Source organism: Trichosurus vulpecula, chromosome 4, assembly GCF_011100635.1.
Source record: "Trichosurus vulpecula isolate mTriVul1 chromosome 4, mTriVul1.pri, whole genome shotgun sequence".
Lineage (NCBI taxonomy): Eukaryota > Metazoa > Chordata > Mammalia > Diprotodontia > Phalangeridae > Trichosurus > Trichosurus vulpecula.
The window spans coordinates 183,973,465-184,045,553 of NC_050576.1; the positions used below are offsets into that span (position 1 = coordinate 183,973,465).

Sequence of the window (72,089 nt, forward strand, 5' to 3'; positions counted from 1 at the left end):
GTCCTAAAGATGAGACGGGAGAAGGTACTTCTCCCGCCTTCCCTTCTTTGCAGAGGCAATCAGTCAACTGGCATTTGTTCAACACCTGTCCTGTGCTAGGTTCTCTGCTAAACTCTTTAAGATTTGGGGTATAGAATCATGCTTATAATGTCAGAATTTCTTCTATACTATTGCTAAACTACTTTTCAAATTTTTCCTACTTTTTATTAGAAGGCATGGCTCTCTAAGAAAAGGAAGAAGTAAGAAATACATTAGGTGATATAAGATATCCATATAAATATATGAAATACTATATCTGTAATTTGATACATGAAATATTTGCTACACATAATTATGATAGAAAATATCAATTTGTTTCTGTATAAAATATATAATATATTCTAAAAATAGATGATATAACAAATATAATACGGTAATGATATATGACATATTAAAAACAGAATAATAACTAATATAGCTATTATAAAAACAAAAGACATTAATAAAATTTTTTTTTCAAGGAAAATGCTGCAGAGCATTCCCCAAGCATTTCCTCAAATTCTCCAAATTGTCTGTTGGCTTCAAACAACGCAGCATCTTTCCCACTTTCTGAACTCAACTGCTTTGCCAGGTTGTCAGGAGATTGTTAAGCAACTGCTTCATTCCTCCCAGAGGCTATATATGGCACTCAGCTAGGAGTTTGTTTAGTTTTGAGGTATGCTGGGATGAAAGGCACCCTGAAAATGAGGGATACAATTATTAATTAATTAATTCTAATTTAGGGTTTGCACGTTAAAAGCTATCCCTTTGAAATTACTTTCCATTAATGCTCTTTACTTCATGCTGCCAGAGTTCAGGACTGTGAATGGTTGACCAGTGTTAGCATTTCCTTGACATGAAAGGATATCCTTAAAAGTCTCACAGCCAGTTCTGAACAGGATGAGTGTAATTGTTTAGAAATGTGTTGTTCCCTTTTTAAAAATGGAGGTGACTTGTTTGTGTTTTCGTTTTAATTCTTTAACTTTTACAAGGAAACTCCCACCACCACACCCTGTCAACTTTTCTGGATTTTAATCTGTTCCTTTGTCAGATTCTTTTAATCTCAAAGGGAAAGATATAAAGCTTCTACTCCAAAATTAATGACTTACTTGAATCTAATACACACCTAGGGCCCTGGGACACACCTCATGGTCAAGAAAGGAGGGCAGGGAAAAAAAAAACTTGTATGTTGTTGTTTCAAATGACAACGACAACAACCAGTAAAGGCTCCAGAATTGACCAAGAGGAAACACAGATTGCACAAGACAAGATCTTATTGCTCCCATGGCCCGGGGAGGGAAGGGAACTCCCACAGAGAAGGAAGGGCATAAAAGAACGAGGGCCCAGGCAGCTGGAGGCAGTTCAGTTAAGCAGGTGCCAGTGGGAAGGAAGAGCCCAGTGCTGCATTCCTGACCGATGGCAGCATGAACTCCAGCCATAGTCCCTTCCAGTCCCCTTCAGGTGCCTTCAAGGGCTCAGGCTATGGCTGGGCCAGGCCTGGGATCTTCCCTAGGGCACCCAGTGTCCATGGAGGTGCAGGAGGTGTGCGAGTCTCTTTTTCGTCCACTACATCATTCTGCTCACCCCCCAGAGCTGGGGGCTATGGAGCCAGCTTTGGTGGAAACCAAGGAGGCAGCATCCTCACTGGTGGGAATGGGAAGCAGATGATGCAGAATCTGAATGACCGCCTGGCCTCTTACCTGGAGAAGGTACGCTCCCTGGAGGCAGCCAATATCAAACTTGAAAGTTGCATTCTGGAGTGGCATAAGAAGAGGGACCTGGACAAGAAACAGGATTATTCTCAATATGAGGAAAATATCAGCCACCTGCAACAACAGGTAAGTGTTAACTGCACTAAGGTGACTGCACTGTTTCCTCTTTTCTGGGGGACAGTTATCCTAGATAATTATCAGAATGTTAAACCAATACAAATCAGGAAACAGAGAACAAGGGTTTAAGCTTCAGCTCTGCTACCATTTGTGTGTCCTTGGACAAGTCATTCAACTTCCCTGAGTGTGTCTTTTTCCTCCTATGTAAACTCAAGGGGTTGTATTAGATGGCCCTTTGAGCTTTATATCTATGATCCTAGGAAAATGAGATCCCTATTTGAGTCCATTGTAAATGTTTCCAAGTATTTCCTCCCTCCCTCCCTTCCTCCCTTCCAAAAGCAATTGGGGTTAAGTGACTTGCCCAGGGTCACACAGCTAGCAAGTGTCTGAGGCCACATTTGAACTCAGATCCTCCTGACTCCAGGGCTGGTGCTCCATCCACTGCACCACCTAGCTGCCCCCAAGTATTTTCTTAAGATCATAGATCTGGAATTAGAAGGGACCTTAGTGATCATTTACCCCCAACTTCTGTCATGGTATAAATGAGAGGATTGAGATCGGGTGAAGTTAAATGACCTGCCCCAAGATATACAGGTGCTAAGAATCTAATTGAACATAAGTTTTTGTGTTGACCCATCACTTTTCGTGTAAACTAATCTTTTTAAATAACTTCTCTGACAAATAAGGGAGGCTCAATCTATAAAAATCATACCTAATAAGCAAGCCATTCCTAGCTCTAGGCAAGGGTACCATAACATAATGAACTCAGACTTTGAACAGCATTCAGTGAAACCCTCTCAACTTACAAAGAAGGTACCAAGGACCAGAGAGGCTGAGTCGGTCAACTAGCATTTATTAAGCACCTAGTGTGAGCCAGGCACTGTGCTAAGCACTGGAGATACTAAAAAAGGCAAAAAACATGACCTCAAGAGACTCTCAAGGACACATAGGTAATAAACAGTAGAGCCAAGATTTAAACCCAGGTCTTCTGATGTGAGATCCAGCTGTACCACATTGCCTCTCCCGGGACCAGGAGGATACCTCCAATCCCTTTCTCAAAATGTTACTGCAAAACAAGAAGAGAAACTGCTCCCCCTCAAGACCACTTTCCCTAATATGGCTCCACCTTCTCTCCAAGTCAGGCTGGGCTATGTCATCTTTGGGACTGTATACAAAAACTGTCACTCCTTTGAAGAATGTCACCAGGGACATCCCTTGATATCCCGTTTTGGAGAATTGTGGTTTGGCCCCAGAACAGTTGTTAGGTTGCCAGACTTGGAATCAGGAAGACATGGGTTCAGATTCCACCACAGGGAATTAAAAGCCATGCAACCTTGGGTAAGACATTTAATTCTTATGTGCCTCAGTTTCCTCATCTGCAAAACGAGAATAATGAGACTTCCCAATGCCCTTGGGAGGCTCAAATAAGATGACACAGGGTGTCCCAGAAATCACAGTACAGTTTTAAGCTTTATTAATTTAAAACCACTCTAAGACTTTTTCATAGAATACAATAGACATATTATCATTGTTATTTTCCTGAGAACAAGATCGTTCCAGGGTATATCACAAAGCGAACTGTGGACGAATTCCTATCCCAGCACTGAAAAGTTCAATTGTGTACTTTCCTGAGTTTTTTTCTGATTGATTGTAACTTAAAGGCAAGCACAGTATTGGGAAAAGAGGAGAAATATTTAATAAGTTGTTAGGTATTTGGTTTTTTACTTTGTAATTTTAAAAAACATAAAGTATTCTCAGCCAATGTTTTGAGAGATCATAGGCTCAGAGACACAAAAGGACCTTAGTTTTCATCTGATCTGGTCTCCACATTTTTGCAGATGAGTTCACTGATAGTTTAAATGAGACCTGCCCAAGGTCACACAAGGTAGAAAGTAGCAAAGCTGGATTTGAACCCAGACCCTATGGCTCTGAATTGGGCACTCTCATCACTGTATCCACCATGGTTTAACCAAACTAGAAAGAGGATCACAAGCTTTAGAGAGTCTATTTTGTATTGCTATTATAATACCCTATACTCCCAAGTTGCATATTATGATAATATAAATCTGTCCTCATAATGAACCCTAATTACTGAATAATCCACCTAATAACTGACTATGTAATTATCTTAACTATAGAGTGCCTGGTTGGTGTTAGGAAGAAAACAAGGTGACTCAACAGTCCTTCACTATGTTTATGGTTAATGATGGTGTTTTGGTTTAAGAACAGGGAAACTTGGAGAGAGTCGGAAATTGGCAATTCCAAGCTCCAATCTACTGCTTGCAACCTGCTTGACCTTGGGCAACTCACTTCACCTCCCTTGACTTCAGTTTCCTAATCTGTAAATTGGGGAGGTTTAATGGAGGATCTCTAAGGTCCCTTCAAGAGCTATAACTATGATTCTATGCATTAAGGACATATGGCTTTCGGAGAAAGAAATTGGACATTGATACTAATAGGATCATTATCAAATCAATACAGTTGGGAGATCTCAATTGCAACTGGTAGAAGAAAAGCATTGCAATAGATGAGCTAAAGCTCTCGGGGAGCCAGATTCCAGTGCTGCCTTCTCTCACTTACTATGCCTGTGATCATGAGCCAGTCACTTCCTCTGCCTGAGCTGTCCTCTGTAACAAATGAGTATCACCATCATGCCCTGCCAGTCTCACAGAGACATGAGAAGCCTGTGAGACTCAAGGAGTGAAAGTACTTTAATATACGGTACTGTCATAGTTATCTATGACTGGCAGAGGTAGCAAGAAAGCAGAAAAACAAATGAGACTGAGCAAGCTCATTGAAAATGTAATAAGGCCAATAGAACAATGAGGAAAATGGACAGTGGCTTGCAAAAATCCAAAACAGACTTTAAATTTTCAAGGATGTCCGAGTCTAGGGAGCTAGATGGGACAGTGGATAGAGAACGGACCCTGTAGTCAGGAAGACCTGAATTCAAATCCTACCAATTTATTTGCTGTATGACCCTGGACAAATCATTTAGCCTATCTCAGCCTCAGTTTCCTCATCTGTAAAATGGACGTTATTATAGCACCTACTACCCAGCATTGTTATGTGGATTAAATAAGATTATATATGGAAAGTACCTAGTGCAGCACCTGGCATATAATAAGTGCTTAATAGATATGTTTTCTTTCATTATATGGTTAGAAAGTTCTGTCAGGACCACAGTGATTTCATTCTCAGTCAATCAATCAGCAAGTATTTATAAGGACATACAGTATGTATGTAGGGGCAGCTAGGTGGCACAGTGGATAGAGTGCTAGGCCTGGAGTCAGGAAGACCTGAGTTCAAATCCAGCCTTACACACTTACTAGCTATGTGACCCAGGGTAAGTTCCTTAACTTCTGTCTGCCTCCGTTTCTTCACCTCTAAAAATGGAGATAAATAGGGCACTTACCTACCAGAGCTGCTGTTAGGATCAAATAAGATGATATTTGTAATGCATGTAGCACAATATTGTACATAATAGGTGTTTAATAAATGTTTGTTTCCTCCCTACCTTTATAAGAGGAAGTTAAAAATATCTACAAGTTAAATCCTAAAAATTGTCTCAGATAAATAATAAGACATAATTGTACAAGATGAAATGCAGCGTGGTTCAGCACAGGGGGAAAGAGACATTAGCTAGAGATGTTGGGTTGTAATGTAAAATGCTAGATATCTAATCAAAGTTTTGCCAAAAAAAGTCACTTCAACTTCTCTGTGCCTCAGTTTCTTTGTCTGTCAAATGGAGGGATTATACTAAATTACTTCTGCCTGTGATAAATCTTCCTTCCGACATTTACCATTGCATAACCTTGGGCAGCTAAGTGGCTCAGTGGATAGAGCTCTGAGCCTGGAGTCAGGAAGACCTGATTTCAAATCCAGCCTCAGACTCTCACTAGCTGTGTGATTCTGGGCAAACCACCCTGTTTCCCTCAGTTTCCTTATCTGTAAAATGAGCTAGGAAAGGAAATGGCAAACCACTGCAGCATCTTTGCCAAGGAAAACCCCAAAATAGGGTCACCGAGGACTGGACACAACTGAAATGATTCAACAGCAAAGGTTTGCAAAGCACTTTGCAAATAGTGGCTCAGTTTTTACTCACAACCACCCTGAGAGGTAGGTGCTATTATTATCCCCATTTCACAGAAGAAGAAACTGAGTCTCAGAGAGAGTGACTTGCCCCTGGCCACCCAGCTAGTAAATGTCTAAGGCTGGATTTGAACTCTGGTGCTCCTGACTCCAGCCCTAGAGCTCTATCTACTGTGCCACCTAGCTGCCTCATGGTCAGACCCAGTTTGGCCGCTGTGCGGAAAATGGATCAAAGAGAGGAGAAATAAGAGACAGGCAAATAAATTAATGTGCAGTGTGAACCTATAGTTCAGGTGTCTTAGGCAAGATGTATACTGACCCCAAAAGTAATTTTACCATCTGGCATGATTGAATCAGTGAGAGATCATTCTAAAGAACCCTTTTGCTAAATACTTTCAGGAAGGAGATGTAAAGAAACAATAAAGTGTGTAGCCCTCCAGGGTCCAGTCTTCAAGGAATGAACCCTGGTCAACAGCCACAATGGCATGCAGGGAATTGCTGTTCTTTGATCATTTTCCATCGTTTTTGACTCTTCATGATCCCATTTGGGGTTTTCTTGGCGAAGATACTAGAGTGGTTTGCCATTTCTTCCTCCAGCTCATTTTACAGATAAGGAAACTGAGGCAAACAGGGTTAAGTGACTTGCCCAGGGTCACATAGCTGGTAAGTGTTTGGTGCCAGATTTGAACTCGGGAAGATGAGTCTTCCTGACTCCAGGCCTGGTGTTCTATCTACTTCACTACCTAGCTGCCCCCATGCAGGGAATAAAGTTATTTATATCAGAAGTACCACCCTCCCTTCTTAATATGGTTTATGTAATATTCCCCAAAAAAGACATTTAGCCTATTCTCAATCTGGGTCTCCATGACTAAGGTCTAGAGGCATGGTTTTTTTTTTTGTCATTAAGGTTATTAAATATTCAACAATCAGCCCTTAAGGCACAGGCCTGAGCAAAACAAAGAACATGGAAGGCACCAGGTGAGACTTGATGAAGGACTAAAGTAGGATGATGATTGTGCCAGTGGACAATGCTATAGATGTGAGAGATTTCACAAGTACAGTTGACAAGACTTGGTAAATGATTGGATGGAGGAATGGGTGAGAGAGAGTGGGAAAAATTAGGGATGACTGAGGTAGAAAGCCTGGGTGAAAGGATACATGGCCTTCAATAGAACTAGGGAAGGTAAGAAGAAGGGAAGGCTAGGAAGAAGAGAAAGTTCTGGGGAAAAAGATAATGAGGGTTGTTTGGGACTATTGAGTGTGAGAGGCTTAGGGGACATCTAATTAGATATGTCCAAGAGGCAGTTATGTGGAACTGGAGCTCAGGAGAGAGACTAGGTTTGGATTTATAAATCTAGAAGTCAGTTCCTTAGCTGATAAGTCACCGTACTTAAGTTGATGAGATTGCCAAGAGAGGGTATAGAGAGAAAAGTAGAGGATCTAAGATGTAGACTTGAGGCAACACCCATGTGAAGATGTTTTCTACTAAAGATACAAAGAGAAGGGGGATAGAGAGAGGAAAGAAGAGGAGAGGGAGTGAAGAAAAGAGATAGAAAAAGAGAGGAGGAAAAGGAGGAGGAGGGGGAGGAGGAGAAGGAGAAGAAGAAGGAGAAGAAGAAGAAGAAGAAGAAGAAGAAGAAGAAGAAGAAGAAGAAGAAGAAGAAGAAGAAGAAGAAGAAGAAGAAGAAGAAGAAGAAGAAGAAGAAGAAGAAGAAGAAGAAGAAGAAGAGGAAGAGGAGGAGGAGGAGGAGGAGGAGGAGGAGGAGGAGGAAGAAGAAGTGGTTGTTGTTAGTGGTGCTGAGCTGAATCAAGAAAGAAGCCAGGAATGCTAAGTAGCAGAGGTGAAGGAGAGCATTCCTGACCCTTTCAAGCCCCTAGGGCTCCCTTTAGGGCAATGGGACATTGTCTCATTTTTATTAAGCCTTAGTCACTGAATGGACACTACCTCAGTCAAACTGAGACCTGTTAAAGACCTTAGCTTGAAAAAGTCAAAGTCCCCCACTGCATCCTGGGCCATCTCCAGTTCTCCTGATCCCTATCTGGGTGCTGAACCCAGATGACTCTGGAGAAGAAAGTGGGACTGGTGACTTTGCACAGCCCTCCCTCACTTAAACCCGATTCACTTGCATGGCATGGCATCACCTCCCTAATGTCATCATCCTCTTCAAGAAGAAAGAACAAACGGCAACCTGAGCAAGGTATTCTGGATGAAATTGAAAAATCATGAAAGATTTGTCATTAGGAAGGATATTACCAAATATTACCAAAATAATTATCTATTCATTATACTAAATGCCACACATGGTCCATTAATCACGTCATTCTTTAATGACTCATTGTGAAAGGCAAATCAAGGATGTGCCCATGGAACCCAAGCTGGAAGAGGTAGAACCAAGTAAGATGGCCCAGGACACAAGCAGTGGGAACCTGAGCAAATCATTTAACCTTGCTATCATCCAGGCAACTCTCTAGGACCGCAACTCTAGATGCAGAGAGATGCTGACTTACGTCATAGCAGGCCTTTCTTCTCCTCTCATTTGAGAGTTCCTTATGCCGCTGAAAATCACAGGAAGGAAACAAACATTTATTAAATGCCTACTAATTGCCAGGTACTGCACTAAGCATCTCACAAATATTATATCATTTGATCATTACAACAACCCTGGGATGTAGTACTATCATTATCCCCATTATGGTTGAGGAAACTGAGAGAGAGGTTAAGCGACTTGTCCAGCCAGGAAGCATCTGAGGCTGGATTTGAATCTAGGTGTTTCTAAATCTAGTACCCTATTCAAGTAAGGTTCTATCTTCCATACCACCATGCCTTACGCATACAGGTACACACACACACACACACACACACACACACACATACACACATCCACTGTGTTAGGTATTTTTCTTCAGCCGTTTCAGTATTGTCCAGCTCTTCACGACCTCATTTAAGGTTTTCTTGGGAAAGTACTGGAGTGGTTTGCCATTTCCTTCTTGAGCTCTTTTTAGAGATAAGAAAACTGAGGCAAACAGGGTTAAGTGACTTGCCCAAGGTCACACAGCTAATAAGTATCTGAGGCCAGATTTGAATTCAGGAAGATGAGTCTTCCTGACTCAAGGAGCCAACACTCTATTCACTGTACTACCTAGCTGTTATAAACTATTTACAAATCTAAGCTTCTTTAAAATGCGATAAAAGTAAATATCCTAAGCTGTTATCACAGATCATCTTACCTGTATCTCCAGGACCTGGCATGTGCTAGACATTTAATAAATACTTGATTGAAAGATTGATTAGTTGAGAGGAAAAGATTTGCATTGATATTAGGTGGCATATATGGATATGGAAAATTACACTTGGCTCGGTAAATAAAGCATTGTATTTCAATCAACCAATCAATAAACATTTTGTTTATTTATTTAGGCAATGGTGTTAAGTGACTTGCCCAGGGTCACACAGTTAGTAAATGTTTGAAACCTGATGTGAACTCAGGTCCTCTGATCTATCCACTGTACCACCTAGCTGCCACAATCAGCATCTTTAAAAAATCATTATTCATTTATTTAATATTTTTAGTTTTCAGTATTAATTTTCACAAGAGTTTGAATTACAAATTTTCTCCCCATTTCTGCCCTCCCCCCACTCCAAGATGGCATATATTCTGATTGCCTCATTCCCCAGTCAAACCTCCCTTCTGTCACCCCACTACCCCCCATCCCCTTTTCCCTTACTTTCTTGTAGGGCAAGATAGATTTTTATGCCCCATTGCCTGTATATCTTATTTCCTAGTTGCATGCTAAAACTTTTTTTTTTAACATCTGCTTTTAAAACGTTGAGTTCCAAAATCTCTTCCCTCTCCCCTCTTCCCTCCCCACCTTAAGAAGGCAAGCAATTCAACATAGGCTGCATGTGTATCATTATGCAAAACCCTTCCACAATACTCATGTTGTGAAAGACTAACTATCCTATCCCCCTTTATTCAATTTTCTCCCTTGACCCTGTCCCTTTTCAAAAGTGTTTGCTTTTGATTACCTCCTCCCCCTATCTGCCCTCCCTTCTATTGTCCCCCCTTTTTTATCTCCTTACCCCTTCTTTCCTGTGGGGTAAGATACCCAATTGAGTGTGTATGTTATTCCCTCCTCAGGTCAAATCCAATGAGAGCAAGATTCCCTCATTCCCCCTCACCTGCCCCTTCTTCCCTCCCAACAGAACTGATTTTTCTTGCCACTTTTATGTGAGATAATTTGCCCCATTCTGTCTCTCCCTTTCTCCCTCTCTCAATATGTTCCTCTCTCATCCCTTAATTTGATTTTATTTTTTTTAGATATCATCTCTTCATATTCAACTCACTCTGTGCCCTCTGTCTATATATATATATACACACATATATTCCCTTCAGCTGCCCTAATACTGAGGTCTCCTGAATTATACACATCCTCTTTCCATGTAGGAATGTAAACAAAACAGTTCAGCTTTAGTAAGTCCCTTATGATTTCTCTTTCTTGATTACCTTTTTATGCTTCTTCTGTTTAGAAGTCAAATTTTCTATTCAGCTCTGGTCTTTTCACTGAGAAAGCTTGAAAGTCCTCTATTTTATTGAAAATTCATATTTTGCCTTGGAGCATGATACTCACTTTTGCTGGGTAGGTGATTCTTGGTTTTAATCCTAGCTCTGTTGACCTCTGGAATATCATATTCCAAGTCCTCTGATCCCTTAATGTAGAAGCTGCTAGATATTGTGTTATCCTGATTGTGTTTCCACAATACTCAAATCATTTCTTTCTGGCTACTTGCAGTATTTTCTCCTTGATCTAGGAGCTCTGGAATTTGGCGACAATATTCCTAGGAGTATTCTTTTTGGGATCTTTTTCAAGAGGCAATGAGTGGATTCTTTCAATTTCTATTTTACCCTCTGGCTCTAGAATATCAGGGCAGTTCTCCTTGATAATTTCTTGAAAGATGATATCTAGGCTCTTTTTTTGATCATGGCTTTCAAGTAGTCCAAAAATTTTTAAATTATCTCTCCTGGATCTATTTTCTAGGTCAGTGGTTTTTCCAATGAGATATTTCACAATGTCTTCCAGTTTTTTCATTCCTTTGGTTCTGTTTTATAATATCTTGATTTCTCATAAAGTCACTAACTTCCACTCGCTCCAGTCTAATTTTTAAGGTAGCATTTTCTTCAGTGGTCTTTTGGACCTCCTTTTCCTTTTGGCTAATTCTGCCTTTCAAGGCATTCTTCTCCTCATTGGCTTTTTGGAGCTCTTTTGCCATTTGAGTTAGTCTATTTTTAAGGTGTTATTTTCTTCAGCATTTTTTGGGCCTCCTTTAGCAAGTCATTGACTTGTTTTTCATGGTTTTCTCGCATTCTTCTCATTTCTCTTCCCAATTTTTCCTCTACTTCTCTTACTTGCTTTTCCAAATCCTTTTTGAGCTCTTCTATGGCCTGAGACCAGTTCATGCTTTTCTTGGAGGCATTTGATGTGGGCTCTTTGACTTTGTTGACTTCTTCTGGCTGTATGTTTTGGTCTTCTTTGTCACCAAAGAAAGATTCCATAGTCCGAGTCTGAATCTGAGTCCATTTTTGCTGCCTGTTCACATTCCCAGCCAAATACTTGACCCTTGAGCTTTTCGTCAGGGTATGACTGCTTGTAGAGAGTACTTTGTCCCAAGCTTGAGGGGTTGTGCTGTTGTTTTCAGAGCTATTTCTACACAGCAAGCTCTGACACACCAGCCATCCTCCTCCCCCAAGAACCACCAACCTGGACCCGCAACTCAGATCTTAAGCAGGCTCTGCTCCCCCACTCTGATCTGCCACTTAATTCCTCCCACCAGGTGGGCCTGGGGCTGGAAGCAACTGCAGCTGTAGTTCTGTCCTCAGAGCTGCACCACCTCTGCTGCCCCTGGGGCGGTGGCCAAACCTCAAACTCCTTTCACTCTGTCCCCTGCAGTTTTTCCCACTAACCTTCTCTGTTGTCTTTGGTGTTTGTGGGTTGAGAAGTCTGGTAACTGCCACAGCTCACTGATTCAGGGCACTTGGGCCTGTTCCACCTGGCTCCCAGTCTAGTTCGTCCGGGTGCAGCCCACGCTGGGCTCTGCTCCGCTCCACTCGCAGCTCCATGCGATAGACCTTACCCAGCGACCATCCAGGCTGTCCTGGGCTGGAGCCCTGCTTCTCTTCGCTATTTTGTGGCTTCTGCCATTCTAGAATTTGTTCAGAGCCATTTTTTATAGGTTTTTGGAGAGACCTAAGGGGGAGCTCATGCAAGTCCCTACTTTTCAGCCACCATCCCACAATCAACATTCTTAATTGTGTACCATGTGCCAGGCATTGGGCTATCTGGGGATACAAAAAGAGACAAAAGACAGTCTCTTCCCTAAAGGAGCTCACAATCTAATGGGAGAGACAACATACAAGCAAATATATACAAAGCAAACTATATACAGGATAAATAGGATATAATTAACAGAGAGGCAGCACTGGAATTAAGAAGGGAGGGAGAAGGCTTTCCTTAGATAGTAGGATTTTAGCTGGTACTTAAAAGAAGCCAGAGAGGTCAGTATATGGAGTGAAGGAGGGTGAGTGTTCCAGGCATGGGAGACATCCAGAGAAAATGCCCAAGAGATGGAGTGTCTAGTTCCTGGAGCAGCCAGGAGGCCAGTGTCAGTGGCTCAAAGAATGTGTCAGGGAGTAAGTTGTGGGAGGACTGGAAAGGTAGGAAAGGGCTAGGTTATGATGGACTTTGCATGGCAGAGTATTTTGTATTTGATCCTTGATGTCAAACCCTTCTTGTGACATGTACTAGTTGTGAGACCAACAACAGGAGATAGAATCATCAATTTCAGGTTGAAAGGGACCTTAGGGTTCATAGGTCCAGGGGTGGGGGGAACCCGTACCCTCGAGGCCACATGTGACCCTCTAGATCCTCAAGTGCAGTCCTTTGATTGAATTCAAGCTTCACAGAACAAATCCCCTTAATAGAAGGATTTGTTTTGTAAAACTTGGACTCAGTTAAAGGACTGTACTTGAGGATCTAGAGGGCCACATGTGGCCTCAAGGCCGAAGATTCCTCACCCTGGATCTAGTCCCTGATTTTACAGATAAAAGAAACCTAGGCTCATGGAGATTCAGTAACTTGATCTAGGTCACATAGGTAGTACTCCCAGAGCCAGGATTCAAATCCGGTTCCACAGACTCCAAGGTGATTTTCTTTTCACTGTTTTGGGCTATCTTACACTTCCCCCTCAAAGCTTCAGTTTCCTCCTCTCTAAAATAAGGATACCTGGAATTACCTGCCTCTGGAATCATAACTAGATCTTCAGGGTTTTGCCCTAGGAAACTGAAATTTGAAGGGTGCAGAGAATATTTTTGCTCCCTCAGAAGGTGGAAACAAGAACTATTTGAAAAAGAAAGCCTGTTTCCCACTATCTCCCCAAATACTTCAGGGGAGCAGCCTCACAGTATCCCTCCCATACAGCGTCTTCTCCTGCCAGGGGGAAGTTCCCTTTGGTCTCTCCCGAGAGGCAACACATGGGATTTTGTTTCTGACTTTCCAGGCCTTACCCTGAGGTCTATCCTCATATATCCCCATGTGCTTGCGCTGGGTATGCTGCTTGATTCAGGGTCGACAATGACTTGTTAAGGCACTGCCCACTTTAGTGTGACTGTGAGACTAGATTGAGCTATTGGCTTTACAAGTCTTTGCAAACTTTAAAGGGTATGGAAATTAACTCATTATACAAGGAAACTGAGACCCAGAGAACTAAAGTGACTGGTCTAAGGTCATACAGGAAGTAAAACGGTTGTTACTGTTCAGTCATTTCAGACTCTCCATGACCCCATTTGGGGTTTTCTTAGCAGAAATACTGGATATTTCTCCAGATTATTTTATAAATGAGGAAACTGAGGCAAAGAGGGTTCATTGACTTGCCCAGGGTCACACAGCTAGCAAGTGTCTGAGGTCAAATTTGAACTCAGGAAGAGGAGTCTTCCTGACTCCAGGTCTGGTGCTCTATCCACTGCACCTCCTAGCTGTCCTTGGTAAAGCATTAGCAGTGGGTTATCATTCTCATCACCACTGATTACTCCTATAGATTCAGAAAGGAGCATTCTAACTGTAAAGTGAATGCCCAAGCAATGCTATTGAGTATGTGTGTGTGTGTGTGTGTGTGTGTGTGTGTGTGTGTGCTTATATGTAAGTAACTACAACCACCAGAGAATGAAAAAATATTATTATGTGTTGGCCACATATTATATATATGTACTTATATATGTCTGTACATAGGTATATATGTGTATATATATATACATGTATGTGTATATGTATGTATATACACATACACACATATATACATACATGTGTATGTGTGTATATACATATATACTAATATGCATACATATATACATACATATATATTATATGTGTGTGTGTATATGATTAATCAGAGCCAGCAAGGTGGTGCAGGGAATAATGAGCTCAGCCTGGAACCAGAAAGACCTGAGTTCCAATCTGACCTTAGACACTCAATAGCTGTGTAACCCGGGGCAAGTCACTTAACCCTGTTTGCCTCAGTTTCCTCAGCTATAAAATAGGGATAATGATAGCACCCACCTTGCAGGATTGTTGTGAGAATCAAATAAGATAATATTTGTAAAGTGCTTAGCATAGTGCCTGGCACATAGTAGGGACTATATAAATGCTAGATATTATTATTTATTATTATTTGGTTGCCTTTGCTTAGGTGGATACAGTAAAAATTACCTAATGTCCTAAGAAAATGCAATAACCACCAGATTTAATAACTTTCCCACAGTAGGATTTATTAATAGAATAGATAGAGTAATAGATTAATTAATAGATAGTCTAGCAATTAATTAATTAATAATAATTAATAGATAGAAATTACAAAGACCCCATAAGGACCAGACCTTAGAGCCTGAGCTCCCCTTTATTGTTTTAGAGGCTACAGATAACCTCAGAGGCCATCTAATTCAACCTCCTTATTTTAGAGATACAGAAACTGAGGCCCAGGGATCTTCAGTGACTGATCTAAGGTCACAAAGGTGACCTTATAAGCATTAGCGGTGTGTTTTGAACCCAGGCCCTATAACTCCAAAGCCTATACTCATTTGACTATCATGATTCAATAAATTGAAATAAATGCAATGCCAACATGGAGTGGGAGGCAGTAGTAAACTGGTGAATGTTTAAAAATCATCTCTCTTGGGAAAAAATTATACCCACAACATAGTTTTAAATTTAATCTGACTTAATAATATTGTTTCTATCACTTTTTTAAGTCCTTTGTAGCCTTAGCCAATTTCTGTGGTGTAAAGGCTCACACTGAAAATTTAACCATCAATTTTCATGGGCTGGTAGGAGCTGGCTCTAGCACAGCCCAGATGGAAGGAAAGTTATCCTGTTCTATTGTTATCTATGATTTCTGTTTTGGTTTGTGGGGAGGAGTGCAGAGAGGGAAGAGAAAGGAAGGGCATAACCATTTTTTAAACACCTACTATGTGCCAGGCACTGTGTTAAATGCTTTCTAATTACCTCATTCAATTCTTACAGCAGCCCTGGGAGGTAGGAGCTATTATCTTCCCCATTTTACTGTTGAGACAACTGAGGCAGAAATTAAGCAACCTGCCCAGTGTCACACAGCTAGCAAGTGTCTAAAGGTGAATTTGAACTCAACTCTTCCTGTCTCGAGGCCCAGCACTCTACCTACTGCATCATCAGCTGCCTCATAGACCTGTAATTGCATTCATATGGGGCATTTCTAGTGTGAAAACTCCTTCTATCAATTCGGACTTGCAATTGCTCTGGAATCTATAGTCTCCCCAGGCACTAAAAGGTTGGGGTCACATGAGCTAATATGTATCAGAGGCAGGATCTAAATTCATATCTTTTTGACTGTAAGACCAATTCTCTGTCTAGTACATCCTGGTGCCATGTCATTTGATAAGAGATAAAACAAAGCTTTCTTGCTGTATCCCTATTGATCTTGCCTGCTGAACACACTCACGTACACACACACACACACACACACACACACACACACACTCACAGATTCAGGAATTGACTAAACTTCATGTCCCTAAACTTCATGTTACTATCAAGTCATTCTGGTGCCTTGCACATAGTGGGCCTTCAATTTATTGATTAGCATAATATAATAGAATGAGTATAGGCTCTGGAGTTAGAATGCCTGGGTTCAAAGCCCACCAATAATGCTTGTAAGGTCACCTGTACGACCTTAGACCAGTCACTTAAGATGCCTGGGATTCAGTTTCCGTATGCCTAAAATAAGGAGGTTAGATTAGATGGCCTCTGAGATCTTTTCCAAATCTATATTGATGATCCTATGACCTGAACTCGAATTCCAGCTATGATAATATATTGGATAATTCTCTTTATGTCCCTTAGTACAACATGAGGTGGGTGCAATAGTTGGTCTCTGAGGTCTCTTTCAGCTTTAAGTTTATGCTCCATGATTTCTTATTCAATTTCCCCAAAAGAAAGATCCACCCAGAGAGAAAACAAGTCACCTTCAGCTGGGGAAGTTCCTCTCCCTACTGACAGGGCCTTTGGAAAATTGACAATCAATTTGACTGACGCTTGTGTGTTTTACAGATTATGGACGGAAAACTGGAAAATGCCAAGATTCTCCTCCATATTGACAATGCCAGGATGGCAATGGATGACTTCAGCCTCAAGTGAGTTCCTTCTTGTCACCATTTTTTCAAAGGGTAATTCTAGGAAAATATCATCTAGTCAACGTCAGCCTAAGGGGACAGCATGGGGTTGTGGAAATAATGCTGGAATTTGGGTTTGAGTCTTGGGAGTCAGAGACCCCAGCTCTGCTCAGTACTGCCTATATTACTTCAATAGCTTTATGTATAAATAATAATAATAAATAAAATTTACCTCTGTGCCAAGCAATTTATATTTATTATCTTACTTGATCCTTACAACAACTCTAGGAGGCAGATATTATTATCTTCATTTTACAGATGAGAAAACTGAGGCAAACAGTCAAGTAACTTGCCCAGAGTCACAGAGCAAGTAAGCATCTGAGGCCAGATTAGAACTGAGATCTTGCTGACTCCAGGCCTGGCGCTCTACCCACTGCACCACCAAGCTGCCCTTGAAATGAGGGCAGTTGGACTAAATGATCTCTAGGATCCCTTCCAGGTTTAAATCTATGATCGTATGCTCTCTCTGGCCATAAAGAAATTAGGCTGATGGCCTCTGAGATTGGTTCCTACCAGCTGTGATTCTAGTCCATGGCAAATCTACTGAAATGGTTTCTTTGGTCAGATCTTCAATGAGTTAATCAATGAATCTTATCCTCTGTTTGCCTCAGTTTCTTCAACTATAAAATGGGGAAAATAGTAGTACCTACCATGCAGGGTTTTTGTAAGGATCAAATGAGATAATATTTGTAAAAAATACTTAGTATGGTGCTTGGCACATTGTAAGCACTATATAAATGCTTATATATTATATAATGCTTATATAAATGCTCATCATTATCTCTTTGCCTTTCCCTTGTTTATATATCGCCCTCATTTCTGCATTCATCTCTTTCCTTCCTTACTCAATTAACCATCCCTTATAACAAAGATTAAAAAGGAAAGAGACAAATAGTTCAACAAAACCAAACCACCATGTCTGCCAATACAGACACAATATATTTTCTAAATCTTTCTCTGAGGCCACACTCATTCTTTTTACTTTCAGAGTCCAATCTTGTTTTATTATACTTCTTCCCATTTATATCACTATAGTCACTGTGTATGTTGTTTTCCTGGTTCTACTGCAGGCCTGCACAGCATATGACCTGTAAGCCACTTGCAGCCCACCAAAGCAGCCCATTGGCCAGATGTTGTGCAGGCCTGTCTCACATTCTCCCTATTTTTGAAAGCCTTTGGCAGGCATAAATGGCCCTGTGTTGTGCAGGCCGACCCTGAGGGAACTTTACATAGTTGGTTTTGCAGAGGGATTTGCATTTTTGTTGGCCTCCCAAAATCCTTTGCTGGGCCACAAGCAGGGCACTGGCGGTAAGCAGCCCATGATGCTGTACAGGCCTGATCTACTGACTTCCCTATTCAAAAATGATTCATTTAAAAGAAAAAAATTAAATCTGGTACAGGATGAGTTCTTACAGATTCCCTAGCCTTGAATCGATAAAGGTTTATTTTGCTTTATTTTAACCCAAAGGTATGAAAATGAACTGTCCTTCAAGAAAGACCTGGAAACAGAAGTGGAGGCACTTCGAAAGATCCTGGACAACATGACAATTATCACAACAGACCTGGAAATGGAGGTGGAGGGCATGAGGAAGGAGCTGATTATCATGAAGAAACACCATGAGGAGGTGGGGGAAAGCAGTGGTCTTCATCCAGAAACTCTTTAAAAACCCTCCAGTCTTGGGTCAAATCAGTGGCTAAGAAGAAGGAAGTACCAATAGCAGAATGCCAGTCAAGTCTCTTAATAATCCATTAAACTATAGAATGTGAAAAAATCTTTCCTGGATTGTAGAAGGAAATATGTTTGCCCAAAACTCTTCACTTTAAGAACTCCATAATGCATCTTTATCATAGGTAATGTAGCCTAGTGGAAGGAAAGCTGGCCTCAGAGCCAGGAAGACTTGGGTGCTCTATAAGAGGTATAACTGGTGTCTCTATAAGATGTAAAAATGAACCTCAATTTTTCTCAACTGTAAAATGGGACTGATAATAGCACCTGCCTCATAGGATAATGGTTTGGATCAAATGAGACAATATAAGAAAAGTGCTTTGCAAACATTATATCAATGTTGGCTGCTGATTTTTTGATTTCCTGGAAAGGAAATTACTACTGATCCAGATGGGCACCTGCTCTGCTATTTACAATCTCATAGAGTTGCCTCCTATAAAAGTGACTAACCCAGGGTCATGTACTAGAAGCAGGACCTGAACCCAGGTTTCCCTGAGTCAAAGACTGGCTCTCTCTCTCTACCAATAGCCGCTACTGATTATGACCATTATTATGTAAGTTATGGGTGGGTTATGAGCTATGTTGATGGAGTGAATTCCCATACTTACAAGTTTCCAGATCATTGATGAAAATATAGCATTAGCGCACAATAGGAATTACTGATTGGTGAAGATTAGGAGACAATTTGGCTTGGAAATGTATTATTGTGAGAACAATCATCTAATGAATGCTGAACTTCCTTAACTAAACCAATATGGAAATGTGCTAGTGGACAATATTTTTAAATTAATCCACCACTGCTCATATTCTATTAAGTTATTGGACAGGCCAGGACTTAAGGGGGAAAAATTATCCAATGAAAAATGAAAAAAAATACCATCAATCTGATTTAATTCATTGTGCCCAATGACACATTGAGAGAAGTTTTCTCTCAATGGAATGCAACAAAGCTTACTTACTTTGACAAATCTGTTCAGAAACAATGGTTGTTAAATAAACCCTTCCTTTGGCTACTTGATGAGCTAGTGGGTGTTGGTTACCTTCAATCAACAGGCATTTACAATGAGAGGATTTTAAAAGCTATTACACCTCTCTGCTCTAGGTTATTGAACTGATTGCCAAATCCTTTAGCTTGTGACCTAAAAATGCTCAATTTGTCAGTTTCATAATCACTGCACAAGTAAATGCTATTTGTTAGGTATAAATGAGACTCCTGGTTATGAAGAAAAACTTGGGGAATAGAATTCTTCCTGGAGCACTTTGCAATTAGAATTAGAACAGTTGCCACACAGGTCTTTTTATTGATAGCCTAATGTTATTTGTTTTATAAAATAATAAGGAAGAAGGCATGAAGAGTTTAATTATTTGGGGTTTTTTGCTTGTTTGTTTTTCCAAATAATAGGCAAGTATGCTCTGAGGGTCTAATCCTAGTCAGGCTGAGAACAGCCCCTGAAGACCACCATGGCTTCTTTCACCTTAAAGCAAAGTATTTAAAGACAGCACTAACTCACAATTTTGGCACCTGGGGCAAGCAGCACAAATGCTTAACCTCTTTGGGCCATGGTTTCCTTATTTATAAAATACTTGAGTTGGGCTAGATGACCTGGGAGGGTCTGCGGTGGGTAAGCATTACAAAACCTGCCCTTCAAGTAACTTTTTAATTCCTGGTAAAAAATTAATACAGGAAGTCATTAAGAATTAGTTAAATTAATTAAATTGGAAGAGGTATTAGTATTATTACCTAATCTTTATATAGACTTTAAAGTTTGCAAACTACTTTATGTGCTTTATCTCATTTGATTACTTACTATCTTGGCTTCTAAGTTGCTGAAAGAATATCCTGTTAAATTTTTCTACTTTCTAAATGTCACACCCTGCACAAAGCCCCAGCCACTCCACCCTAGTTACGGTTCTGCTACAAAAGATAAGTGAAGAGGCCTGGAACCTTATTGCAATTACTCTTTCTTTTCTTCACTCCCAAAATAAACAGGAAATAAGCAAACAGCACGTGACAGATGATGTCAAGGTTAACGTGAGGGTGACCTCAACCCCAAGAGAAGATCTGATTAAGATCCTAGAGGACATTAGGCGAGAATATGAGGAGATAATTAAGAAGAAACATCAAGACTTGGACACATGGTACAAAGAACAGGTAAAAGAAAGCCCAAGATGCTGGGGGAAGCTATTTCCCTGGGTCATTTGCTGATGCTAATGTGTTCTGTCCTTTTCTTCTGCCCCTACAGTCAGAAATGGTGTCTCAGGAGTTGGAAAAAAGAACAGCCTCTGTGCAGAGCAGCAAGGACAATATCCATGAACTGAGACGTACCTTTCAGGCCCTAGAAATTGATCTTCAAACCCAAAAGAACAAAGTGAGTCTCAATGACACACTTTAGACTACAATGGAAAACAATGGCTATTTCATATGTGAAGCTCTCTCTCTCAGCTGTCCCCTATAGTTTCTGATTATCCTCCAGCATAACTGAGTACCAACTTCTCCTTGTTAACAATATGGAAGACACGGGTGTATTGTGAGCTGGAAACACCAATTCAATTCAGTTTTATTCAACTAAACATTTAGTAAATTCCTACCTCCTGCAGGGCAAAATGTCAGGCTCTGGGGATAAAGAGGCAAACACAAAACAGTCCTTGCTCTCAAAGGGCTTTTATTCTTCTAGAATAGTCCTGATGTCAGGGATGAACAGCTATCTAGCCCACAGGGATTTTCATCACCTAAGCTATATGCTGGGGCAGCTAGGGTGCACAGTGGATAGAACACTGGGCCTAGACATCTTCCTGAGTTCAAATAAGGCCTCAGATACTTACGGGCAAGTCACTTAACCCTGTTTGCCTCAGTTTCCTCATCTGTTAAATGAGCCAGAGAAGGAAATGGCAAACCACTCCAGTATTTTTGCCAAGAAAACCTCATATAGGGTCACAAAGAGTCCAACACAACTGAACAATGACAAAAGCTGGATACTACACTTCAGGACTGAACTAGCCTTGGGGCTGTTCTAAGGAGTGATAATTAATGTTTATGAAGTATACTTCAGCTAAAATTAAGTAATTGTTGTTGCACTGTACTAGTAACCTAGTAGGGATATATATGTGCTCATACAAACACATACACACAAAAATAATGGGAATTGCTAATGATATTTCAGCACAAGGATGTGTTTGGCCATTAAGTGTTTCCAAGTTACTCTACTCCTTTACAGTATTGAATATGGAGCTGATCCATGTCCAGTGCTGACAACAACAACAACAAACATTTATTAAATTCCTTCTATTCAAAGAGCACTATGCTAGGCAGGTGGTGGGATGGGGCAGAGGGTGCAAAGGAACATAATTCAACCATTATTTATTAAACACCTACTGTATGCAAGGTCTTATTATGAATGATGGGAACTTAAAGTGTCTTACTCTCAAGGAGCTTACAATATATCAAGCAGTTACTAAGTGTTTATTAAGCAACTAAAATGCACCACTTTTTTTTTTTGAGGAGAGAAGGCAGGGCAACTGAGGTTAAGTGACTTGCCCAAGGTCACACAGCTACTAAGTGTGTCAAGTGTCTGAGGCCGGATTTGAACTCAGGTCCTCCTGACTCCAGGGCCAGTGCTCTACTCACTGCACTGCCTAGCTGCCCCAATGAACCAGTCTTATAAGAGAAATCAGGAAAGGTTATGTGAGATGAGGAGGTGAGAGGAGGGAATTGGAGGTGAATGAGGCAAAACATGGGGCAAAGTCTTTCGACAGAGAGACTGGGTTTGGGAGAGAAAGGGAAAGGGTTGCCATGGGAGGGTTGAGTAGAGAAGAGAAAGATTGCAAAAAACCATTGTACTAAGTAGGACAGAGAATCAATTAGAGTGGAGCTAAAGAATTGCCTTGCCTATTGAGGGCCTTGTTGAGATTGTATCTTTCCCCCAAGGGGGAAAAGATGGGAAAAATTTTTGATGCGAGGAAGAATGAGATAAGGAGAGGTACCAGCAGAGTGCCATGAGAAATTTGAGAAGGACCATTAGGAAGAAGGTTCAACTGAAAGGGGAGAGGAGCATATCAGGAAACGACTTTGAAAGAAGAATATAACAAATGACGTCAATATTTAAATGAGTGAAAAATAAATAAATTTGAGGAGGGAGATTTTATCCAGAGAGGTGATCCGGGAAGACTTCCTGGAAGAGATGACATTTAAGTTGGAGGATGAAGAAAAGGAAGAACTTTGAGAGACACAAAGGCATAAAGTAATGATCCTTGCTCTCAAGTTTACTGTCCTGCTGGAGATCCCAGATCTGAGAGACCAGGGGTAGGCAAGGTAGAGAGCCAACCTCGTTACAGAAAACATGAAAGAGAATGCAACAGGGGATGTTCTTTTTTATAAAGACCCAGAATGTTAATCCCACGATATTCTCTTTGTTGTGTCACCGAGGAAGTTAGTGATACCCAGTCTGCATAAGTAACAGTGAGGAATGTTGCCTCCCAGCATCATACAGGCAGGAGCCTGCGGGTAAATGTTTAATGATTGGCTCCAAAAGATACACTTTTAAGTTTAATCTGCATTAACACTTTCTCCATCACTTTCTAAAGTCTAGATAATCAATGAAACAGTAAACAAAGCCTTACTCTATAGAATTAGCCATTGAAGTCACTGAAAATTGAACGATTGTCATTTGCTAGCCAGGGTGAGCTAGCTCCAGCATGCCTGTATTTTCCGACTTATTCTAGGGCACACAGATACTTTGATGTGGCCCTGAACAAAGTATATATACACATATACACATGAACAGATGACCAACCAACCCAGTGGGCAGATGGTACATGGCCACTGGCCAATGTGTGCCATACACAGCAAGCACTGAATGCCAGGGACAAAGGTTCTGTGTAATGCAAGTACAACTGTGACCACTCGGTACATTTGTTTCCATTTCAGAAATGTGCCCTGGAGGGCATGTTGGTAGACACACGGTCCCGCTATTCCTGCCAGCTCCAGGACATGCAGCAGGTCATCTCCCACTATGAGGAGGAGCTGATGCAACTGCGCCATGACCTGGAGCGCCAGAACAGTGAATACAAGATCCTGCTGGGCATCAAGAACCACCTGGAGAATGAGATTGCCACCTATCGCCACCTCATGGAGGGCGAGGACAAAGGGTATGTCAGAAACAGCATTGACAAAGGACCCACATGGTGCAATGGAGAGAACACTGACTCTGCAGTCAGAAGAGCTGGGTTCAAATCCTGCCTTTGCTGTTTTCTACCTGATACCTTGGGCAAGTTACTGAAATTCCCTGGGATTCGGTTTCTTCTCTTGTAAAATGAACTAAATGGCCTATGAGATCCCTTTCACCTCTAAAACTATGGTCCTAAATCATGTGAAAACAGTATCTGGCTAAGTGTTCCATTCAGGTCTTTGTCTGTGGAGGCTTAATTAGGGAACTAGGGTTAGCATCATAGCTCTAGAGTTGGAAAGGATCTCAGAGGCAAATATTTTACCTGTGTAGGAGCATGGAGGGGCAGTGGCTGGGAGGATGGAGTAGCACTGGTGGCACAGGGAACTGTCTAACCATGGCTGTAGTTGCACCCAGAAAGCAATGGCCCATTCCTTAAGGAGTCTCCCCTGAAACTCCACAGTGGTAGGATCTCAGGAATTGTGATTATTAACAATAATAGTATTAATTCACATTTAGATAGCACTTGAAAATTTTGCAAAATGTATTCCTAGCAGCTTCCATGTAAAGCAGGTAGTAAAAGAATTATCTCCACTTTACAGATGAGTAAACTGAGACTTGATGAGGTAAAGTTGCTTGCTCAAGACCATACAACTAGTAAATGTCACAGTAAGATTTAGAACCTAGCTCCCTGATAACGCCATGTTTTTTTTTTTCATTTCAGATTCAGACTTTGATTACTTTTAATGTTTTCTCTTTTCAAAACTGTATTTCTGACCTCAGCAGCCCCTGACCAGAAATGTCCACAGTGAACATTCCATGAGCTTCTCAGTCTAGTTTCAGGATAAAGAAAAAGGTTAGAGAAAAGTTCACTGAACTAAACCTTTGCACCTTCTGAGAGCTGTGATTTGAACACGCAAAATATAGAGCACCTATATCCTAGGTGTCATGCTGGCTTTCCAAGGTTGGGAGCTCATGAGAGGTAGCATCACTTAGTGGTGAAGGCGCTGACTCCGGAGTCAGAGAGACCAGCATGCTCTGATGCTTTCTAACTGTTGACCTTTGGCAAGTCTCTTGAATTTTTGGAGTCTCAGTTTCTCCACCTATTAAATAGTACTAGCTTCCCAATACAATTTAAATGATATCAATTTTTATTATTCGTGATGGGGTGGTTTTTTTTCCTCTAAGCTCTTTTATCTTTTACAGAAAAACAGAAGCTTACAAATCAGAGTGGAAAGGTAAAGAATTTATTGTTTCAAACTATTTTTCTAATTAACTGCCCTATTGTGCACATGTCAAAAGTTCACATCCTTTGGATGTGTTCCTAGGCCTGATAAAGAATGATCAGAAATCTGCTCTAAATTTACTGACTAACAGCAAGGTGTGAAGGAACCTATGAGAAGGAACAGGGCTGAGTTAGGATCCTTTTGCTTATATACTTGTTACAGACTGGGACTCTGCTTTTCAGAGTCCTAAGAAATGAAAGGAAAATTACTCTAATCATCTGCTGATATTAATTCTATTCCTAGAGATCACAGAAGCGTGGACTCAAAGTTAGAAGGGATCTTTGAGATCATATAGCCTGACTTCCCACCCAATGAACCAATCTTCTCTCCTTTCTATGACATTCCTTCATGAATAGTCATTCAATCTCTGTTGAACACTTTCAGTGTATCTCAATCTTTTGAAAAGCAACCCATTCCATCCTACATCAGCTCTACTGCGCAATCCTTCTGCCTATGGAGTCTATATCCTAAGCAACAAAGAAAAATTTTAGCTTGTCCAGACTTCCTTCCTTCCTTCCTTCCTTCCTTCCTTCCTTCCTTCCTCCCTTCCTTCATTCATCCATTTATTGAACATCCACCAATACTTTGCCAAGACCCCTCTTACTGACATTTACTATATTCTCCTCTGTATCACAGTTATTTGTTTTCTGTGTGTTTTGCCCTAAAAGAAAGGTATACATCATCTTTATCTGTGCATCCCCCAACATCTAAGACAGTATCTTCCACATAGTATATACATTGAATAAATGCTTTTGAAAAGAATTGTAAAACACTTACACTTCCTTCAATATTTCAAAATTGAGGAACAGCTTTCATGTTCTCTCTCACCATACTTAAATCTTCTCTTCTAAGACTATGTGAAGTTCCTAAAATGACATTGTTTCCAGATCCCTCCCCATCTTGGTCATCCTAGGAACACATTCCAGAGTGTCAGTTTCCCCTTAAAATATGGTACCCAAAACTAAACATACTACTCTATAAGCACAGACAACATATGGTATAAAAAAAACCTCCCCATTCCTTCCCAAACACATCCACACAAAGATCTTTGGATGTTTGCTCATAGCCAATGACCAGGGTTTGGTGCCAATCCAAAAGCTAACCCGAAATAATCTTACAAATTGAAATTCAAAGATGCTCTGGCAAAATTTTTTAAAATCTAAGTTTGCATCTCCATTTGACTGCGTCCAGTTAATTGTAGCTGTTCCCCATCCCCATTAGAATCAAATGTGAGTGAGCTAATAACACAATAGCCAAGGTATCATGCATGGAGTGCATCTCTCTCTTAAAATACACTTGCACAAGATTTAAGACAACTCCAAAAGACTCATGATGGAAAATGCTATCCACATCCAGGAAAAGAACTATGGCATCCGAATGCAAATCAAAGCATATTATTGGTTTGTTTGTTTGTTTGTTTCTTCTTTCTCGTGATTTCTCCCATTGGTTCTACTTCTTCTTTACAACATATCTAATATGAACATATGTTTAATATGAATGTAATATGGCCTATATCAGATTGAACATGGTCTTGGGGAGGGGGAGAAAATTTAGAACTCAAAATCTTATAGAAGTGAGTGTTGAAAACTAAGAATAAATAAATACAAAAAATAAAATTAAATTGTGGTAATGATAAAAATACCAATAAAATATACTTGCACCCTAGAAACTAGGGAAGAGAAGAAAAGCTTTGGTTGGGGGTTTTCTCTGCCACCAAGCTTACATGGGCCTATGTTTGCTAAGTATTTTTGCTCCTTGTTATCTCAGAAAGCACAGAGTGTGCAAGCTTCAGAGAAAGTCATTTTTGGTGGGGAACCACTGAGGAAGGAATGTGCTCATACTGTGTTTTTTGATTATTTATCTTTCCGTCTCTGCAGCTCCAAAGATCCAGGCCATAATGCGGGAGACTGTGAATGGAAGAGTCATCCTTTCAAAAGTCAATGAGATTCAGAAGCCTGAATGAAGCATAGAAAAATTCTTGCCACTTGTAAATACTTTTCTCATGAAAATGCTAACAGACCTAAACCACTTATGAAAGTGTTGTACATGTCACATTCAGAGTTATTAGAGAATAAACATTTCAGAACTCACCTTTTTTCTCCATAACATGACTACTTTCTCACTGTACTTGCCAAATTAATTAAAGTTTAAATAGCTCCCCTCTTATTATCAGCTCCAGATTCTTTTCATTTTGGATCTGTTTCCAATAAAGCTCTGTGTCAATTGTGATGTATATATATTTTTATTAATTAAATTTAATGATTTGTGATTTTTTTTAAATGATAAAGAAAGAACCTTAAGAGATCATCTAGTTCATAGGTTTTCAGAATGTACTTCATGAACTGGTAGTTGAAAAAAAGAGCTCCTCCTCCCTTCTTGGCTCTTTTCCCAGCACTGCATGCTCGGTGCTTTCTGTCATAGATCTCTGTTGCACACCATTTTAGAAAAGTTAGTGGTGGTGTTATTTTTTCTTTCTCTGCTTGGTAGTTTTCTACCTTTGCCTTTGCTTTCTACCTTTGCCTTTCTACCCTTCTGCCTTTGGCCCACACCATTCCAGGAAATGGCATCTTTTCATCCCAGTACCATGCCTGCATGAGCCCTTCTGCATCTCTCCCCTCCCCGTTGTAAAGGGAGTTAGGGAAAGGCTTTGTTGTCAACTCCCATGCATGTTCTCCTACACAGTTATTTCTATGTGCATTCTAACTGCCTCCTCTCTCCACTGAGGTTTTCCTTCAATACTTCATCTGGGTGTCAAGGTAACCTTGGGTTCTGAAAGACTGGACAGAATGTGCACTCTATGAAATGCTGCCAAGCTTGGGGTATGTGGACCAGTGAAGTCCTCTTGAAATCAAAAGGGTTTGATTCATCTTCTGACCCCTTGATATGGTGATAGCCAACCCAACATATACCCAACACATCCTGGCCACTGTCCTATTTTTAAAACTCTTCAGAAGTGATGTCACAGTTTCACTCTGGCTCATCCTACACTCTCACATTCCTTATAATGAGGAAGTTTATCTAACCTAAATCCTCCTTGTAATCTGAGCCCTTAAGAATGAAGAAGGAATGGGACCATAGGATTTCAAACCCTAAGGAGCCTCTCATTATATAGATGCAGAAGTTAAAACTCAGAGGTGTTAAATGTTTGACTTTGGATAGGTATCACTGAAATCTCAGTATAGTGCAACACTATATGTCATTGTGAAGTGTTTTCAGGTTGAGCCAAGTACTTCCACCAGTAAAGCCACTCAACAGCAAGATCTAAATCCAATCTCAAATCCCATTAAATGCCCTCATGCAGCAAGGAACCATATTTCCCAGGTGGCCATGAGATTACTCTCTGGAAGCTTGACTCACAGGTGGAGGACTAAAATCATTTATTGGTTGTTTTTTTTAAATTTTGCTAATGTCTGTACTAATAAAGAATTATTTAATAGAAATAATAATAATAGCTAATACTCACATGGTGGTATATATGTATATACATATATATCTGTGTATATATATACATATATATATATATATGTATATGTATGTATATATGAGGCACTTTGTAAAAGCTGAGCACTTTTACAATTATCATTTCATTTGAGCCTCACAAAAACACTAACAGGTAAGTCCTCCTATCCTCATTTTACAGATGAGGAACCTGAGGGAGATAGAGGTTAATACTTTGCCAGAGGTCACACAGCTCCTAATTATTTACAGATCATTACTAGTTATTTACAGATCATTTCCCCCTGTGAATTCCTTAAGAGGAGGGATTTTTCGTTTGTTTGTTTTGCAGTGTTTAGCACATAGTAGGAACTTTTAAAAAAAACCCACTAGTTGACCACCTGATTTCATCCCCAGCAGATGCTTCCTCTGTTTGAGGCTTGATTTGAACTCAGATCTTCCTGACTCCAGTCTCAGCACTCTATCTATTGTGCCACCTAGCTTCCTGAGCTAATTAAGATGACCAGGCACTCTACCCACTGCACCACAATTGAAGGAGAAATGGGGAGTGGTAGAGCAAAGATTTTAGAGACAAGACATTGGAGCCTTGGTACTTCATCATAAAATGGTATCAGATATTATACTTGCATGCTCCAGTTTAGCATTTCTCTTGCAAGTAAAGTCTTTTGAACAATCTGGGTCAATGTTAGGAGACTTAAAACAGTAATAGGAAACAGAGTGGTACAGTCAAAATGGGCCTTGGTTCTAGAGTCAGAGAAATTGAGTTTGACTCTCCCCTCTGATGTGTATGTACTGTGTATGTATATGCCATTGGTCAAGTCCTTCAACTATCCTAGGTCTCAGCTTCCTCATCTGCAAAATGACAGGGGTTGGATTAGAATGCCCCAGGGTGGCTTCTCAGATCTATGATCCTGTATGGGTCACAAGAGGGTCACTCATGTTCCACTCTACCACAATAGAAAGAAGCTGTCTGATTTTTATAGTAGGGAATCAATCAGTCAACAGCCATTTATTAAGTACCTACTCTATGCTTGACATCATGTTAAGTGCAGTCCCTGCCCTCAAGAAGCTTATATTCTATTTGGTGGGGGAGGCACTAGCAGTTGGGTAGAAGGAGGAGTCTCAGGAAAGGCCTGTAAGAGGCCATGTTTGAGATGAGCTGTGGAACAACATATACAATTTTCCACCCAAGAGTCTAAAAGACATTCATTATTTCTATAAACAATTACCCACCTTTGTTAGCCACCTCTGATACTCTTCTGGCTCCAATCATCTCTGGCTTCCTTCAAGCTCCTTCTGGAGACCTTTCGCACCCCCATCTCCCTTCCCTTTGTTGACTATCTCTGGTTTATACTGTATATTTCTTCTATGTTCCTAGTTGTTTACAGATCATTTCCCCCCATGAATTCCTTAAGAGTAGGGACTTTTTAGTTTGTTTGTTTTGCACAGTGCCTAACACATAGTAGGTGCTTTAAAAAACACCGTTAGTTGACCACCTGATTTCATCCCCAGTAGACACTTTCTCTGCCTATGTACATTTTCATCTCTTCTTTATAAGAAAGTTCTCCAGGACTTCCAGGGGCAGAGCCAAGATAACGGCTGAAAAGCAGGGACTTGTGTGAGCTCCCCACCAGGTCCCTCCAAAAAACTATAAAAAATGGCTCTGAAAAAAATTCTAGAACTGTAGAACCCGCAAAATAGCAGAGGGAAGCAGAGATCTAGCCCAGGACAGCCTGGATGGTTGCTGGATGAGGTCTATCATGCACAGAGCAGAGGGAAGTGGAGCTCAGCGTGGGCAGCAGCAGGACCAACCGGACCAGCAGCAGGCTGGAACAGGCCCTAGCGCCCTGAATCAGTGAGCTGTGGCAGTTACCAGACTTCTTAACCCACAAACACCAAAGACAACAGAGAAGGTTAGTGGGAAAAGCTGCGGGGGGACAGAGTTCATGGTTCTGCCACTGCCCCAGGGGCAACAGGGGAGGTGCAGCTACAGAACTACAGCTGTAGTTACTTCTGGCCCCAGGCCCACATGGTAGGAGGAATTAAGTGGTGGATCAGAGCAGGAGTGAAGAGCCTGCTTAAGATTTGCATCAGGTCCAGGTTGGTGGTTCTTGAGGAAGGAGGCGTGCTGGTGTGGCAGAGCTGGCTGTATAGAAATAGCTCTGAATTCAACAGCACATCCCCTCAGGCTTGGAACAAAGTACTCTTTGCTCTACAAGCAGTCATACCCCAACGAAAAACTCAAGGGTCAAGTAAGTTGGCTGGGAAAAACGCACTCAGATTCAGTCTCAGACTTTGGAATCTTTCTTTGGTGACAAAGAAGACCAAAACATACAGCCTAAAGAAGTCAACAAAGTCAAAGAGCCTACACCAAAAGCCTCCAAGAAAAACATGAACTGGTCTCAGGCCATGGTAGAGCTCAAAAAGGATTTGGAAAAGCAAGTTAGAGAAGTAGAGGAAAAATTGGGAAGAGAAATGAGAAGGATGAGAGAAAAACATGAAAAACAAGTCAATGACTTGCTAAAGGAGACCCAAAAAAATACTGAAAAAAATATTGAAGAAAACAACACTTTAAAAAATAGACTAACTCAAATGGCAAAAGAGCTCCAAAAAGCCAATGAGGAGAAGAATGCCTTGAAAGGCAGAATTAGCCAAATGGAAAAGGAGGTCCAAAAGACCACTGAAGAAAATACTACCTTAAAAATGAGATTGGAGCAAGTGGAAGCTAGTGACTTTATGAGAACTCAAGATATTACAAAACAGAACTAAAGGAATGAAAAAGTGGAAGACAATGTGAAATATCTCATTGGAAAAACCACTGACCTAGAAAATAGATCCAGGAGATATAATTTTAAAATGATTGGACGACCTGAAAGCCATGATCAAAAAAAGAGCCTAGATATCATCTTTCAAGAAATTATCAAGGAGAACTTCCCTGATATTCTAGAGCCAGAGGGTAAAATAGAAATTGAAAAACTCCACCAGTTGCCTCCTCAAATAGATCCCAAAAAGAAAACTCCTAGGAACATTGTCACCAAATTCCAGAGCTCCCAGGTCAAGGAGAAAATACTGCAAGCAGCCAGAAAGAAACAATTTGAGTATTGTGGAAAAATAATCAGGATAACACAGGATCTGGCAGCTTCCACATTAAGGGACTGAAGGACTTGGAATACAATATTCCGGAGGTCAATGGAGCTAGGATTAAAACCAAGAATCACCTACCCAGCAAAACTGAGTATCATGCTCCAAGGCAAAATATGGATTTTCAATAAAATAGAGGACTTTCAAGCCTTCTCAGTGAAAAGACCAGAGCTGAATAGAAAATTTGACTTTCAAACACAAGAATCAAGAGAAGCACGAAAAGGTAAACAAGAAAAAGAAATCATAAGGGACTTACTAAAGTCAAACTGTTTTGTTTACATTCCTACATGGAAAGATGATCTGTATGATTCATGAGACCTCAATATCATAGTAGCTGAAAGGAATATGCATATATATATATATATATATATGTGTGTGTGTGTGTGTGTGTGTATACATATATATACATATGTGTGTGTCTATGTATGTATATATGTAGGTGTATGTATACACATATATGTGTGTGTGTGTATATATGTGTATATATATATACACATACACAAACACACACAGATGGCACAGGATGAGTTGAATATGAAGGGATGATATCTAAAAATATAAAATCAAAGTAAGGGCTAAGAGAGGAATATATTGAGAGAGGGAGAAAGGGAGAGATAGAATGGGGTAAATTATCTCTCATAAAAGTGGCAAGAAAAAGCAGTTCTCTAGGAAGGGAAGAGGGGGCAGGTGAGGAGGAATGAGTAAATCTTGCTCTCATCAAATCCGAGGGGGGAATACCATACACACTCAATTGGGTATCTTACCCCACAGGAAAGAAGGAGGAAGAAGATAAAAAAAGGGGGGATGATAGAAGGGAGGGCAGATGGGGGGAGGAGGTAATCAAAAACAAACACTTTCTAAAAGGGACAGGGTCAAGGGAGAAAATTCAATAAAGGGGGATAGGTTAGGAAGGAGCAAAACATAGTTAATCTTTCACAACGTGAGTATAGTGGAAGGGTTTTACATAATGATACGCATGTGACCTATGTTGAATTGCTTGCCTTCTTAAGCAGGGTGGGTGGGGAGGGAAGAGGGGAGAGAATTTGGAACTCAAAGTTTTACAAACAGAAGTTCAAAAACAACAACAAAGAAAAAAGTTTTTGCATGCAACTAGGAAATAAGATACACAGGAAATGGGGCATAGAAATTTATCTTTCCCTACAAGAGAAGAAGGGAAAGGGGGATGGGAGGGGAGTGGGGTGACAGATGGGAGGGCTGACTGGGGAATGGCCCAACCAGAATATACACCATCTTGGAGTGCGCGGGAGGGTACAAATGGGGAGAAAATTTGTAATTCAAACTCTTGTAAAAATCAATGCTGAAAACTAAATATATTAAATAAATTAAATTTTAAAAAAATAAAACAAAACAAAAAAGAAAGTTCTCCTGAGTTGCTACATCAAAAAAAAAAATCCACTTGATGGCTCATCTTTCAGGAAGCTTTCCAGTATTGGATCTCTATGCCCATACTTCTCTTTGGAGATCATGGAGTCCTGAGCCTAAACAGAAATTTTTCCATCTTGGTGAAAACTTAATAAGGGTAAACTTTAGGTTTCAAGAGTGGAGCCAAGGACCAGGGAACTCTCTCTTTTGTGAAAACTTCACCTAAACATTAATTGATTTTCAATGGATTAGATTTAAATTTGGAAAGGAGATTAGGAGAGGAGGAGAAGGTAAGGCAAGGTCACTCCTAGAGCAAGGGACTTGACTGGAGGAAACAGAAGCCTCTAAAGAGAAATTAATCAATTTGCCAGAGGTGGGAAGTCAGTGAAAGTCCTTGGGTATATTTCACCTCCTAATCCAAAACATCTTAAAAGTCCCATAGAAAGTCAGTTAGTGTATATTTAGGTGTGGTTCCTACTTTGAGTGTTTACTACATGCACTGGGCTCTGAAGGTTGGCACCCACCTCCTAAGAAAAAATCTGGGAACTTCTGATAAATCTTATTGTTTCTACTACAGAAAGCCATTGGCTAAAGTGATGAAATACACAGAACGCCCATTTAGATAGATTATTGGCTAATCTACAGGTTTACACAGCATTGGTTGTAAGTAAATATTTGTTTGGGATGTATTTAAAATGCTGGGTGGATGATTCCTTACCTAATTGTAAACCCATAGGGGTGGACTTCAGTGTTATTACAGTCAGATTGTTTGTCTCCCTACCTTGTTAATGAGGGGGTCAATGGGAACTTTCCTTTTAAAGAATCTCCATAGGTTTAAGTAGCTAAGGTTAATCAGTCAATCATTAAGCATTTATGTTTTTTCATTCATGATTTTTTTACTTTTAACATTATTTTTTTAATTTTGACTTCCAAATCCTCTCCTTCTCACTCCTCCCCCACCCATTGAGAAGGCAAAAATGTGATATCAATCATACATTTGAAATCATGCAAAACATATTTTCATATTAGCCATGTTTTTAAAAAAAGAAGAAAAATAAAGTAAAAAAAAATCATTCAATCTTCACTTAGAGTTCCTTAGTTCTCTCTGTTGGATAACATTATAAATTCTTCAGAATTGTCTTGGATCATTGTACTCAATAAGCATTTATTAAGAACAGACTATGTCCCAGGCACTGCGCTAAGTGCCAGGGATACAAAGAAAGGCAAAAGACAGTCCTTGCTCTTGAGGAGCTTACCATCTAATGGGAAAGACAACTCAAAAATAATTATAAACAAGTTACAGGATTGTCTGGAAATATAGAAGATATATTGGAAATTTATATAGAATAAATTTTGAAATAATCATGGAGGTCCTGTAAAAGGTGGGATTTTAACTGGAACTTGAAGTAAGCCAGGCAAGACAGGAGGTAGAGATGAGGAGAAAGAGCATTTTCCACCCTTGTGTATGGGAAACAGTCCATAAAAATGCTAGCATAGGGAGATGAAGTATATTGACCGAGGAACAAAGCAAAGAGCCCAGTGTCATGATCACAGAATATGTGGAGAATGGAGAAAACATGGCAGGGGGTAGGAGGAAGGGAGGGGGTGAAAGGGGAGAGGATAGAAGAGCAGAAAAAGGAGGGATAGTGTGAGCTAAAAAAAAAAGGTATTTAAAGAGCAAGTGGAGGAAAGGTTGTTTTCTTTCTACATGTTTCCCGTGACTATAATGATTCTTCTTCCTTAGTGCTATGGCATTCAACAAAATTTAATTCAATGCTTATTAAGGATCTTCTGTATGTATAGATGCATGAGAATGGATAGAGTACTAGATCTGGAGTCCAGAAGATCTGGGTTCAAATCCCACCTCTGATATGTAATCATGTGACCATGGGTAAGTTCCATGAGCATTAAGCAGGACATGGTCCTCTAAGCTCAAAAGGTGCATTTGCAATAGCACAAGGAGTCACCACACTGAGGAATGTACAAGGTACTTGTCCTGAGAGTACAAAGATGGAAAGCACCAGAATTACCTCCTTCAGGGAGTTCACAATCTACTGGGAAGATATACTTAGACACTAAGTCTACAAGCTAGACATCCTAAGGACAACAGAGAGATGTTAACAAAACAAAAATTCTCAACAAAAATATAAGAAGGAAGAGAGGAAGAAGTGCTGGATTTGGAGAGAGGAATTGAATTTGAAACTCTGCTATTGACCTGTGTGAAATGGCCAAGTCACAAGAGAGATCAATCTTTATACCTCAGTTTCTTTATCTATAAAATGACGAGTCACCTAGATGACCAGTGTTGTTTGGAAGACTGAATGAATGGATTATATGCTAGGTATAGGGTCCTTCACCTATAAAGGGTTCTAGTTGATGACCAAAGCTAGAGAGGTCAAGTTGAGGCCAAGTTATTCAAGTTTACACCTAGACTCTCTCCCTTTTTGCTAGTTGATGAATGGTTATCAACATTTTAATGGTCTAATTAAAACAAAGTAATGGTGTATGGATTATACACCTGACTGGACAGATTATATTGATATACTCATATGCAGTATAGGGATATGAATCATAGAACACTGCAGTCTGGAAAGCTTTGAAATGGGTATATCCTAAAAGGCAATGGAGACTCATGCATGAGCAGGTTGCAGCACATGGCAAATAAAGGATTGTAAAGTGGTGTGAAGAATGGCATCAAAGAACTATATGTGTGAAAAAAGAAGATGGACTGTTCATGTTGTGAGAGTAAGCTATAACTGATGGGATAGACCAACTCTTTGTGATATAAAGAGAATAGGAGGAAAGCCCTCCATGTTGGGTAGAACCCTTCCCCTGCCCCCACAGTGGCAAATTTATAGGAGGACACTGACAAGAGTCATATAGGATGGGCAGGAAAGAAGAGGCTGTGACCTGCTCTGTGTCATTGGAGGTAGCATCCTGTGAGATGACAGGTTCCTTAGAATATCTGAGTGATGCTTATTTGACAAGAGTCTTTCATCTAATTTAGAATAATTGAATGTTAGTGTTGGAAGAAACCTTAATTAAGTTCATCTAATTCAACTCTCCTTTACAGAGGACACTGAAGCCCAGAGAGCTGAAGGGATTTGTCCACGGTCATACAGGTAGTAAATGACATAGTCAGGCTTAGAATCTAGGTTTCTTGACTCCTAGTAAAATGTAATAACATATACATACATAATATATTAAATATAATATAAAAAGGATATTTTAAAGAAGGGGTTCATAATTTGGAGTCTATAAACTTGTTTGTTTGTTTTTTAATGACTTGTAACTTCATTATATGTAATTGCTTTCCTTTATTATCCTGTGTATTTTATTTTATGTGTTTAAGAATGTTATTACTCTCACCTGTGGCTCCAAGAAGCTGTAGCATGTGCAGAGGCCACACTCCTGTAAAACCATCTCAGCAGATGGGGTAAACTAGGTTGAGGATAACCATCAGGCTTCAAACCCATCGATGAGTTAGGGAGATGTCTACCCTGAGAATATGAAGACTTTCCTTGGTGGAATGGGCAGATGAGAACAATTTGTTCCAACAGCCATGAAAGCAGCTGAAGCAGGTGCTGTCGAGTGCTTAGAGCTTGGTCAGATATGGAAGACACCAAGGTCATCCCACTGCATCCCAGGCCATCGCTAGACACCTTGACTTTTGTCCTGCCACTGGACTCCAATGACTCTAGAAGAGAGAATGAGGCTGAGGACTTTGTACGACTCTGCCTCACTTAAATCCAATTCACAGGCAAGTCAAGCTATCAGTCAACGATGTCATTGGTTTTCTTTGAGAATGAAGGAAAAACAATGATAATCCGTTTATTTTGTGAATTTCAAACTGTTATTCTAAGAAGGGTTTCATAGACTTTGGCAGGTTACCATGACACATAAAAGGTTAAAACCCCTCTTTAAAACAAAACCAAAAAAATATATATAAAAAGAACCCTTAGACATATCAAGGAAATAGGGGAAATAAAAGTTTTCAATTCAAATAATGAAAAATGTTTAGTAGAAAAAGACGCTCAAGAAACTGGCAAAGTCACACTTCAGAAATAAAAGTGGCATGTCACATTTTAAATACTGAAAACAGGTTCAGAATAATAGTCATCATTTTATGACTTGGTCAAAGACAGTAGCTGAAATGTCCCCCCCAAAACAATAAAAGCTAAGCCCTGGGTGGAGACTTCACCACTGATTTCTGACTTGTTATTTTCTTAGTAAACATTTAAGTACATGAAGATAATTGCAGGGCTTATAGAGATTACTTAGCAAAGATTATAGCACTAGAGATTAAAATTGACTTCCTATTAACTAATATAGAATGTGGTTTCTTTTCAAGCGAAGGCATATATACATTAATATGTATCCTTTATGTACATTTATGAACTACAAAAGCAAACCCGCTATTGTATTTTGCTAATGCTGACATTGTGGATATGTGCACAAAGTATGGACATATTAGAATGCAACTAATAATGGTACCACTTTCTGGAGATAAATAATGGAAAAGATAGGCAGCATGGTATGGTAGAGAGTCAGTCTTGTAGTCAGAAAGACATGAGTTCCAAGTACTGCCTTTGACACATATTAGCTAGGTGACCCTGGGTACAACCTCTCAAAGCTCCATGTAGGGTGCCAAAGTACATCTGTGAAGGGAGTTTCCACATGAGGAGTTCCTCTACAGTGATGAAGTCACAAACCTGGACCCAAAACAAACAAAAATACTACAAAGATGGTTCAATATACTACAAAGAATGTTACTTTTGACATGTGGAAACCTGAATTCACAATCCCACCTCTACCACTTACTAGCCACAATAACCCTGGTTAAGTCACTTAACATCTCTGAGCCTCAGTTTCCTCATATGTATAATGACAAAAATATCAATCAAGACTGGGGTTGACTATGTCTTGTGCAAGGTGTACGATTATCTGCACACATACACAGACCTCTACTTCTCCCTGCTACTGGCTCGTTTCCTTTTAAGTCTCACTCCAGGTATAAAAATATCCCTGAGACACCTCAGAAATTATTAATCTTGAAGAAATTGTCTCTGTAACTGACTTGTCCTTCATCTCAGTCTGAGCCAAGGAAAGGCTGTACAAGACTAGCCTTCTTGGATAGCCTTCCCTACTCTCAATCTGTGTCTTATTAGCTTGGACTAAAATCATTCAAAATGGCCATCCATTTTAATAATGATTTAAAATAACACACACCCCACCAAATAAAATAAAATAACACGAAAATGCAAATGCAAATACTTTAAAGGAATAGATGTCTACTTGTAGACTGATTGGCTGTAGATTGGGGGCTGATCGTTTTCTTTTCCCAATATCCTTCTCCCTCCTGGTCAGAGGAGAAATAGGATGTACAGGGGTCAGATAGGTAAAGAGGAGCTGTGATCTTTCCTTAGAAGAGTTCTAGGAAATCTGGGGGAAGGCAGGGGATGTAGACTAGATTCTAAGTTCTCACGAATTGCAATCTGCTCTTTGCTCCAATACACTGGTGCTAGCCTACCCAGTGGTCTCTCGCTGCCTTTACACATCCTCTACCTCACCACAAAGTCTTAGCTCCTCTTCCTTTCTCCATTTCCTGTCATAGAGATAACACCCATTCCCCCTGTTTGCTGGCCATTTGCAAGAGAGGCACAGCTCAAAGTCTTTCTTCTCTGCTGTCTTGACGTCATGGTTTCTCTCTCTTGGTTACCTGGCTTTTCCTTGGAAGGAAGTTCTTTCCAAGGTCAAATGCTCTCAGAAAATTAGGCAACTCTGGGTGATGCCTTCATAGTAACATTTCCCCTGCACCAAGTTTCTGTAGTAATATCCCTGGGTGAAGGGTTACAGACTTGAACTATGTCACAAGATTGTTGAAAGGAAAGTTCTTTGCAAATCTTAAAATGCAATAGGAATGTCAGTGATTATTATATGCTGCTACTTCCTTAAAACAAGCAGCCAGTGTCTTAAAGCTAACCCATTATTATCTCATTACATTTTTCACTTAGATTTCTATCCTCCTGCCATTGAATAAAATGGAACTGGACACAAATCTTATCCCAGCAACTTGAGAAAAAATATCATGGGATTCCAAGAAAAGACTGTAACTAGTTTTTTGTTTTTGTTTTTTTTTTTTAATGACTGTGCTCCCTTGAGGCAGCCTGGGTGAATGGCAGTGTATATGTGTGAGTGTGTGAGACCGACAGACAGACATTTTTCCACATTCTCCCTTCTGCCTGGTAAAGCACATGAGCAGAGCCATTCAGTTTCAGTCCACCCCTGCATACAGCTGGAAATGTATTTTCCCCTCCTCCAGAAAGCATGGTGGGTTGCCAAGGCCAATCACTCATATTTATCTTTAGATCACAATCCCCTTCAACCAAGAGTCCTTTTAGGTTCCTCATTCCAAAGGAGTTGACTAGCTTTCCTTAAATATTTGTGCATGCATTCACCTATGGCTCCAGTTTCACCAAGGGTGGTTGTATTTCAGTGGTGGGTAGGTAATATTGCATGTCCTAAAGAAATCTGTCAACCCCAGGTTATTTGTCTCCAGATAAAGGATAGCTCTTCATTATTAGGTTTTCAGTGTTAAGCTTTTTGAATGGTTAAGTGGTTTGAATGTTGTTGGTTTTAAAAAGGCAAAATAAAAAAAAAAGCCCTAAAAACTAAAAAAAAAAAAAAAGCCAAGCCTACTCTAGCTATCCTGTGACTCAGTTTATCTAGTCAGGCTGTTCTATGTAAATAGGGTTACACTAAGAGAGTTGCTGTGTCCAGATCTAGGAATAAGGTATAGTCACAGTGTAATTTGCTCCAGTGAGACCATATTTGAGTGCTGGGCTTAATTTTGGCCACCACAGTTTAGAGAATACAGAGATTAATGAGATTAAGAGATGGTTTAGAAAGGACACTGGGGAGCTTGAAGATCTAAAAGAAAGCCTCAAGTAAATTCCATATGGGATGACTTAGGGCAGGGGTGGAGAACCTGAGGCCTCAAGGCCACATGTGGCTCTCTAGGTCCTCAAGTTCGGCCCTTTCACTGAATCCAAACTTCACAGAACAAATCCTAAAAATATTAAAATTCAAAAAATTTGCCTCAAGGCCTCAAGTTCCCCACCCCAAATCAGGGGAATTAGAGATGTTTAGCCTGGTTAAGAGAAAACTGGGTAAGGAGAATCATGATAGCTAAGGCTGTCATTGTTCAGTCATTTCATTCTTGTGTGGCTCTTTATGAACACATTTGGGGTTTTCTTGGCAGAAATACTGGAATGGTTTACCATTCTCTTTTCCAACTCATTTTACAGATGAGGAAACTGAGGCAAACTGGGTTAAGTGACTTGCCCAGGGTCATACAGCTTAAGTGTCTGAGGTCAGATTTGAACTCAGGTCTTCCTGATTCTTGGCTCAGCACCCTATCTACTACTCCACCTAGCGGCCCGTAATAGTTATCTTCAAGTGTTTTTAAGGACTTTTATGTGGAAGAGAGATTTAAAATATTCTCTTTGGCCCCATAGGGCAGAACCAGGAGCCATAGAGAGAAGTTGTAAAGAGACAAACTTAGACTTGATATAAATTAAAAACTTCCCAATAATTAAAAGTATTGATAAGTTAAATAGGGCTTTTACAGGAGACAGTGGGCACTCTCTTATTGGAGGTCATCAGCTAGAGGTTGGGTAACCACTTGGCCTATGGGAATAAAAATAAACATAATTTCTGCAGGAATTCTTTTTCAGCTTGTGATAGATGGTAGAGAAGTTCCCTTCAAACTCTACAATTCTGTGTTTCTGTGATTTCATGTCAATGAATCAAATACTTATGGCTGCCTAAGTGTGGGATCCATGTATGACTTCTACAGCTAAGATTTATATCCATCGATGACTCTAGGACATTGCCTGGGTGACTTGCATGTGGTCACATAGCCAATGAGTTTCAGAAGTAGTATTCAAACTCAAATCTTCCTCAATCCAAGCCTAGTCTATGCAAACTATGCTTGTCTCTTAATCTTATTAACTGTACAGCAAGGTGGCATAGGGGATAGAGGACTGGCCCTGGAGTCTTCCTGACTCCAGGCCCCTGAGTTCAAAAATCAGTCTCAGACACTTACTAGCTGTGTGACCCTGGGCAAATCGCTTAACCCTATTTGCCTCAGTTTCCTCATCTGTAAAATGAGTTGGAAAAGGGAATGGTAAACTACTTCAAATCTAGCTCCAGACACTTATTAGCTGTATGATCCTGGGCAAGTCACTTAACCTCGATTGCCTCCCTCCAAAAACCTCAAAACTAATGTATGTAAATCAAACACTCCATAAAGGTGAAAAGCAGTACATTATAGAGGGAAAACTCTTGATTTGGAGTTTGAGGACCTGGGTTCAAATCCTACCTCTTTCAATTGTTATCTATATGACCTTAGGCAAGTCACTTCAGCTTTGGGGGGAGGGGCTTTAGTCTCTTAAAGTCTCTTATCTGTAAAGCTGGAATAGAAGACCCCTAAATCTATGATCCTGACTTATCTAAGTCTTTGGGGTGTGTACATCTTCTGAAGTATTTTCATTTGCTATTTGTTTGTCAGAACAAGACTGGTTTCTCTACTTCCCTGGGAAGACATACCTGGGTTCATTCCTGTGTGTCTGACTCATCACATACTTCAATGAGACATCCTTCATGGTCTTGCTCAAGTACAATGGAGAACTCCAGAGAGACTCTCAATGAGGTCATGCACATGGAAGAAGACAGCATTTTTGATCTTCTTAATTCTTTGATGACCTAACCATCCTGAGGAAGTTTCTATGCCTTTCTACAAGTGTCAATGACACAATTCACTCTGGTTCAGTAGCCCATTTGGGCAACAGGTAAGTAATATTCATTAAAAATAAAATCTAATTTTATTTACCATATGCTAACAATCATAAAACTAAGCAATTTGTGTCAATTCTACAGCACATACAAAGGCTGATCATACAGGTGACCACATATGCATATAACTAACACAAACACACACACACACACACACACACACACACACACACTTTTTTATTGGAAGAAGAAAAGAACAATCAGAAATGGGTATAGATAAAGTGTTGGACTTGAACCCAAGAAGACTCAGGTATGAATCCCACCTAAGGCACTTACTATCTGTATTATCTTGGGTAACTCAGTTCCCTTCCCTGAGTCTCAATTTTCTCATCTGCAAAATGGGGATAACAGAAGCACCTACTGCTCAGAGTCGCTGGAAGGAAGGAAGGAAGGAAGGAAGGAAGGAAGGAAGGAAGGAAGGAAGGAAGGAAGAAAGGAAGGAAGGAAGGAAGGAAGGAAGGAAGGAAGGAAGGAGGGAAGGAGGGAGGGGAGGAAGGAAGGAGGGAGGAGGGAAGGAAGGAAGGAAGGAAGGCAGCAAGGAAGGATTTATTAAGCACAGGAGATACAAATACAAACAAGAAAGACAATCCCTGTCTTCAAGGAGCTTACATTCTAATGGGGGCAGACAATACAGAAAAGGGAATTGAGAAGCTGGGGGGTTGGGTGAAACATGGTTTTGAAGTCCAGAAGCCAGGAACAGGGCCAGGAATGGAGAGAAGCACAAGTTAGTAAGTACCAGAGGAGAGATTTGAACTGAAGCCCTCTGATCCCCAGCACAGTGCTCTTTTCCCTTCACTCCACACTGCCTCCCCCACAGAATGTAAAGAACAGAAAAAGAATTGACTTTAGCAGGGCTGTTTGTCAGTGAGGCAGGAGACCAGAGAGCTATAACTCGTGAACCTGGAATAATAACGATAACAACAGCAAAAGTAATAGCGATAGCTGATATTTACACAGCTCTTTAAGGTGCACGCAGTAACTTTGCATACACCGAGTCATTTGGAAAAAGACACTAGTGGCCGGAATTTATTTAGATTCGTATTATAGTAAATATGTTAACAGAGAAGTTGGGATATTGCCATATTATAAGAGAACGGCAGCTTTCCCAAGCAAACATTTTTCATTGCTTTCCTTAATCTAGGAAAAAAAAAAAACACCCAGCTTTGGGTGTTGTTGTCCCTGACTCTTCATGACCCTTTGGGGGGTTTTCTTAGCAAAGATACTGGAATGGTTTGCCATTTTCTTCTGTAGCTCATTTTACAGATGAGGGAACTGAGGCAAACAGGGTTAAGTGACTTGCCCAGGATCACACAGCTAGTAAGTGTCGGAGGGTAGATTTTAACTCAGGAAGATGAGTCTTCCTGACTCCAGGCTTAGCACTCTATCCACTGCACCACCAAGCTGCCCCCTCTATTGAAGTGAGGGACCCAAAAACTAAATGAAGGTTTTGAGAGGAGAAAGTAGAGAAAATAAACAGTGAAACTCTGGTTTTGTTCCATTCCCAACCCAGAAAAACTGGGCCAGGTTTCTTGGAACTAATCCATTTAAGTGGATAAATGATCCCTCAGTGGGTATTGGCTAAGCCCCAGCTATTTGCCTAGAACCTTGCTAAGCATTGTGAGGTATTCAAGACAACAAAGCTCTAGAAAAAGGGAAATTCAGGGAAGGAAATAAGGAACCGAAACCCATCCTTTGCCCAACCAAATTTCTGGGCAGCCAGCATTACCCAGCTTATCCAACCACAATAATTACTACCTTTGTTTCTCCACTTGTCTCTCCAGTTAACAGAAGTAATTTAATTTGGGCTTAGAAAGACGAAAAGAAAACATGAATCTCTCTGCTCTAATAATTTAACCCCCATCCTTATGCATACATACTCCATCCTTGTTGGAATTCTACTTGCAACTAAGAATTTTACCTTAAAAACCTTTTCAAGTTTATCCACCTTTTCTTTCACCCTAGTTTCAATACACAGATTCCTATTACTAGTCTTCCACCCTTCTCAAACATTCATGCATTACTACACAGACCTGACCCTAATGATGCCTTGGCATGTGTTTTTTTCTGAGGGCGGCAGTCATTACTGGAATGACAGGTTCCAGTGGAAGCTTCACTAATAGAGAGCTTTGTAGAAGTCACACCTGAGTTACCAGCAGTGACCCATACAGGAGTGGTCAGTTAGTACAGAAGAATAAAGCTTTCTCAACCCAAGTTGAGATGCCTCAGTGGCTCTACGAGTTAAATATTTCTCTCAGAATGCTTGGATTGCCTGAAAAATGACTCAAGAGAGAGGGAGAAAGGAGATGTGGTCCACTGGATAAGCCTCTGGTTATGGAGTCAGGAAGACCTTCATTCAACCCCTGCCTCAGACTCTTACTGGCATGGTGACCAGAGGCACCTCTCTGTGCCTCAGTTTGCTCATCTGAAAAGTGAGGGAGTTAAACTCAATGAGGTTCCTTCCGGATCTAAATCTATAACCTTAGAATCTTAATTTAAAAAAAGAAAAGGAAACCTTTAGAGCTACCAGCTCTACCCCTTCTTAGTTTTGGGCCATAGACAAATCCTTTGACCTCTCTGGGCATTGGCTTTCTCATTTTTATTTTTTAAAGTTTTTTTCCCCTGAACTTAAAAGAAGCATTTTCATAACATAGTAGAATAGGAAAAAAGATGATTGTATATGAAACTGCAAATCTATCATGCACAACCTGTTATTCTTTTTAAATATATGATAAAGTTATCACGTAACTTTCTTTTTTATTTCTATGAAATAGTGATAATAATACCTAGAATGCCTACTTCACAGAGTTGATCTACATTTATATTGTGCTTACTATGTATCAAGCACTGTGCTAAGTGCTTCTCTCACTTGACCCTCACAACAACCCTGGGAGGTAGAGGTTATTATCATTCCCATTTTACAGATGAGGGAACTGAGGCAAATAGAGTTTAAGCAACTTGCCCAGAATCACAAAGCTAGTAAATGTCTGAGATCAGGGTTGACCTCAAGTCTTCCTGACTCCAGGCCCAAGCACTCTATGCACCACTGAAAAGGCCTATCAAGGACACAAGAGAAAAAGATCTAGTACTAGAAAGAACTTTTAAGGCTATCTAGCCCAATTCCTTTGTTTTATAGAAAAGGAAACTGAGGCCCCGGTAGGTTCTGTGTTTTACCCAAGGTCACATGGCTAATATAAGTATTAAAGGAGTCACATCTGCTGTGCCACAAAAAGATGGTCATACTACAGGCCAAAGTCACAGTTATTAAAGCACACAATGTGAGATTTAAATCCAAATCCTTTGATTACAGAGTCAACACAGATTGTAAAGTTCTGGATAGATGTGAGCTACCGTTATTGTAATATTCAATTATTTATTAATTCATCTGACAAACAAAAGTGAGAATATTTGATCAAAGAAATATCAACCATGTAGTATGGTAGACCAAGCAGAGGACCTGGAATCAGGAAGATCTGAGTTTAAATCCTGCTTTAGATACTTACTGGCTGTGTGACCTTGAGCAAGTCTCTTAACCTCTGTCTACTTCAGTTTCTTTATCTCTAAAATGGGGATAATAATAGTATCTACCTCCCAGAGCTGTTGTGGGGATCAAATGCTAGGGTTTAAAGCACTTTGCAAACCTTAAAGTGCTAGATATTACTGCTATTCCTACTACTTCTACTACTGTTTCTACTTCTTCTACTACTACTACTACTACTACTACTACTACTACTACTATGGTTACTACAGAGGCTGCCTCTACTGCTGCTCCTAATACTTCCAACTACTACCACCATCACCACTACTGCTACGTAACAGAAAGGCATCATGGCATACTGATGATAGCCTGACTAGGTGTTTGGAAATCTTGCCTCTCTGATATATATTAACCAACCACGGGCAAATCACTTAATGTCTCAGTCCCTCGGACAATACTCTAATTCCTTAAGTTATAAATAAGTAGCTATTCTGCATTAGTGGAGGCAATTTCTGCAATGGGAGACCCCTACACTGAATGAAATCACAAGTCTGGGCCAAAGGAAGAAACAACTGAGACATTCATGTTTGGGTGAGAGCAGGCCACAAGCTATATTATGAAAATTCATACAAGCACCAAAGTCTAGTCTCCAGCATCCAATACTTCTCTATCCTTTCCATCACCTTTCATTGCCTCTCTCCCCATGGCCAGCTCTGATCCTAATCTCTCATCAACAGCATGGTACAAGGGGAAAGACACTGAAGGTGAAGTCAGGGCTCCTGGGTTCAAATTTCAGCTCTGCCCCTTACTATCTGAGTGACCTTGGACCAGTAACTGCACTTCTCTGAGGCTCAGTTTCCTCATCTGTAAAATAAAGGGTTTGGACTAGATGGTCTCTGAGGTCTATTCCAACTCTAGATCTGTGATTGTACTATTTAGAGGGGTGGGAATATATCACCTGTGATCTCAGTCATGGAAAGCTGGAGAATGAAGAAAGATCAGGGTCCTCAAAGTTACAACCATGTTTTGTGTTGTTTTTTTCCTAAACTCTGAGTAAAATAAGGCCACCCCTCCCTAGCCCACTCAAACTCCTAACAAGTCAACAGCTGGACCACAACTGCCAAATAGTCTAAAGACAAGAGGGATTTAAGGGACTCAGTCAATGGAAAAAGAAACTTTAGTCCCTGCCCTTTCTTACACAGGCTTCTCCTGTGAATATGATTGATGAGGACAAGAATTCTTGTCAAAGTGAATCTCCACAGCAACAGCGATGGGATCTAGGATCCTATAATTATCTTGTGTGACTTTCAATATACCAAAAGAAAGACCATGATACTCTTGGATGAACTTCTGAAAAAACCTTAAAAAGATGTATTCCTGGGATATTTCAACGAGACAGAGCCTGTTATTGTAAACTCTGACACCTTTCCTTTTAAAGACGGATTAGAGGCTGAGATGAATAAAAGGATTGCCATTTTGCAATTCCAGCTGCACTGGTTTCTGAATGGCTTTGAAATCAGCGTGTTTGAGCTTGGGTATGAACACACACGCACACGCACACACACATACACACAGATGTCTCAGACCCCTTCATCTTTTAGTTGCACAGGCTAATTTATAGGGAAAATAGTGATCATAAGAAAAGCATTCCACACACAGAAAAAGGGATAACAGTGTTTTCAAAGCCCATGGAAGACAAATCAAGTAAAAACAAATTAAAAGGACACTATCATTGCTTTAGAGGTTAGATGTATGGAGGGACCCATGCTAGACAGAGAACAGGCCTTAGAGTCAGCAGGACCTGAGTTTGGATGTGTCTCTCTCTCTCTCTCTCTCTCTCTCTCCCTCTCTCTCTCTCTCTCTCTCTCTCTCTCTCTCTCTCTCACACACACACACACACACACACACACACACACATTCATCCCAGGGCAAGTTACTTCTTGAGCCTCCTTCCTGATCTGAAAATGAGGGGGTTGGATTAGATCTTCTCTTACACCCTCTCTAGTTCTCAGTCCTACAATCTTACTTTGAGAATTTCCTGGAATGCCCTCAGGTGTCCAATTCTAAATTTAAAAGGTAGTCCATGACACTAGTTGACTGAATAATTACCCTTCATTTGAAACTTCTCCTCCTCCAAATAACTAAATTTGCATTTTAAGTCATTTATCCTGATAATAGAAGAAAAGGCTACCTCTTTTAAGAAAGAACTTTAGACCTAAGGAAACAGGTAAAAACATATTCTTTGGCAGAGGGACCCCAGAAATCACTGAAAGCCTGCTCTCCTGGACTCGAGCGGAAATTTGGCTTTCTTCTAAAGGGTATTTTAGAGGGCGGTAAAATCGTATTCTCTTCTTATAAAATGACCTTAGAAATTCTCCTATTTAAGCAAATGGTGGTGGTGATCGTGGTGGTGGTGGTGTTGGTGGTTTAAGATGAATATTGAATCTAGATTCTGCTTTTTGTTTTCACAGTACAATGCACTATCTAAATGTACTTTCAGAAGGCTTTTTTGCCCCACGGGACAATGTTAGTCTTTGTAGGAACACCTGATTTCCTGCAGTCTTGACAATGACTTTGTAATTATCAGACTTCCTCTTCCATTTATGAAGAGTAAGTGTGCCATCTAATGGTCAAAGTAGTAACTGCAGCCTGACAAGGGATTGGCTTGCCCTCTGAAGTATGTGATAGGTTTATCTAGGATTCCACCCATAGGTGACTTATTAAGAGAATGAAAACTGTGGGGGCTTCATGTCAATAAATGCAATGGTGTTTATATCCTTCAGTACTTAAGGGGATAAGCAGGACAATAAAGGAAAGCTCCTAAACAAGAACATACAATTCAATAAAATATTAAAAAAAAATCACTCCACTTAGGATACCAAGGTAGATGCCACATAACCCCAGCATTCATGGAGTTTGCAATCAACTACCAGAGATGGCTATTTCTATGTGTAACTATAATACATGGTAGAATTTGATGAAACAATGAAAAGTGGCAGAAAAGTGATGTAGGCTAATGTGATGAGAGAAAGCATGACGTGGGAAGAATTAAGGGCCTCATGGAGGACACTGTATCTAAGCTGAGTCTTGAAACAAGAGGTTTTCACCAGGTGCTGATGAGGAAAAAGCAAATTCCAAGTACCATAATGACTGGTCCTCTTACACTCTTGGCACCCTGCATGTCACCTTTAGGGGACTGAAGGTGTCATCATGTGGGGAGATCGTGAGCTCCATAGTAATCTGGTATATGATAAACCAAAAGATGCAAGCTTTTCGACATTCTTTCACAAAAACTTCTAGGGAAACTGGAAAACGGTATTGCAGAAACTAGGTATAGTCCAAGATTTCATACCATATACCAAGATAAGGTCAAAATGAGTACATGATTTACACATAAAGGGTGATACCCTAGGCAAATTAGGAGATCACATAATAGTTTATCTGTCAGATCTATGGATAAGGGAAGAATTTATGAGCAAACAAAAGATAGAGAGCATTATACAATGTAAAATAGATAATTTTTGATTATATAAAATTAAAAAATTTTAGCAGAAAACAAAATCAATGCAACCAAAATCATAAAGAAAGCAGAAAACTAGGGGGAAATTTTGTAACAAGTATTTCTGATAAACGCCTCATTTCTCAAATGTGTAGAGAATTGCGTCTAATTTATAAAAATACAAGTCATTCTCCAATTGATAAATAGATAGGAACAGGCAGTTTTCAGACAAGGAAATCAAAGCTATCTATAGTCATATGAAAAAATGTTCTAAATTTCTGTTGATTAGAGAAACGCAAGTTAAAACAACTCCGAGGTACCACCTCACACCTATCACATTTCCTAATATTGGCTATTAAAAAAGGAAAATGATGGATGTTGGAGGGGATCTGGGAACACTGGAACACTAATGCATTGTTGGTGGAGTTATGAACTGATGCAACCATTCTGGAAAACAATTTGTAACTATGCCCAAAGGGCTATGAAATTGTGCATACCCTTTGATCCAGCTATACCACTGCTAGGTCTATATCCCAAAGACATCAAAAAAAAGGAGAGGTGGGAAGGACTTATTTGTACAAAGATATTTATAAAAGCTCTTTTTGTGGTGCTAAGAATTGGAAATCAAAGGGATGCCCATCAGTTGGGGAATCGCCAAACAAGCTGTGGTATATTATTGTGCTGGAATATTATTGTGCTATAAGACATGACCTACTATTTTTAAAAATGCCAGGTTTCCCCTCAGGCACAGCAGAATGGGCCTTCAGTGATTTCAAGGACCCCTGTGCCAAAGAAAGTAGTTGTATGATGCTGGCCAAGTTGCTTACACTCTGTCTAATTTTCTCAGTTGTTGTTGTGAGGATCAAACATGATAATATTTGTTAAGTGCTTGGTGCATAGTGCCTGGTACATAGTAGATGCTTAATAAATGCTTATTCCCTTCCCTTGCTACCTGTGTGCCTATGTAACTTTAGGCAAGTTTCTTAATCTCTCCCAGACCTCAGTTTTCTCATCTATAAAATGGGGGAGTTGAATTAGGTAACCTCTTAGGATTCTTCTGACTCTAAATCCCTGTTATATCTTTGATCTGAATGTTTCACAGTGCAATTGTGTGCTCTCCACCACAAAAAAGGTAGACAATGAAAATCTGAAATAATCTGAGGACAAGGCATTTGTCTTGTCCTCACCCCAGTCTTTAAGAGATACTCCTGGGTTTAATTATTCACTAGGCCGAAAGATTATAAGTAACCAATTAAAATCAGTAGCTGTCTATTCATTAGAAAAGCACATGATATTGTCATCCATCCAGCAGAGGGAGCTAAAGCTTTAAAAACTCATTTTAGAAGACTGGAAGATTTTTTTTTTTTAAGTATATAGGGCAAGGAAAGAGTGGTTTGGTTTTTATTCTGTTTAAAATAGACAAAAATATAACCACATTCCTTAATGGAAGAGACTAATTTGAAAAGGAAAAGGAAAACTTTATTTTGTTTTAATTTTATTTTCAGTGCCAAATTCTCTCTCCCTTTACCCCTCCCCCATCCACTGAGAAGACAGGAAATACAATACCCATTACACATATGAAGTCCTGCAAAACATATTTCCACATTAGCTATGTTCAGGCATGGAAGGAAGCAAGAAAAATAGAGAAAGGGGGAAAATATGCTCTATTCTGTACTCTGAATCTATCAATTCTCTATCTGGAAGTGGATAGCATTTTTCATCATGAGTCCTTTGGATTTATGGTGGATATAGAACAGAGTTAGTAAATCTTTCATAGTTCACTATCTTTTCGATATTGCTTGCTACTCTGTAAGTTCTCTTGGTTCTGTTCATTTCGTTTTGCATAGCTCATATATACCTTCCCAGGTTAAAAAAAAAAGCTGTTAAAAACATAAATGGCATTGATTTTTTTTTTAAATAAAAAAGGTTTGACTAGGTGCCTTCTAGATATTAAAAGAAAAGAACTTAAGGAGTATCCTTCAAATACTGCATTCCTCCACTATTTTCACAATCTTTGTTTATCAATGGGTACATGGTCCCATATTGCCAAGGATCTGAGATACTTTGAGGACCTTTCAAGGATGATAAAAATCCTTATGTTAGACTTAATACAGGCATTCAGACCAATTTATTTGGATGGTTCCAACAGCCTTCAGGAAGGGAGTTGGGCTCTAGTTTAAAGAAACCGAAAGGGAAAAGTGAAGAGGACAAAGTGAAAAGCAGTTAGATGACTCAGGAATCCAGAGGATGAGAGGAGATAAGAAATGAGTTGTGGTGCAGGAGAGAGCAGAGCTGCTAAGACCCAGGTTGAACTGACCGTTGGGACAATTGGGGCATAGGAATGAAGTTCAATGCAGGGGAAAGTACGCCCAGTGCTTAAATGTTCATCTCTTCCATCAGCAATGCTTTTGAGAGCAACTGGGGCTAGAGCAAAGGAGGAGGAAAAGAAGTGACTCTAACTACAAGTCCTATAAATGCTTATCTGCATTGCTATGTAGTTTGATACCATAATAAATTAACTGGTTGCTAACAATAATTTTGTCTAAGTCTGTAATGATGCAGTACAAGATTGAGAAAGGGAAAATTCAGCTCATGGGAGAAGACATTTCCCCAGTTTTACTTGGGCACCTAGGTGGCACAATGGATAGAGTGCTGGGCCTGGAGTCAGGAAAATTCATCTTCCTGAGTTCAAATCTGGACTAAGACACTTACCAGCTATGTGACCCTGCACAAGTCATTTATCTCTGTTTGCCTCAGTTTCCTTGTCTGCAAAATGAGCTGGAGAAGGAAATGGTAAAACTGCTCCAGTGTCTTTGTCAAGAGAACTCCAAATAGAGTCACAAAGAGCTACACCTGAACATAACTGAACAACCACAAAAGGACCGATTAGAGAGGGAGTTTCTGCAATTTTAATAATTTATGAGGATAGTCCAGATGAGGGGCAGGGAACCTGTGGCCTGGAGGCCACATGTGACCTTGTAGGTCCTTGGGTACAGCCTTTTGACTGAGTCCAAGTTTTGCAGAACAAATCCTTTTATTAAGGAGATTTGTTCTGTGAAGTTTGAATTCAGTCCAAGGGCCACGATTGAGGACCTAGAGGGCCACATATGGCCTTGCGGCTGCTGGTTCCTCACCCCTGGTTCAAATAATGCCCACAATAAACCACTTTTGTACTCTGAGAAAATTAATGTGATGAACCAGTAGTGGAGAAGAGCGAGAGGTAAGGGGTGATGTGGTTGTTCCCAAGTGCCTCTGAGAAGCACTACTTACTCCCTCTGCCACAACTGCACCTGCTACCTCCCTTTATCTGCTACCAGCATGAACCTGAAAAATAGAAGACTTAAGGGGGCTTTTTAGTGGGGAGAGATAATGGCTGTCTTCGAATGTTTGAACGACTATTGTTTGGAGGAAGGATTGGACTTCCTCTTGTACCATAGGGCAGAACTTAAAAAAAATTGCATGGAAGTTGCAGTGAAATAAGTATAATGATATTAATTATCATAGTAATTATTATAAATAATAATAGCAAAAACTGATACAGCACTTAAAAGTTTATAAAACACTTTGTATATATTATCTGACTTGAGCCTCACAATAACCTATTGAGGTAGGCACTATTCTTATCCCCGTTTTACAGATGAGGAAACTGAGAAAGCTTAGATGGCTTGCCCAGGGTCAAATAGCTAGTAAGTGTGGGAGTTAAGGTTAGCATTCAGATTTTCCTGACTCCAAGTCCAAAACTCCATCCATTATGCTATCTAGTCACTATCAGATGTAAGGAAACACCTTCTGACCATTTGAACCTTCCAAAAGTACAATGGCCCAGCTCAGGAAGTAGCAGATTCCCCTTACAAAAGAGCAAAGACTCTATGACTACTTCTCACTCTGCTGAAGAGGGTGCTCCTTTTCATGCACCAGTTGGACTAGCCTTCTGAAGACCCTTCTAACACTTGGATTCTGTGGTTCGGTGATTATTATATTTGTATGGAAGTAGAGAATTGACTCTTTGTATATTGGCATGTAATGAGAAAAGCTGTCATGTTCCCTATTAATCACTAGACTCTTCAAGTTCTCCTATTAGAAGATAATGTTGAATTGGTTGCATGAAGCCCTGGAAAAGTATACATCCTCAGTGAAATCCATAAGAATATGGGAGAGAGTGGTCTAATTGTCCCCATGGAAAGGGAGAAAGTAAATTAAAAATATGTATTGTTCAGACAGTTACATGCTGCTGGAGGGGCAGCAGTAACTGAATTCATCTCTAGACAGACAAACAGGCAGGCAGATAGACAGATAGATATGAGAGAGAGAGAGAGAGAGAGAGAGAGAGAGAGAGAGAGAGAGAGAGAGAGAGAGGGAGACAGAGAGAGAGACAGAAAGAGACAGAGGAGGGAAAGAGAGGGAGAGGGAAAAGGGAGGGGGGGGGAGGGAGGGAGAGAGACAGAGAGTGAAACAGACATAGAAGAGGGAGAGGGAAGGAGAGAGAGAAACAGAAAGATAGAGAGAGAGAAGGAAAGAAAGGGAGGAGAGGGGAAGGGAAGGCAAGAGAAGGGAGAGAGGGGAAGGGAGGGAGAGGGGGAAGGAAGGGAGAGAGACAGAGAGCAACAGAGAGACAAGAGGGGGAGGGATGGAGGAAAACAAAGAAAGAAAGAGACAGAAGGAGAGAGGGAGGGAGAAAAAGACAGAGACAGACAGAAACAGAGACAAAGATAGAGAGAAGGAAAGAAAGAGAGACAGAGTAGAAAAAATAGACATAAAGATAAGTAGATCAACAGATATAAAGATAGATACATAGCACATTTTCAAGAGAACCAAACTGGTATAGTGTATAGAAAAACAGCCTTGGAGTCAGGAAGACCTGAGTTCAGAACCTACCTCTGACATGTCCATGACCATGGACAAGTTTCTTAATATCACAGTGCTACAGACAATCTAAGGCCAAGTGATAGATTTCAGAGTCAGTGGACATGACTTTGAATCTGACAAACTTACTCTCTGAGGGACATTGGGCAAGTCATTTAACCTCTCTGTGCCTGTTTCTTCAAGTATAAAATGAGAGCTTGAGGCCGAATGACTTCTAAGGTCCCTTCCAACTCTAAATCCGTGATCCTTTGATTCTATAACTTACAGATGAGGTGTCATTCTGTTTTGTGGAGGGAGTTTCCACACTGGAAGTTCCACTCATATGGGCATCTCCATTAAAGATACAAACATACAAAGTATATACGTATGTATGTGTATATAGTTGTTGGAAAATGAGCATATATGTAGTTTGAGAATGAGAATGTGATGTGGTTTGGGGTGCCAGGAACCCTGAAACGCAAGGGTACAGGGGGTCTGCCTCAAAAGAATTCAACCATTCAAGCCTTCTTTCAGTCAAAGTAGGGAGGTTTATTTGTGACACTAGATTCTAAGTGAATTTGAGAGTAAGATTGGTACTTATATACAAGAAAAGACAGAGAAGATCTGAATGGAATTAAGGAGTGATAAATTAAAGTGACACTTAAGTAGCTGGGTGATTATGGGCAAATGACTAAACATCTCTGTGCCAAAATTCCCCATCTCTAAAATGGGGATAATATATGTATATAAGTTTATTATATATAATATATCATAATAATTTATGTAATATTACATATGCAATTTATCTCATAGAGTCTGGCAGATCATTTAAAACACTTTGAAAATTTTAATTATACAAACATTAGCTATTACCATTGTTACTAAATCACTTGTTTTATAGGAACATATATTAAGAGAAGCATACTCATAGGATTATCAGCCTAGAGTGGAAAGGGGCATCAGAGGTTATCTAATCCTACCCCTTCATAGTTTTAGAAGAGGAGGTTATCACACTAATAGCAAGCATCCGATGTGGGATTCAAACCCAGGTCCCCTATTTTCACAGCCTGGGCCTGTTCCACTATGCCTACCTACCCAACAGCTGCCCCTTTCAGTCTTCTCTTTTCTGATCCTTTGGTTCTTTGGTTTTAATCATCATTTCCATTTTTTTAGCACTTCAAATTCCCTTAAACTATTTTCTTCCAGAATAAAAAACTACTAAGAATCATCATTCAGGGTTGTAGTACAATGTTGAGTGTATTCAAGATTTTGGTTTTTGTCATTGATAGTGAAGATTTCTCCAGGGATGTTGCATGGCTCCAAGTTATGTCATACTATTGTCTCTGAATAATTAAAGTTTAGGATCACACAAAGGTCGATGGAAAGGTACATGGTAGACATGAGCAGCCTGCAAGATGTCATAGTAGAAGTGGGTAAAGAATGACATGAGAAGAATACATGATGGGAACAAACAAAAAATGAACTGGCTGTGTAACAAAAATGGAGAATAACCAGTGGTGTCCACGCAATATCAAGGCATCTAGAGGAAGCATTGGTTGTATCCCCTGTGCCAAACTCTGGGAGGGCTGAAAATCCCACAGGAGTGACAGACCTAGATGGGTTGTCACCTTCGTTGCTAGAGGGAATGACCACTTTGATTGGCTCATAGATCCACTGGAGTACTAGAGTGGAGGATGTCACTGTATTAAACAAATTGGCTGAAGATAAAAAGAATTATTTAGAATTGATAGAACCCCTCTGAATACATTATACAATACCCTAGCAGCTGGATAGGGTTCATTTCAACCATTATACTTCCACTATTTGTTGACTGAGTCATGTCACCCGCCATGATCACCAGCTGTTAAACCCACATCATAAATGTTGTATTTTTCTTAATGGAACCAAGCAGATAAAAAATAAAATGGTTTGCCTGGAGACTCTAAGCTATTGTTAGTCCACAGCCCTGGGTGCCTTCTGCCAGAAAAATATGTTTTACTTAAATAAAAACATCATAGTAGCTGAAAAAGTCGGCAATATTAAAATCAAACAAAATTTTCTCCCATAGATAAGGGCACAGATGGTGAATAGTTCATGTTCATGAACAGAACACTGCAAATAAATGGCATTGTTTGAAGGGTGGGGCTGTTTGGTTATATTGACTTAGAAACTCACTCGAGCTGGAGATTCGTTAAATTGTTAATGAGTATATTTTTATGCTTATATACTAGTTATAGAAAGCTATGAAAAGCATTGTTAAGCAAAATGTACTTCAATAATTCAAAGAATATTTGGGAATCCCCCTGCCTCTACCAACACAGGTCCCTTGGTAATCCCTCTATGCCTTACTAGATGCTTCTTTTGAGCTATTGTGGTCAAGTAAAGTGATCAACTGGCAGCCAGCTTTCTAGTAATGGAGCCTCTCTCACTTCATTAAAGCTGTTCCTAACATGGAAGATTATCATGAACTGTACTCAAATTTAGTTCAACAAATAGTTAAGCTCCTGTGATCTATGAAGCCCTATGCCAGGTGTTAGGGATAAAAAGACTGTGGGTAACCAAGAAAACGAAAGCAATTCCATTTTGTCTCTAATTCCTCTGTCTTGCCCCTGACCCCCCAGCCCTGTCTGCAACCTTCAACCTAGAAGAAGAACCTTGCCTGTTACTTGCCCCAGCAAGAGGCCCTGTCCAGTCAAGGGATACCACATCTCCCATTCCTAGCAACAATCCCTGTCCAATCCAATGCACCTCATGCTCAGCTTACCCTCCTGCCTAAATGGAAAGTTATATAGGTTTTGTCCTTTTGTTCCTTTGGAGAGTCTCTGCCCATTTGGGTGGTACTCTCTTGCTGGAAAACTCCATAAATCCTCACTGGTTCCCAAATTTATTATTTGGGCTTGATTCTGGTTCTGGTTTGTTCTAGCCCTAAAAATTTTACCCACAAGGCAAAAGGAGGCAACAGTCCCTGCCCTCAAGGAGTTTATATCTTATTGAAGGGAAACATGTACACAAATAATTAAATATTAAATAAAAATTAATGGATGAATAAAGTATATAAGTGGTTTGACAGCAAACTATGCTAAGTGATGGGGATACTAATAGAAAAGTAAGACAATCTCTGCCCTCAAGGACTCAAAGAGTTTGTATCCTACTGAAGGAAATGCACACACAAGTAATAAAATATGAAGTAAAAATGATTTAAGTATTAAGTGATTTAAGTATTTAAGTACAATGAACTATGCTAAGTGCTGGGGATACATATAGAAAAGTAAGACAGTCCCTGCCTTCAAGGATCTCACATTCTAATAGAGAAGACAACACATAGGGAAGGTTTCAATTTCAAGTCAGATGGAAAACTTCCATGATCTTTAAGGTTCAGGGACAAAGTAGATAGTAATGCCTCTATTTTCATATTATAGTCACTGATAAAAATCCTATCAGTTTCTGTAATTGAACCATTTGATAATGTCGTGAACTTTGGTAATAAGAATTTTCTTTTATGAATCTTCGGTGGCTGTGGTAATAGATCCTGTAAGAACAACTACATAGTATCTACAAGGGTTGTTTCCTAAAACAATGACTGACAGCATTGGGCTAGAAATATGACCATTCCCAAGGCTCTTGAGCTCAAGGCTCTAGTCTGTCTCCTCTGAGGTCTGAGGGGAGGTGGCAATCAAGATAGTAGTGGTAGTTTAACCTCCCCAGAACTTTGTGCCTCCTGTCTCTCCCCACAGGGTGTCTTGCTGCTTCACCTAGGCTGGCTTGTCTTCTCTATGTGTGGAAGTTGGTTGGCAAAAGGTGGGGTTGGCTGGCCCCTTCTCCACAGGGCAGGGCTGTGGGGGATGAGTGTGAGGTCTGAGCTGGAAGCAAATCCAGTAGTATGGGAGGAACTCTTGCTCCAAGGGCTCCTGAGCTTATCTGATTGCTCATGGTAGGTGGTTGGCAGTTGTTGCTGGTAGTGATGAAGAAGCTAGGCTCCCTCTCTACCTTAATTTCTCTCCTCAGTTATGCTTGTGGAGACCGGGCTTGAAGTAGGTCCGGTGGTCTGGGACGTACTGCTCTTCCCAAGGGTTCTATGTCTACCTGACTGTGGTTGGCAGGTGGGTGGTGAACAGCTGTTGCTGGTGGTGATTTCTCCCCTCAGTGATGACTATGGGAGCTAGGCTGGTGGTTTGGGGGCGCATAGCCTGGGAGGTACTCCCACTTCCAGGGCTCCTATGCCTACCACGTAAACTATGAAAAACAAAAGTAAAAATAAAGCAAAACAAAGTAATTGCAACGTTTTGGGATTGTGGGAGGAAGGATCAGAAAAGCCCTTATACAGTAACAGGCCACTGATCTTCACTGATGGAAGCCAAGGATTGTTCTCCAGTGGGGGTGAAGAGAAAGTAATGTCCAGCCAAAGAGGGCAATTGTTACAAGGGCTTGGAGGTGGGAGATAGGATGTTCCAAATTAGGAACAGCTACTCTACCACTCTACCCACCTTGTCTAGCAAATTTCAAGTCCAGTTTCCTGACTCTGGCACTGAAGGCCTACTACAGTCAGGCTTCAACCTACCTTTCTAGTCTTATTTCAGACTAATTCCCTATTTCCCATGAGCTACACTACTTTTAGACTTCTCTATGATGCCTTCCTTTCCCAGGAAAGTCATCATTGAGAAATCTCCACATCCTGCAAGATTGAATCTGCCTGTTACTTCTCATCATTATCTTCAGCCCCCCCCCCCACCACCACCCATTGGATCCTCCAACTAGAGGGCAGGGCCATGGACTGGAGGGCTTCTGTTTAAGAAAGGGGCTCAACACAATCTTCATTTTATTTCCCACCACGCACCCTGCTTTTAGATGTCTTGGTACTTTTCCATCATGTTTCTGTGCACCTGTGTTGGCAATCAAAATGGGCTCTTAGCACTCAGTTCAACCAAGTGCCCTTGAAGAGTTTGGCCTTTGTTTCCTTGATTAGATTGGGAGTCCTTCGTGACCTCTTTGCCTCAGGGGAGGGCCTAGTTTACATGGTTTGAGTGGCATGTTTGGGACATCAGAGGCTTTTAGACCACGTGGGTTTAAGTCGCCTCTTTGTGACGATTTTAGGTCACGTGGGTGAGTCGCATGTGTGATTCACCCTTGACCCTGAAAAAGATATAAAACCAGGGGTTGGCTTTCTATTTTTTGGAGCTCTTACCCACAGCTGTGGTGGCACTCATGAGTCTGGGCCAGCCCTTGTTATGAGCTCCCAGGCTGAACTCAGATGCTGGTAACTATGAATTGTATTTGGTCCGTCTGTCGATGTTTGTAATTTGTTTGTATTTGCTCCAAAGTTCAGGGTGCTGGCTTTTTCCCCTGAACTAAGTGAATGGTATTTGTATGCTGAATTAAAGTAAGTTTGTTAACCCCTTAATGTTGCTTTCCTTAGTAAAGCAGATCAAAAGAACCTATGCTGGAGCATTCTTGTTGTTGGGCTTGTGTTGGTTTTTCACCCCCACAGCAGCTGCTAGCCAGACTGTTGAAACAGCACCCATTCACTCCCCTATGCCTTTCAGCTTCCTTTTGTATATTGTCTTCCCTCATTACATTCTAAGTTCCCTGAGGGCAGGGACTGCCTTTTTTTTTAACTTGTGTTTGTATCACCAGCACTTAGCACAGTGCCTGGCACAGAGTAGGCATTTAATAAATGTTTATTGACTGAGAGATAGACTAGTTCCCCTAATGTGCTCTTGCTTCAGTCAAACAGAGCTGGCTTATATGAGGGCTGAATCATTGTCAGAGCACAGCGGAAGCTGCACTGGATTGGCACTGAGGGTTCCAAGCTTTGAATCCTGACTCTTTGTGACGATTTCTTCATCTGTAAAGTAATAGATGACTAGACCCTGTCTTAAGTCCCTCCTAGCTTGAATGCTATGATATTTGAAAAGTCTTGCACCATCACAGAAGTGCTACAGGATTGAATGAAGGCCAATTTTTGCCTCAATGATTTATTGTAGCAGCTTCCTAATTAATTGATCTCCCTCCATCTAGTTCCATCATTGTATGTTGTTCAGTAGTTTCAGTTGTGGCCAACTTTTGTGACCCCGTTTGTGGTTTTCTTGGCAAAGATACTAGAGTGGTTTGCCATTTCCTTCTCTAACTCATTTTACAGATGAGGAAACTGAGGAAAACAGGGGTAAGTGACTTGCCCAGAGTCACACAGCTAGTAAGTGTCTGAGGATGGATTTGAACTCAGGAAGATGCGTCCAGCCCAGTACTCTATCCACCGTACCACCTCGCTGCTCACATCCAGTTCCATCCCTCTCTTATCTTTCCTCAGCAGCAGCTTCCAAATATTCGTTAGACACAGGTTTCATGGGATCACTCAAGAAGTTTCATGGGTTTCCTAATGCCTCTAGAATAAAGTGCAAATTTTTTATCTGGCATCTAACATCCTTCACACTTGTGCTTAGAGTCCTCTACAGTTACACTTTCCTTTCTATTCTTCTATTCTTATTCCTCCCCGTCACGCACTCACTGTTGTATTCAAACTGGCCTACTGACTATTTTCCTTATATGACACTCTATCTCCCATCTCCTTGTTTCTGTGCAAGTCACCCCCACCCCGCCCTTTTTCTGGAGTACACTCCTTTTTCACCTCTGGCCCTATCAACTTTCAAGTCACAGCTCAAGCAAAAAATTCAATAGAATCCTTTTTCTGATTCTTAGTTGTTCATATTTTCTCCCCTTTGCAACCCTGTGTTGCATTACGTATTGTCTATATGCATTTGTACGTATTGCATACGGATGCATGCATTTGTATTGACTTCATTGTGCATATGTTATATGTTGGGGGAAAGGTAAGATCCTTGAGGACAAGGCTTATGTGAATTTGGGCTCTGATTCCTTCAAGCCTAGCGCAGTTCCTGGTACACTGACAACATATAGTAAATGCTTGTCAAATTGAATTGTTGGAAATCAAATTGTTCAATAAATTCCATAAACTATAGCCAAGGAGATTGACTTGGATTCCCAACAAAATTCTACAGTGTGTCATTAAAGGCCTGGTTAGTGAATATTTAGAAAAGGAAGCAATGGTCCCAAAGAGTAACGTGGCTTCACCAAGAAGCCTTGAGTCCTCTCAGGCTAACTCAATTTCCTTCTTGGATAGATTGACTAAACTAGTGAAAAACAGCACACCAACTTTGGAGTCAGGAGGCCTGGCATCAAGACCTGCTTCTGACACGTACTACTTGTGTGACCATGGTCAATCAGTCAGTCAGTAAATATTTATTAACCACCTGTTTTGTGCCATGCACTAGGCTAATGAGCTAATCACTTACATTACTTTTACATTGCTCCTGGCAACTCTGAAAAACTGTAAGTTACAGCTAAGTTTCCCATCTGGACTGAGAAAGGAAGTTTGAAAGTTCCCCACACAGATCAAATCACAGATATAGACTCAGAACAAAGAACCAAACCAGTCATTGAGTAGAATGTTGTAGATATAGTCAGTCAACAAGAATTTATTAAGTCCCTAATATGTGCCAGACACTATGAGATAGAGTGTAGTCTAGACAGACAGACAGAAAGACAGACGGATAGATAGATAGAAAGGGAGATAGTTTATCTCTAAGACCATAAACCTAGAGCTAGAAAGGACCTTAGAGACCTAGTACTACCATCCCATTTTATAGGTAAAGAAATTGAGACCCAAAAAGTTTACACAGATATAATCAAGTGGGGTAAGGCTTGAAGCTAGGGACTCTCACTGAAAATCCCGAACTATTTCCACCATACTTACCATTGATGAAGTCTTTTTCATTCTGTTGTCAAAAAGATGGCAAGATGAGAACTGAACAATAACACGATTAGTGTTAGTCAAATGGCTTTTCTCACTGAAGGGTCTTGAAACAACAGAACACACACATGAAAATGATCACCTGCTGGGTTTCTAATAGAAATAAAGAAACAGAATTAGACAAGTGAGCCTCAAAGTAAAAAGAAAGTCATACAGAAGCAGTTATAAAATATCATTTTCTGTAGGTTTAGGAACACATTTTGAAGTGAACTTTGAAAGAGTTGCTAGAAATATCTTGCTTGGGTGATACTCAAATTTGCAATAATAGTTTTGATATATGATTTGGTACATAATATGTGCTGAGCAAGTATCTGAGGAAATATGTATGAATGGAGCATGAGTGAGTGAAAGGAAGAATAAATGAATGAAGACCCGAGTATTTGAGCAACTGGAGGAATATGCATAGATAAATGAGTGATTGTAGAAAGGAAGAATGTTTCACCTATGCCAAAAATTTCCCCTTGGCCATAGAGGGGTCACTTAGTGAGATCTCTTCATGGTTAGCAATTCTATTTTGGAGTTACTGACTGTATAAAAATGCTCTTACTACAAGTTAAAATACCAAAGTTAACAAACAGTCATGACGGAAAACTTTCAAAGTCCAATGTGATACAACTATAATTAGGTCAGAACCTAGAGAAGATTAATCCATGGCATGACTTGTACTTTCCTGGGACATTCTATTCAAACTTCAACATACCAGACAACAGTTATGGAACTCACCAATATAGAACTATAAGCATTTAAAATTTTAATGTAAAAAATGTCATAGCCAAAACATAGCAAATTTCTGTGTAAGAATGACTGATTTCCACTCCTTTGCAGAGGTTGGGGGTATGGGGTGGTCCGTAGGTATGAAATATTGCAAATAATATCAGACTATATGTGTGTATATATGTATATGTGTGTTATAAATACATGTTATACATATATGTGTGTCTGTGTATAGATGTATATGTATGTATATATGAAATTATAGAATATATAATAATATATTTATGTTATATATAACAAATATGTACATATATGTTTTATATATGTTTTATATATACACACACACACAGTTGGAGAGACAGACAGACAGATGAGAGAGAGAAGAGAAGGAGAAAGAGGAGGGGCGTTGCTGGGGTTTTTCTCTTTTTCCACCTTTTTTTCTTCTTAAAGAAATTCTTTGTTATAAGGAATGGCTCCCAGGAATGGGGATAGGGAGAGATAGAGGGGAAATCTAGGAAACGTGAGACCAAAAGATATTAATAAAAACTTTTTAAAAATAGAATGACTCTTTCTACTTTTGGGCTATGTTCTGATAGCTCTTGCGACACTTTTTTTTTAGCCACTGTTTCTTTTTTCCTTTTTTTTTTTTTAAATTTACTTATTTAGTTTTGGTTTTTCAACATAAGATTTTGAGTTCCAAATTTTCCACTCCTTTTCCTCCCTCCTCTTCAAGAGAGCATGCAATCTGATAAAGGCTGTACATGTACAATCAAATTAAACATATTTCCACATTAGTCATGTTTAACCATTCTTTCTGTAAGGCTCAGCCAAAAGATGCTTCTTAAACTAGAGAGCTTTCATCAGGGCAAGGTACCCACACTCCCTTCCTGCTCATTTCCCACCACAAACTGAGCTGTTGAGGCTAGAAGCCCATTGGAGATGAGTAAGGACAGATCCTGAACAGAGATCTGGAGGAGAGATAGGGCCAAAGTCCTGGAAATACAAGACACATGAGCAAACTGAGACCAGACTGGCAGCTGCTGTGAAACCACAGCTTCAATGAGGTTGAACTGAGAGACCTATTTCAAACCCCAGTGCTTCTTCCCTGTTTTCTCCAATTACTTTAGTAGGAGCTCCTCCCTAACCCTTCTCCTCATGACCCAAGTAGTGAGAATAGTTAAGAAGATTGGAAGAGGGGAAAATCATATGAAATACTTTCTTTAAAGTTTGCCATGTGACAATTCCATTTATAGAGATTTCCTTTACTATCTTTTAATAAATCACATGTCCATTTAAAAGTCAATCCTATAAATCTTATGAATAAGATCAAGAGCAGATGTTTTCCTAAAGGTGGATTGAGAGCTCAAGAGCAGAGATGATGGAGTCTAGCCACTGCCCCCAGCCCCAATATCCCAACTTCTTCATGTGCCTCACTAGAACAGCAGGTATACCATGTCCTCAACCACAATAGCCAGCCCATCCATCTAATCTCAAACAGCAACACAATAGCCAAATTCTATAGTGCTCATAGATCTATACTGAACCTAGACTCCTGTGCCTACATGCCACAAGTCAGGCAAACTTAGTGTGGTGGGAGCAGGTAGTAATACAAGAGTTGGTAAGCTGAGAGACCCTTTTTGGAAGATTGGAGATACTTTAGCCTTTTGGAAAGCCAGCACACATAGACTAAATGCCCTTTGATGGAACCACTTGGCCTCAATGTAGCACCAACCTCGTAACCAAATTATATGTGACTCTTCCAAGTTGGTTAATTGATTAATTAAGTGACAAATTGTTTTCGTAGTTGCCAAAAGTAAGAAAACAAGCCAGGTATGGAGTAACAAGTTTATACCTAGCACTCACCACTCTTCAGACAAACATAGAATCTGATTGTTCAGTGGATAGAGTGCTAGACCAAGAGTCAAGAAGATCTGAATTCAAATGTGGCCACAAACACTTACTAGCCATGTGTCTTTGGGTGAATCACTTAACTTCTGTCTGTTTCTTCATATATGAAAAGGGCATAATAATAGCACCACCTCCAGGGCTGCTGTGAGGATCAAATGAGATAATATTTGTTAAGTGCTTTGCCAGCCTTAAAGTACCATATAAACGCTAGTTATTATTATTATTAATTTCATTGAGGTACCAAAGGAAAAGAAATGGAGAGGAAGAATAATTCAGTTATTTTAAAGAGCCAGACTGGTAGGAATTTTACTAGAGTTGATGCGACTTTCTGAATCTCTGACTTTCTCATAGGTATCCTCACATCAGATCTGGCAGCCACAAAACTGCTAGGAAGTCTCAGTCACTTGGAAATGGGTGAAAAAAACACCAGGAAATGTAATATGAACAGTGAATTTGACAAATTTTGGGACCCTGGGTACAGAACTGGATGATATCAGGGACATGAGTGAACCTCTGTTGTCTGTTGACCTTCATGGGTCACCCAGGGACTGGACAGGAAGTGACTGCGGTCTCTAGAGGAATAAGAGTGCTGTTAGTTCTCCAGCATTTAGTAAGATCATCCCATTCGCCTTCTCTGGGACTTTAATTTTGCAGAATGGGGATATGCCTGCTAATTTTCCTTTGAAAACAGCCTTAGCAGAAGCGAAGACCTTGGCTCTCAATGGGAGTAGTCGTAGCCATTGAGGAGTGGAGATTTTAGACTTTCAGCAGATGAATGATGCGTGAAAGTTTTAATCTTGCATCCTTTATTGTAAATTCCATTCAACAAAGGCTTTGTCTATGAGTGTATAACTCTTGGAAGTCACAAGAGATAGGGAAAGAGAGTAGAATCTTAATGGGAATCAAGGCAACCAAAACAAATAATTTATGACTATCTTTATATTATCAACCATACATTGAGGCAAGATAGATGTTAGGCCAAGTCACTAGGAGGCTAGAATTCAAGTCATTCTGTTCCTGTTAGCTCAGTGGGTTAGGGAGTAGCATTGGAAGTCAAGGGGGAGCCAGATGGGACCCTATCACTCGGACAAAAATCTAGGCTGGCTGGCTATGTATGCACTGCACACTGTGATGGGGACTGAAGAAGACTATGGAAGCTCCAATTCAGGACACCACTGAGTAACTTATGCAGAAATTACCTTAGTAGCTATTAGTAGGTATTCCTACTCATCCATTTCCCTTTTTATACATGTATAAGAGAATTCCTACACAATTCACTAAGCATAAATTATAACGTAATGTGATAATCTAATATGAGAATTACAATTAGTTTTATGAGACATGGAAGAACAGAGAGACCATTTATAGCTAGGAAGTTAGAAAAAGACTTCATGAGGAAGAAGCAACCTGAAATGGGCCATGAAGAAAGAGAAAAATTTATTTTCCTTTTAAAAATTATTTTATTGGAGCAGCTAGGTGACACAGTGAGTAGAGCACTGGCCCTGGAGGGCCTGAGTTCAAATCCAGTCTCAGACACTTGACAAATTTACTAGCTGTGTGACCTTGGGCAAGTCACTTAACCCCAACTGTCCTGCCTTCCCCCTTCAAAAAAATTAAAATAATTTTATTTTTTGTTATTATTCTGGACCTGACAAACACCAACATAAACACTTCCATAAAGAAAAAGAGGATTGTATATAAAACCAGGAATCTCTAATACATACACTTTGATTTTTTAAAGTATATAACAAATTCAGCACATTAGTTTCAGAGCTGTCTTGTTTGTCTGTGTCTCCCTATGAACTTCCAGGAAGGGAAGGATTTCGGTAGTTGAAGGTGTGGAGGGAGGGCATTCCAAGCATTTGGGACAGCATCTACAAAAGCATGGATCAGTCAATCAAAGTATTAAGCATTAAGCACCTACTATGTGCCTTGGACTGGTCTACATAGAGGAATATAAAGACAAAAGTCAAAAAGTCCCTGCCCTCAAGGAGTTTACATCTATAGAGGAAACAATATATCTTTATCCAAGTATACCTTATAGAGGTGGAAGGGGGCAAGATTAAATCAGATATTAACAACCAGTCCATTTGGCTGCAATATAGAGATTGTTAATAATAGTATAAAATAAAGGGTGTAATAGTATATGGACAGCTAGATGGCACAGTGAATAGAGTGCCAGGCCTGGAGACTCATATTACTGAGTTCAAATCCGGCTTCAAGACATTTACTAGCTGATTACCTAATCCTATTTGCCTCAGTTTCAACTGTAAAATGAGCAGGAGATGCAAAACTCCAAAGGCAGGCCACAGAGTCAGACACGACTGTACAAAAATAATATCACATAATAATAGCAGTAGTACATAATAAGACTGGAAACATGGAAACAGATTGAGGAGACCTTGAATGCCAAATTTTAGGGATTTAATTCATCTTGTATCAGCAGAAAGATTGAACCAGTCCTCTTCTTTGTTGCCTTAGATGGGGTTTAAATTGTACCACTTTGCAGCAACAATTCAGTGCCGCCTAAGAGAAAATGAACAGAAGTAGACATCAGAAAGCTAGGTGCTTGTCTGATGCCAGATTAAATATGTGGGATAAATACAACTTGAGGTTAAATCACATGCTACATAAAATATTATACCTTTTTAAATGCCACCAGGGAAATCTTTAATAATAGCCCCACACAATAAAAAGAAAAATGAAGAATGGCTATTAAGGAAAAAATTCAACTAAGAAAGTGAATTATGATCGGGAATTACATAATTCATTTTCTCAGTAGAATTTTTTCCTCAACACAAGTTAACAGACTTGAATTATGGGTACGGGCCAAGCTCATTCAGGATCATAATTCACTTTCTTAGTGGATTTTTTTCCTTGACAAGAGAGACTAAATGAATTAGTGGCATGGGCCAAGCTATCAGGAAACACCCTGGGCAAATATTGATGTCGTTTCTACAAAGCCAACATAACTCTGCCTCAGTGACTGCAGCAGACTTTTAAAAATAGCATTCCTGTTGGCAGCTTATTATGAAAAGAGGCATTTGCTCTATATAAGTGGTGAGTGGTGCCCAGGATTTAATCCTGTTCCTCCAGCACCCAGTTTGTCAGGAATTCTGATCTTTTCTACCCAGGGCAGCATTTTTATTCATTCATGTTTGTTTTGTTTTTTTTTTTTTAAGTTTTAGCGATGCTTTCTTTTTTTTTTTTTACACTGTAGTCATTTCCTGATATTCCGACAACCTCCACCCTTAAACCCTCCCTTTTGACAAAGAAAAACAGTTAAGCAAAACCAAACAACACCAAGAACTGGTCTGAAGACAAATACAACATTCTGTACCCATAGTCCTTCACCTCTCTTCCCAGTGCTGGGTCAGAGATTAGTTGTTACAATGAGAATTCCGATGCCCGTTACTGTTTTCATTTACACTATCGTATAATTTGTGCAGATGGTTATCCTGGTTCTGCTAACTTCATGCTGCATTCACACTTTCCAAGTTTTCCAAAGTCCTCATATTTGTCATTTCTTATAGTGCAATGAAATTCCATTTAATTCATATATGGCAATTTGTTCATCTATCCCCCGTTGATAGGCACCCACTTTGCTTCCAGGTTATTACTACCACATAAAATACAGGGAAGGGCAGCTAGGTGGCACAGTGGATAAAGCACCAAGCCTAGAGTTCAAATTCAGCCTCAGACACTTAGTAGCTGTGTGACCCTGGGCAAGTCACCTAATCCTGTTTGCCTCAGTTTCCTCATCTGTAAAATGACCTGGAAAAGGAAATGACAAACCACTCTACTATCCTTGCCAAGGAAACCTCAAATGGGGTCACGGAGAATTGGACATGACTGAAAAATGACTCAACAACAACAACAAAAGTATAGGGAAGCAATTTTAAGAGAAAAGGGCCTTTTCTGTACGTCGAGGCTCCTATGGACAAGCAATGACTTTTTCCAACCTTCATTCCTGACTTTTATATGCATGTGTATTCTGCCTTTTTGAAAGTTTAACAACTGATTATTCAAAGGATTCTCACCTTGAAGTGTTTAGGAGAAATTTAGGTGAAATTATGAATGCTGTCAAAGAAAAAAAAAAATATATATATATATATATATAATCTACACACATATATATTCTACACACATATATGTACACATATAATCTATGTATATATAATCTACATACATATATAATCTACATATATATAATCAGCAGATGGGCTAAATCAGGTTGAGGGTAACCAAGGGTCACAAATCCATCACTGTGTTAAGGGGGTGCCTACCCCAAGCATGTGAAGACTTCCCCAGTGGAATGGGTGGATGAGAACGGTCTGTTCCAATGGCCAGGAGGGTGGCTGAAGCAGGTGCTGTGGACTGCTTTGAGTTTGATCAGGCATTGAAGATGCCAAGATCATCCACTGATCACTGTCAGTCACCCTGATTTTTTCTTGCCACTGGAATCTGTGACTATGTAAGAGAGAATGAGTCCGAAGACTTTGTACAGCTCTACCTTGCTTAAATCCAATTCATCTGTGAGCCAAGACATCACATCATGATGTCACTGGTCCTCTTCAAAAAGGAAGGACAAATAACAACAGGTACAAAGTAGGCACTTTGCTAATTGACTGATTGACTGGCTGCCTAGAGAAAAATATCCAACCAGGCGAGGTCACTCAGATAGCTCCATAAAAGAAGACAATTTGACGTGATTTTTATCGAAACCTTGAACAAAGTTTGCAATATTATAAAACTGAGTTTTGAATTGTTATTTAATTTTCACAGTGCTTAATAAATGCTTGTTGACGTGACTAAAGCTGCTTAATTCCTTTGTTGACCACTCCCTTCAGGGATTCAAAGGGACCTTCTCCCAATGCTCAATCCTCGAATTCAGGTCAAATAGGAAAAAGAGTACTAGACTTAGTTGGGTCATAACCAAGCTCCACTCAGGGTATGGAGAAGACAATGATTTTAACTAGCAAAGAGGTCGTTTTTGTTCTAAGTTTGTTTACAATCCTTAATCCATTTTCTAAGGCTTTAATTTAGATTCTTAACATTTTGCCTTTTTGGAGTTCACATTCTACTCCATTTAATAGAACCACCCTCAAGAAAGGACTTTAACCCAGAGAAATGTTTACTTCTTAGTATTTTCATTTGAACGGGGGGCGGAGCCAAGATGGCGGCTGGAAAGCAGGGACTAGCATGAGCTCCATACCGAGTCCCTCCAAAAACCTATAAAAAATGGCTCTGAACCAATTCTAGAACTGCAAAACCCACAAAACAGCAGAGGGAAGCAGGGCTCCAGGCCAGGACAGCCTGGATGGTCTCTGGGTGAGGTCTATCCCACACGGAGCTGGGAGCTGGGAGCTGGGAACGGAGTGGAGCAGAACCCAGCCAGAGCGGCGTGGACCATCCAGACCAGAAGCTGGGCGGAAAGTGCCCTAGCGCCCTGAATCAGTGAGCTGTGGCAGTTACCAGACTCCTCAACCCACAAACACCAAAGACTACAGAGAAGGTCAGTGGGAAAAGCTGCGGGAGTGGAAGGAATTCGCAGTTCGGCTTCCAGCCCCGGGGGCAGCGGAGGTGGGGCAGCCACAGCTGCTGCCGCTTCTGGCCCCAGGCCCACCTGGTGGGAGGAAGTAAGTGGCAGATCAGAGCAGGAGTGCACAGACTGCTGAAGATCTAAGCCCAGTCCAGGTTGGGGGTTCTTGCGGAAGGAGTAATGCTGGTGTGACAGAGCTGGCACCTCCCCCCCAAACGTGGAACATAGAACTCGTTAGTCTACAAGCAGTCATACCCCACTGAAAAACTCAAGGGTCAAGTTAGTTGGTTGGGAATATGGCCAGGCAGCAAAAGCACACCCATATTCAGTCTCAGACTTTGGATTCTTTCTTTGGTGACAAAGAAGACCAAAGCATACAGCCTAAAGAAGACAACAAAGTCATAGAGCCTACAACAAAAGCCTCCAAGAAAAACATGAACTGGTCCCAGGCCATGGAAGAGCTCAAAAAGGATTTGGAAAAGCAAGTTAGAGAAGTAGAGGAAAAATTGGGAAGAGAAATGAGAAGGATGCGAGAAAACCATGAAAAACAAGTCAATGACTTGCTAAAGGAGACCCAAAAATATACTGAAAAATACACTGAAGAAAACAACACCTTAAAAAATAAATTAACTCAAATGGCAAAAGAGCTCCAAAAAGCCAATGAGGAGAAGAATACCTTGAAAAGCAGAATTAGTCAAATGGAAAAGGAGGTCCGAAAGACCACTGAAGAAAATACTACTTTAAAAATTAGATTGGAGCAAGTGGAACCTAGTGACTTTATGAGAAATCAAGATATTATAAAACAGAACCAAAGGAATGAAAAAATGGAAGACAATGTGAAATATCTCAGTGGAAAAAACCACTGACCTGGAAAATAGATCCAGGAGAGATAATTTAAAAATCATTGGACTACCTGAAAGCCATGATCAAAAAAAGAGTTTAGATATCATCTTTCAAGAAATAATCAAGGAGAACTGCCCTGATATTCTAGAGCCACAGGGCAAAATAGAAATTGAAAGAATCCATCGATCACCTCCTCAAATAGATCCCAAAAAGCAATCTCCTAGGAATATTGTCTCCAAATTTCAGAGCTCCCAGATCAAGGAGAAAATACTGCAAGCAGCCAGAAAGAAACAATTTCAGTATCGTAGAAACACAATCAGAATAACACAGGATCTAGCAGCTTCTACCTTAAGGGATCGAAGGGCTTGGAATATGATATTCTGGAGGTCAATGGAGCTAGAATTAAAACCTAGAATCACCTACCCAGCAAAACTGAGTATCATGCTCCAAGGCAAAATATGGATTTTCAATAAAATAGAGGACTTTCAAGTATTTTCATTTGAACTCAAATAGAGGTTTCCAATATACTTCCCCAGTGCCAAGCAGTAAGTAAACCTTGCTATATAAAAACAATCTAATATTTAGAAAGCACCAATAGCATGCTCAGTGCTGTGCTAGGTATGCTCAGTACTAGTGGGAAGAGGGCATGACATGGGGGGAGGGGAAGAGAGATACCAGATAATGAACATAGAAAATCGTAATCAAGGCAAACATGAAATCCCCAGTACTGTTTACTAGTGTTATTGTCATTAGTCTGGTTTTTTTCCCAGCTTTGCAATGACAGTGGCTATTTGGCTCCATTTTTATGGGGGATCATTTCCTTGTAGCATAGTGAAACCCATCCAGCACCACGTCATCATGAACAGTGGTAATTAGATATTGCCATGCCATCTGGACAACTCATATTTCACCTGGGCATCACTTGTTCACCCAATAAGCATTTATGCAGCATCTACTCCATGCAAGGCATGGAGCTAGGTAGTGTAGGGATAGGGCTGTGCTGGTAAATGTTCAACAATTGGCTCCCTGAAAAATAAAAAGTACATGTAAGATGGAATTTTAAATTTAATTTGCATTATTAACATTTTCTCCATCATTTTTAAGTCCCAACAGTCAACAAAACATTAAATCAAGGCCTAATTTGTAACATTTTCCAATTTCTGGGGTTTAAACACTCACGTTGAAAATTTAACGATCAGCTCTCTCCAGCTAACATATCCCTGTCAGAGGATACAAATATGAATAAGCAATCATAATAATAACAAAAATGGTTAGCATTTATGTAGCGCTTTGAGGTTTATTAAGCACTTTAAAATATCTCATTTAACTTTACAATAATTTTAGGAGGTAGATGCTAAAGCTTTCCTCATTTTATAGATGAGGAAACTGAGGCAAACAGAAGTTAAGTGACTTGGCCAGGGTCACACAGCTAATAAGTATCTAAGGCTAGATTTGAACTCAGGTCTTCCTGCCTCTAAACCCAGGACTTTGTCTACTGCGCTGCCTACTTACAATGGTTCCTACCTTCATGGACCTTAGAGACAAGGTAGATAGATGATAGATAGATAGATAGATAGATAGATAGATAGATAGATAGATAGAGATATCTATGTAGATATATATAGATAGATAGATAGATAGACATAGAGATAAAGATATATTCTGTTTTATATATATTCCATGTTAAATATATTTATATGTATTCCATGTTATTATTTAATATATTCCTATATATTCCATA

At 40.1% G+C, this 72,089-nt stretch overlaps 1 protein-coding gene across 1 annotated transcript; it reads left to right on the plus strand.

Moving 5' to 3' along the window:
- The first annotated feature begins 1,442 nt into the window (after window positions 1-1,442).
- KRT23 (keratin 23) lies at window positions 1,443-26,827 on the plus strand. The gene is made up of 8 exons (XM_036758229.1): window positions 1,443-1,856; window positions 16,569-16,651; window positions 18,159-18,315; window positions 20,407-20,568; window positions 20,660-20,785; window positions 23,341-23,561; window positions 24,785-24,816; window positions 26,742-26,827. The coding sequence occupies exons 1-8, from the start codon at window positions 1,443-1,445 to the stop codon at window positions 26,825-26,827; spliced, it is 1,281 nt and encodes a 426-aa protein (XP_036614124.1).
- The last annotated feature ends 45,262 nt before the right edge of the window (window positions 26,828-72,089 follow it).

Coding starts and splice junctions, on each gene's coding strand:
- KRT23 (XM_036758229.1), top strand. CDS start 1,443: ATGAACTCCAGCCATAGTCCCTTCCAGTCCCCTTCAGGTGCCTTCAAG. Junction 18,316..20,406: donor TGAAGAAACACCATGAGGAG/GTGGGGGAAAGC, acceptor CAAAATAAACAG/GAAATAAGCAAACAGCACGT. Junction 20,569..20,659: donor ACACATGGTACAAAGAACAG/GTAAAAGAAAGC, acceptor CTGCCCCTACAG/TCAGAAATGGTGTCTCAGGA.